This window comes from Nerophis lumbriciformis, linkage group LG38 (assembly GCF_033978685.3).
Source record: "Nerophis lumbriciformis linkage group LG38, RoL_Nlum_v2.1, whole genome shotgun sequence".
Classification (NCBI taxonomy): Eukaryota; Metazoa; Chordata; class Actinopteri; order Syngnathiformes; family Syngnathidae; genus Nerophis; species Nerophis lumbriciformis.
Window position 1 is genome coordinate 13,179,345 of NC_084585.2, and position 65,529 is coordinate 13,244,873.

The 65,529-nt window shown below is 39.8% G+C and overlaps 4 protein-coding genes and 1 long non-coding RNA gene across 9 annotated transcripts in view; 3 read left to right on the forward strand and 2 right to left on the reverse strand.

Annotated features, from left to right (window-relative positions):
• The window catches only part of arhgef4 (Rho guanine nucleotide exchange factor (GEF) 4), an 86,143-nt gene extending 72,726 nt beyond the window's left edge, over positions 1-13,417 (forward strand). For all 3 annotated transcript variants that reach the window (XM_061932452.1, XM_061932453.1, XM_061932454.1), the window contains 6 exons: positions 704-936; positions 2,593-2,722; positions 2,829-2,960; positions 6,895-7,138; positions 9,321-9,389; positions 12,937-13,417. In XM_061932452.1, coding sequence (XP_061788436.1) covers positions 704-936; positions 2,593-2,722; positions 2,829-2,960; positions 6,895-7,138; positions 9,321-9,389; positions 12,937-13,091 — 963 coding nt within the window. In that variant the 3' untranslated portion in view covers positions 13,092-13,417. The remainder of the gene's footprint in view (positions 1-703; positions 937-2,592; positions 2,723-2,828; positions 2,961-6,894; positions 7,139-9,320; positions 9,390-12,936) is intronic.
• Positions 7,039-7,787, reverse strand: LOC133578215 (uncharacterized). Its single transcript, XR_009811824.2, has 3 exons — positions 7,524-7,787; positions 7,252-7,405; positions 7,039-7,186 (listed from the first exon to the last, which is right to left on the reverse strand). It is a non-coding gene; the product is annotated as an uncharacterized lncRNA (long non-coding RNA).
• An 11,256-nt stretch (positions 13,418-24,673) lies between the features above and the next one.
• On the reverse strand, positions 24,674-41,762 carry mkrn2 (makorin, ring finger protein, 2). Its single transcript, XM_061932251.1, has 10 exons — positions 41,480-41,762; positions 34,621-34,749; positions 34,417-34,544; positions 34,172-34,348; positions 33,917-34,092; positions 30,198-30,263; positions 29,973-30,121; positions 29,793-29,903; positions 25,152-25,296; positions 24,674-25,072 (listed from the first exon to the last, which is right to left on the reverse strand). Exons 1-10 carry the CDS (start codon positions 41,503-41,505, stop codon positions 24,905-24,907), a joined length of 1,275 nt encoding a protein of 424 aa, XP_061788235.1. The 5' UTR covers positions 41,506-41,762; the 3' UTR covers positions 24,674-24,904.
• A 131-nt stretch (positions 41,763-41,893) lies between these two features.
• LOC133578091 (MKRN2 opposite strand protein-like) lies at positions 41,894-49,930 on the forward strand. 3 transcript variants are annotated; one of them, XM_061932253.2, is made up of 4 exons: positions 41,894-42,137; positions 49,163-49,212; positions 49,284-49,452; positions 49,533-49,927. In XM_061932253.2, the coding sequence occupies exons 1-4, from the start codon at positions 41,926-41,928 to the stop codon at positions 49,753-49,755; spliced, it is 654 nt and encodes a 217-aa protein (XP_061788237.1). In that variant the 5' UTR covers positions 41,894-41,925; the 3' UTR covers positions 49,756-49,927. The 3 variants fall into 3 exon arrangements, with proteins under 3 accessions (XP_061788237.1, XP_061788236.1, XP_061788239.1); XM_061932252.1 differs by lacking the exons at positions 49,163-49,212; positions 49,284-49,452; positions 49,533-49,927 and adding exons at positions 43,674-43,720; positions 43,787-43,955; positions 44,028-44,548; XM_061932255.1 differs by lacking the exon at positions 41,894-42,137 and adding an exon at positions 44,270-45,690 and having other exon boundaries at positions 49,533-49,930.
• Positions 49,931-51,809: 1,879 nt separating this feature from the next.
• Positions 51,810-60,659, forward strand: tsen2 (TSEN2 tRNA splicing endonuclease subunit). Its single transcript, XM_061932398.1, has 12 exons — positions 51,810-52,262; positions 52,396-52,462; positions 52,548-52,587; positions 57,662-57,898; positions 57,966-58,122; positions 58,196-58,270; positions 58,357-58,407; positions 58,473-58,617; positions 59,721-59,757; positions 59,816-59,927; positions 60,030-60,119; positions 60,259-60,659. Exons 1-12 carry the CDS (start codon positions 52,092-52,094, stop codon positions 60,316-60,318), a joined length of 1,242 nt encoding a protein of 413 aa, XP_061788382.1. The 5' UTR covers positions 51,810-52,091; the 3' UTR covers positions 60,319-60,659.
• Positions 60,660-65,529: the final 4,870 nt, after the last annotated feature.

A 65,529-nucleotide genomic window follows, 5' to 3' on the forward strand; every position in this document is an offset into this window, starting at 1 on the left:
AACATTCATTCACTTTCTTCTTTCCTTCATGGATCTAAACTTTACCGCTGCCGGTATTTTTTTCTATATTTTTATTGTAATGTTTTCAGAATGTGTTTGTTCTATTTTTGGCCAAAGTAAGACAAAGAAAACAATCTGAAGTTGTCTTTATTTTTTACTTTTAATGCCATGATTTTAATAGTCCGGTCTGCGTGTGCACCGATTTTCCTCCATGCGGCCCCTGAGCTAAAATGAGTTTGACACCCCTGGTATAGTTGGACGCCAGTGTTGGAATAATAACTGAAGCATCCTTGTTTGTGCTTTCAAGTATGTAAACTTAAAGCACATATTCTTACAATATTATTTTACTTTATTATTATAATTGGGCAAAATTGACCAATGATGCATCAATAGATGTAAGGATTTTTGCATTTCATTCAAGGGTCAGTACTTTCGAGCCCATTTTTCAGTTCTGTTTTATTTTATAAGATACTTTCTTAAGAACCACAACAAAAATGGTATTGGTGGATTATTAAAATGTATGGTATGCCGGGCTGTTAAAAACAACAATGTACACTGAACCGAACTGAAAACCTTTATAGAATCCGAACTGTGGATTCTATGAACCGTTCCACCCCAAAGCACACACAATCCAGAGTATTTGAAGTCTCCAAACACAGCATTGTGTTACCTCTAACTCCTCCTGCTTCTGTTTTGCATGCAGAAAACCCACTTCCAGATTTACTCGGAGTACTGCAACAATCATCCCAACGCCTGCATTCAGCTCTCTCTGCTCTTGAAGGCCAACAAGTATGTGTTCTTCTTTGAGGCCTGTCGACTTCTCCAGAAGATGATTGACATTTCTTTGGATGGATTTTTGCTGACACCTGTTCAGAAAATCTGCAAGTATCCTCTGCAGCTGGCTGAGCTGCTCAAATATACCAACCCGCAGCACAGGTACAGTAACTGTCCAAGTCTCCACATTCAGACCACCACATCATAGTTTGGATGGGACAGAAATTGCTTTAAACTCATAAAACGTGTTATACTTGTATAGCGCTTTTCTACCTTGAAGGTACTCAAAGCACTTTGACACTATTTCTACATTCACCCATTCACACACACATTCACACACTGATGGCGGGAGCTGCCATGCAAGGCCCTAACCACGACCCATCAGGAGCAAGGGTGAAGTGTCTTGCTCAAGGACACAACGGACCTGACTAGGATGGTAGAAGATGGGGATCGAACCAGTAACCCTCAGGTTGCTGGCACAGCCACTCTACCGCTAAACTCATGCATGCACACTTGAATTACTCGTTAATCTTCATTGTTTATTACATTGAACAAAAATGTATATGATGTAATTCTCTTCTGGTGAATGCATGGAAGCACAGATTTAAGGAACACAGAGGTTTGGTCGGTGCAGAGTGGAAAAATATTTTTGACCCTTCATGACTTCGGTAAAAATTTCATATCACTGATTTTGTCATTAAAATTATTCTAGTTGATGCATTTTGAATATTTAGATCGTTTTATTCACATTTGATGTCGACAATAAATGGTCAATCTAAATGTTAAATCAACATATTGAATCTAAATGTTCAATCTCAAAAAGTAAATGTTCAATCTCAATATCGATGTTAAATGTGAATATAAATATTACATCTGAATCTAAATGTTAAATCTAAATAACAAATCTAAATGTTAAATCTAAATCAAAATCTAAATAAAATATAAATGTTGAATTAAATATAAATTGTTGAATCTAAATATTACATCTAAATGTTAATTGTAAATGTAAATGTTGCATCTATTGTTGATACCAAATATTAAATCCAACTGTTAAATCTAAATATAATTGTTAAATCTAAATATTACATCTGAATGTTAAATATAAATGTTAAACCTACATGTAAAGTTAAAGTCACACACACTAGGTGTGGTGAAGTTACCCTCTGCATTTGACCCATCCCCATGTTCACCCCCTGGGAGGTGAGGGGAGCAGTGAGCAGCAGCGGTGGCCGCACTCGGGAATCATTTGGTGATTTAACCCCCAATTCCATCCCTTGATGCTGAGTGCCAAGCAGGGAGATAATGGGTCCCATTTTTATAGTCTTTGGTATGACTCAGCCACGGTTTGAACTCACGACCTTCCAGTCTCGGGGCGGACACTCTAACCCCAAGGCCACTGAGCAGGTTGAGGCCATATATAAATGTTGAATCTAAATATTGAATCTATGGGATGCATGTAAATGTTACTTATAAATGTTAAATCTAATTGTCAAATCTAAATGTTACATTTAGATTTAACATTCAGATTCAAAAATTAAATTATATAAGTGAGCTAAATAATAAAAATGTATCAGCTAGAAAATATGTTTTTGTCATCTACACTTATTTATACTTATGCGTATTTAAAGCGTCCCATTGCTTTGGATATGCTACCAAATATGCTTTTGCTCAGTTTCTTACTTTCCAAGTCACAATGAACATTACCTGATTTGTTTGATTACAATAATACGCACTGATTGTTTCATGAAATATTTCAGCTTCCAGTTAGATGCACGACAATCTACAGACGCTAACTGTGTGCTGCTGTTTGATCATCAGGGAGTATAAAGATGTGGAGGCCGCCCTAAATGCCATGAAGAATGTGGCGAGTCTCATCAATGAGAGGAAACGGCGCCTTGAGAACATTGAGAAGATTGCCCAATGGCAGAGCTCCATAGAGGGTTGGCGGGTATGGACTTGAGGATGGCTTTCTCTTAATATAGTATTAAATAGTCATATTATTTACAGTAATGAAGAGTAGCCTGTGTTTTATGTATTTGTGTGCATCTGTGCAGGGTGCAGATGTTCTAAGCAGGAGCTCTGATCTCATCTTCTCTGGAGAGTTGACTAAACTGTCTCATCCTCATGGCAGGAGCCAACAAAGGATTTTTTTCCTCTTTGACCATCAGATGGTGTATTGCAAAAAGGTTAGAGAAATTAACATTTAACACAAGTGTGTTTCGTACGATTGGACGGCGGGATGGCGTATTGTACCGTATTTTTCGGACTATAAGTCGCTCCGGAGTATAAGTCGCACCGGCCAAAAATGCATAATAAAGAAGGAAAAAAACATATATAAGTCGCATTTTTGGGGGAAATTTATTTGATAAAACCCAACACCAAGAATAGACATTTGAAAGGCAATTTAAAATAAATAAAGAATAGTGAACAACAGGCTGAATAAGTGTACGTTATATGAGGCATAAATAACCAACTGAGAACGTGCCTGGTATGTTAACGTAACATATTATGGTAAGAGTCATTCAAATAACTATAACATATAGAACATACTATACGTTTACCAAACAATCTGTCACTCCTAATCGCTAAATCCCATGAAATCTTATACGTCTAGTCTCTTACGTGAATGAGCTAAATAACATTATTTGATATTTTACGGTAATGTGTTAATCATTTCACACATAAGTCGCTCCTGAGTATAAGTCGTACCCCCGGCCAAACTATGAAAAAAACTGCGACTTATAGTCTGAAAAATACGGTAGTTTGTTTTGACACCATTGAGCCATTATATTTCTCAGTCCCATCAATGATCAATTCACAGATAAATTACTTTTTTTAAGGAAATGTATGACATTGAAATTATATAATAATGTGGCAATAATGATTATTGGAGCCCCAGCTGATTTTATGAGGTCACCCCTTACAAACATTCCATATTTTTTGGTAGTTAAGGGTTTGTTTTAGTGAAAGAGACATTATGTTACTGCGATGAGGTGGCGACTTGTCCAGGGTGTACCCCGCCTTCCGCCCGACTGTAGCTGAGATAGGCTCCAGCGCCCCCCGCGACCCCAAAGGGAATAAGCGGTAGAAAATGGATGGATGGATGGACATTATGTTAGTTTAAGAATACAGTAAAAAAAAAAAAAAAAAGTCATAAATTAATGAGTATTTCATTCAGTGAAATAGTATCCATCCATCCATCCATTTTCTACCGCTTATCCCTTTTTTGGGGTCGCGGGGGGTTCTGGAGCCTATCTCAGCTGCATTCGGGCGGAAGGCGGGGTAAATAGTATGTCCACTGAAAAAGAAAGTTTATCCTGTAAAAAATAACTGTGCTACCATTTTCCTCATTTACAGTAAAGCCCTGTGAAAAGAGTGACCATAGATTTTACGGGATAAAACAGCTCATTTTGGCCTATCAGTGTCATTTTCGCCAATGGTATTTGTCTCTAAGGAAGCTCAAACACAACAATAATGCAACTCTTTATTGCTTAAATGCCACGATCCTCCCACGCACCTTAGTGTCAGCCTTCTGGGTAATGTATATAAACATTTTAATTTCTATGAGGTGGTTCGGGCATCTGGTCAGGATGCCACCCGAACGCCTCCCTAGGAAGGTGTTTCGAGCACGTCCGACCGGTAGGAGGCCACGGGGAAGACCCAGGACACATTGGGAAGACTATGTCTCCCGGCTGGCCTGGGAACGATCTCGGGAGGAGCTGGACGAAGTGGCTGGGGAGAGGGAAGTCTGGGCTTCCCTGCTTAGGCTGCTGCCCCCGCGACCCGACCTCGGATAAGCGGAAGAAGATGGATGGATGTATTTATTTATATATTTATTTAACATTTATTTATCCAGGGTAAGACAATTTAGAACAAATTTACATTTGCAATGCTGACTTAGCAAAAAGGCAGCATTTACATGTTAGAGATGTTGAATTGTAATGATAATCTCTTGTCAGTCCTCATTTACCAACATAAATTAGCACTATAGATTGCTCTAAAGCAGGGGTGTCAAGCTCATTTTAGCTCAGGGGCCGCATGGAAGAAAATCTGTGCACACTCGGGCCAGACCATTAAAATCATGACACTTGTGATTTAGGGCTATATAAGTAAACTTTGATTGATTGATTGATTGATGGCATTAAAACAAAAAAATAAAGACAACTTCAGATTTTTTTATTTGGCCAAAAATAGAACAAACACATAAAAAATATAGAACAAAATACAGGCAGCGGTAAAGTTTACATCCATGAAGGAAAGAAGAAAGTGAATGAATGTTTATAACTGAATACATTTACATATGCATAACAATTTGTTTTCTTTTATATTATTTTTTTAATGAAGTATGACAACCTTTTTCCAAAACACAATATATAATGTGAGATATAACAGGATAATGCATACATGTATCATTTGTTTTCAAAATGCTCACAAAAAAGTGGGACCCCAAAAATTGACGGTGGGACCCCATTTTAATAACTTGATGGTGTCCCTGAGACCCCATTTTGAAAATTCCTAGCGCCAACACTGATGGAGTATTGGTGCGTGCAAAACAGCAGCAGGCGGCTGTGGACCGCGGGCCCATTCTAATACTAATCAAATATCATCCATAGTTCATTCATTTGCGGGCCTTGACTTTGACACATAGGCTCTAAACAGTTCGCAAATGCTCTTAAAGACAGGGGGTAAATGTGTTGGAACATGAATGAATGTTTAAGATGGACAAACACTTTTCAAGTGTAAAACATACAAAGAGAATGTCAGTAACTGTGGACGACAGAGCAGACAGAGTATGCGCTTTTACTGCCATTTGGTGTCTACTTTTAAGTCTGTGCGGTATAAAATGAGTAAAACATCGATACAGCATTTTCCTTTTTTTTTTTTCTTTTTTTTTTTTTAATAAAATCTTGTACTTTTGAGGTTAAGGCTCCAAGGAACACACATTTATAAAACCACAAGCTGATTCAATGTATTTTATAGAAAGCTGCGGAAAATTCAGGTGAGCAGTCAAACGTGAAACAGGCAGCTTGAGTGGTTGTTGTCCACTTAATGCAAGTGCTCGACTCGTCTCCATTAAAAATAGCAAGGAAAATGTCCTCCTCCTGCCTCAAGTTATGTCCCTGCATACATCCTCTGATCCCTACTGCTAGTGCATGAGCTACATATTATTTTCATAATCTTCTATGCTTTACTGAAGTGTGTTCTCCATTAGCAATTTAAACGGAATGTTATTACTAGAGATGTCCGATAATGGCTTTTTTGCCGATATCCGATATTCCGATATTGTCCAACTCTTAATTACCGATTCCGATATCAACCGATACCGATACATACAGTCGTGGAATTAACACATTATTATGCCTAATTTTGTTGTGATGCCCCGCTGGATGCATTAAACAATGTAACAAGGTTTTCCAAAATAAATCAACTCAAGTTATGAAGAAAAAAAATGCCAACATGGCACTGTCATATTTATTATTGAAGTCACAAAGTGCATTATTTTTTTTAACATGCCTCAAAACAGCAGCTTGGAATTTGGGACATGCTCTCCCTGAGAGAGCATGAGGAGGAGGTTGAGGTGGGCGGGGTTTCAGGGGTAGCGGGGGGTGTATATTGTAGCGTCCCGGAAGAGTCAGTGTTGGAAGGGGTTCTGGGTATTTGTTCTGTTGTGTTTATGTTGTGTTACGGTGCAGATGTTCTCCCAAAATGTGTTTGTCATCCTTGTTTGGTGTGGGTTCACAGTGTGGCGCACATTTGTAACAGTGTTAAAGTTGTTTATACGGCCACCCTCAGTGTGACCTGTATGGCTGTTGACCAAGTATGCATTGCATTCACTAGTGTGTGTGAAAAGTCGTAGATATTATGTGATTGGGCCGGCACGCAAAGGCAGTGCCTTTAAGATTTATTGGCGCACTGTACTTCTCCCTACGTCCGTGGACACAGCGGCGTTTTAAAAAGTCATACATTTTACTTTTTGAAACAGATACCGATAATTTTGAAACCAATACCGATAATTGTGAAACCGATACCGATAATTTCCGATATTACATTTTAAAGCATTTATCGGACATCTCTAGTTATACAATCAGTGGAAACTCCATCAGTCTTTTACTTTTACAGGACCTCCTGCGCAGGGACATGTTATATTACAAAGGTCGGATGGACATGGACCACATGGAGGTCATAGATGTGGCGGATGGAAAAGAGAAGAACTTCAGCATCAACGTCAGGAACACCTTGAAGTTGCGCTCACTGGCCGGCGATGAGGTTCATCTCCTGACGGCCAAGAAAGCCGAACAGAAACAACGCTGGCTCCGAGCTTTTGCAGATGAGAGGAGGCAGGTCCAGTCTGACCGAGAGACAGGTCTGGTGTACTATTTGTCCTCTTTGGGATGTCTTCTCTGTGTTCATGCTGAGAGGAAAGCAGCAGTAACAGATTCAAAGCAGTTCAGAACTTGAGTCGAGTAAATTACTCACCTTGCGTCAATTGTTGAACAAAAACAAATTAAACTCCAATCAAGCAAGCCCTTTGGCGAAGTGGAACTTATGTAACCGGTGGTCTTTTCCTCTGCGTTGTGTGGACTTTATGGAACACGACCGACACCATGGGTTGTTGCTCAGATGCACTTTACTGACAATACAGAGAATACAAATGTTGTCAAAATTGTTCTGCCATCGTCAAGCCCCTCTCCCGTTATCGTGGACGAAAGGGAATTACATAGAACAACACAGTAAAAATAAAAACATACCTGACAATACAGAGAATACAAATGTCAAAATTGTTCTGCCATCGTCAAGCCCCTACACAAATATAATACAGAACAAGAAAGTGAACTTAAGTTCTTAACGAGACAAATGCACTTTATCTGTCGTCGCGTGGACGCCTACCTCTCCCGTTATCGTGGACGAAAGGGAAGTAGGAAGGCGTGTCCAACGCATACATAGAGACAAGTGTCACAGCAATTATTGCAGTAGGAGGGACAACGAGACAATGGTTCCACATTGACAAAACATCGAACAACCTTCAGGTATTTACATGTAACTTACACATTTTGTGTAATTATAACAATAATAAAATACATTATTTACATGACATAATTGACCCTGTTACACTTACGTATGTCATAACAGGGCGTTGTGCTGTTGACGTACTGTACGTGCAGGCCTGTTTTGGCAGAAGGGTGAGTAGGGATGTTGTAAAATTTGAAGATTGTTTTTGTCATTTAAATATGTCAAATTAAAAAAAATACGCATAAATATAAAGATAAACTACATGTTGCTGTGAAAGTTCAATAATAGAGTCACCCGAATCATTAAAAATGTCTAAGACTACTATCAAAAAAAGCAGAAATGTTCATTCCACATTAAGAGCGGCAAACTGAGCATAGAACAAACACTCATTGCACATAAATGTGATGCATTCAAGGACCTTCGATTACGCTTTGAAACAAAGGTGTCACTAGTGTTTAGAGACAGGCAGATGCTTAACACTCATTACATTTACTAATAATAATATGATCATAATAATAATGATCTATCGGGATTTAATACAATCACAATAATAATGCGGGCTATTGTGTGCTTAGCTGTTGTGTAGCTGCGAGGTCCTAGTAGCTTGTAGCCTACCATGTTTGCCTTTTGTAATTGACTGGACTAAAATAGAAGAAAAGACCAACCTTGTGTGCTTATTGGAGGACGTTTGGATGTTAACTGGTTGTCCAGCTTTGCACAATTCAACACGCTGCTTGTGTATCGGAAAACTAGAGGTGGGGGAAATAATTTATTTCTAGATGCATAGCAATTCCGACAGGTACGATTATAAAATGGATTAGTAAAGGTCAATAATCATTAATCAATTTATTTATTGTAAATTAGACTTAGACTTAGACAAACTATAATGATCCACAAGGGAAATTGTTCAACACAGTAGCTCAGTTACAATGATGGAAAGTGTAAGGATGGAAAGGACAATGCAGGTATAAATAGACTAAATATAGCGATATAAAATATAACATATATACGAATGTATACGAATATATACATAATATGCAATTAAGTAATGCAGACAGTTCTAAAATGTGCCACCTTAGCGAGAGATCCAATCAACTTCTTTGTTATATTCTAGGGCACTTATGTTCCAGGTATGCACACATTTGCATTCATTAAATACATGTGATGGGAAATAATTTAACTGTTTATTATAAATGCACTGTTTTCTAAAAGTTGCAATTGAAAAACGCTTATTTTGTCAAACGAAAATAAATGTAGAACTGCATTAATATACATGAATTAAAGATGCCACAATAATCAATTTCTAATCAAATCGTAGCTCCTGAATCATAATTGAATCGTGAGGTGCCCTAAAGATTCCCACCTCTATTGGAGACGTTAGATGCAAGCTGGTATCATCCAATAACTGTTTTTTTTCTGGTACCGGACCAATATCCGATATCCCTTACTTACAACTTTGCATGTTTATGCAGATTAAGACTGTAGATGCCAGGTATATAGTTACATGACTTGTTGGTATCCTTCTCTTTCCAAAGGTTTCTCCCTCACTGAGGTCCAAAAAAACCAGGCCATTCTGAAAGCCTGCCCATCCGGGAAACCCAAAGGTATTCACTAAGGTTTTCATTGACAGTATAGTATTGTAGATGGTCTGCTATTGTGTAGTTTCTGATTTTATTTAACATCACAAGACTAAAGAGCAGCACATTAAAAGACCTGCTACAAAGCTACCGAAATGTAAAATTATTACATATTAATTCTGCCAATGCTGATTGATAGCTTCCCATAATTCATTGTCTGTTGTTGGTAAACACATTTGCTTCATTTTTGTTCTAGTCGTAAATGGTTCCACACCAACTTTTCTTCACTCTTTTTTTTAATTTTGGCATTATAACCACCAAAAAAAACAAATCAATTGAGTACTTGACAAATGGCTGGGTTACGGGTGCCGGGGTGTTCAATCCATGAAGACCACACCATTCCTAGAGGTATGATAATTAGACTTAGACTTGGACAAACTTTATTGATCTACAAGGGAAATTGTTCAACGCAGTAGCTCAGTTACAAAGAATGGAAAGGATAATGCACACAAGGGCACAAAAAGAGGGCAAAACAAAAGGTATTAAGTAGACTAAAAATGTACCATAGTAGCAATATAAAGTATGACATATATGTAATATTTACATATTATATATGCAGTATATAATATATACAGATATATTATATTATATTTTTATACAATATATAACAAATCCCAATTACAATGTACAATATTACAGTATATGTCGCAGCTGCAGCAAAAAAAAAGACAACATAAAATAGAGAGTAGATCCAGCAGAAAATATACATTATAAACAAAGTTTTTAAGGCAAGGCAAGGCAAGGCAGCTTTATTTGTATAGCACTTTTCATACTCAAGGCAGACTCAAAGTGCTTCACAGACAACAAAGTGAAATGAAAGAAAATAAAAGCAAAATTAAAATGCAGAAAATAAAAATAAAAACAGTGCGGACGTTAAAAGTTAAAAGATTAAAAGATTTAGCTGAAAGCTAAGGTGAACATAAAAGTTTTCAGTCTAGTTTTAAAAGTAGTCAGAGTTGGGGAAAGTCTGACATCTTCAGGAAGTTTATTCCAGCTATTTGTTGCATAGTGACTGAATGATGCTCTCCCTTGATTTGAGTTTACTCTGGGAACTGCTATCAGATTGGTCTCAGAAGATCTTAGTGATCTAGAGGGCTTATATAGTGGGAGCATATCAGTGATATACTTCGGCCCTAGACCATGTAGTGATTTATATGTGAGCAGGAGGATTTTGAAATCAATTCTCTGATGTACAGGGAGCCAATGTAAGGATTTAAGAATTGGTGTAATGTGCTCACATTTTTTGGTCTTTCTTAGAACTCTAGCAGCAGCGTTCTGAACAAGCTGTAGCTGCCTGACAGTTTTTTTGGGAAGACCTGCAAGGAGACCATTACAATTTAATGTAATTATCGTATTCTTAGGATAATTTCTCCCTCTGTCTGAAGTGGGGCTGGGCGATTATATGAATCGTGATACATTTCGAGTCAATCTGGGTGATCAGCTGTTGGCATATAATTAACTCGATTCAACATGGCGGAAATGTCCGTGACAACAGCCAATCAGAGTCAAATTTTTGCCGCTCCACTTCCAAAAGAAGTAATAACAATCATAGCTTAAGCAGAATGACCGAACTTGGAGCTAAATGCATCTGAGGGCATCGGAATAAATGTTAGCCAGGGCTCTCAGCATAAAACCCTCGGAACCTGTTAGGCGACTAGCCACAGAAAAAAGCAAATATAGTCGCTGAACGGGGGCAAACCTTTTCTTGCCGGACGCGCTGGCTTGTCCAAAAATAACCGCCTAAATCAGGGGTGCCCATTACGTCGATCGCGAGCTACCTGTCGATCGCGGAGGGTGTGTCAGTCGATCGCCAGCCAGGCATTAAAAAAATAGACCTAAAAATTTGCGACCATCAATCTTCACTCTAACGTCACTTTCGTCACTTGATTGACATTCTCGGCACCCGAGCATCATGTGAGATGACGCTGGCTGCTGCAAGGCCGGCAGGAAGGGGGCAAAGACTTTTTAGTTCGTATGCAGAGTGTGTGCATGTGGGGCATATGACATCAGGTTTAGTGTGGAGTGTGGGTCTTTTAGGAGTCTAATAAAAATGATAATAAATAAGTAATAGTAAAGACCAAAATGGGGCCATAAACAACGTTCCCTCTAAGGTGCGCCTGTGCAATTTCGCACTGCTCAAGCGTCCTCTGCGCACGGCAAATCTATGCTGCGCACAAAATCAAATAAAAAAAATAAGCGCATAACAATTTTCGACACACGGAACAATTTTCGTCATCATTGTTCAAATATTGTAACGTCTGTCGAGACGCTTTGAGGACATGAATTCCATCGATCACTTTACTGAGCAAAGCTCTTTATTGTCGGCCATAAACACATCACCAAAACATTAGTAAAAAAAATTATATCTAGCAAAAGGGGTCATTTTCTGCAGTACAAACCAGACCAAAAGCAACTTTGTTGTATCAACACATCTTACTTGTGCCAACACATGCACATATGGCACTTAGCCAGTGATGCGTTTACAGCCACACAAAAAGTCGGACAACTCCAACACCACACATAAAGTGTCATTCCAGGTCGTTACACTATGATTTACCAATCAAATGTGTGCTTATTCTAGCGTCATTTATTAGGAATCTTAATTTATAAATATTAATCATGAAATGCTGTTAGTATATTAAATAAATACTAATAAAAATATATTTTTTACAAACAGGAAGTTGCAGGAATGTACACATGATGCCCTGCTTACATCTCATTGTGCAACATGTGAATGTTTTAATGGGAACTAAATGCAATGTCTGAAAGGGGTACAAACTATTTCCAAAGCAGGACCTCCACCCAGACAAACAATACAAGTACACAGTTCATGAAAAACAATAGTTTTTGTTATTGTCATTGTAAGTGGGCCTAAACACTTATATTAGAAATGGAAATGACTGCTGTCATTTGATTATAATAATATGTTGTCTGTCTATCTGTGTTGGCCCTGCGATGAGGTGGGGACTTGTCCAGGGTGTACCCCGCCTTCCGCCCGAATGCAGCTGAGATAGGCTCCAGCGACCCCGAAAGGGACAAGCGGTAGAAAATGGTTGAATGGATGGAGATTGAACTTGTTATTTAGTCAGGTTTGGGACAGGTGTGCTGCTGGTGTAGCCACAGTGTGCAGGTCTGATGTTGCTCACATGGGCTCCACTGAATGCTCAGGGAGTTTTTGCGTTTGCTCACACACATGAAAAATTAGAGGGAACATTGGCCATAAACAAAATCTTGGTTAGAATTACCTGAGCCTGAAGGAGTCTTCGCTTAGGAGTAATTCAAAACCTCTCTAAGAGAGACCCCACCAAGGACAAGAAAACGATGATTTAACTACTTTGCTTTGAGGACAACTAGAGAACATGTTGGGGTCAAATATTCCAGAAACAGAATGAGGATCCCTAAAACACAAAGTAATGACTTATGTAAGGTCTGGCAAATATAAGACAAAAAAACAAGTTTGGGCTTCATGATGCCAACTGTAAATAAATAAATATGTTCTTCTCTGGTTCCTCAGTGGTGAGCAGACCTTGCTACGACTTCCTGCTGCGACAGAAACATCCCGTGGCGACGTCTTTAGCTCCACAGCACGTGTTCATGTTGGCTGAGCCCAAACGCAAAGCTTCAACCTTCTGGCACAACATCGGCAGACTGACACCCTTCAAAAAGTAACACAAGCAAGCAAGCAAACTCCAAATATGTTTTTTTGGTTGTGATGAAGGACTTTGGTTTTGTAAATAACCTTTTAGGTAAAGAACCTGACCTATAAAATCTAATGGAGGACCTGTTGAACAAGTGCAACTGTGCTATTAGCGCAAATATTTTTTGACAGTGTGCTATTATTTATTCTATGTCAATTTACAGAAAAGAGGACTTTTGTAAGCAGGAACATCCTAATATAGTCTTGAAATCGTTCTCTGCTCAAAAAAAAAGCTACTGACCTCAAAATGTTATGTTTGTATTATAAAGTATATGCACACACTAAAAAATGTTGGGTTAAAAAAGAATCAAATCAAATCAAATCAACTTTATTTATAGAGCACATTTAAAATTTACCACAGGGGTAGCCAAAGTGCTGTACAATGAGCAGGTTAAAAGATAAAACGAGTACCGAGCAAACACAACACAACACAAACAGAACACGATAAAAAATAAATAATTAAAATAGAATTAATAAAAACATAAAAACATAAAAACAGGATCACAGCAGGTGTATTATGGGGCGCCATTGCAGGATGGATATCACTCAGTGTTAAAAGCCATGGAATAAAAGTATGTTTTTAAGAGAGATTTAAAAACAGGAAGAGAGGAGGCTTGTCTAACACTCAGGGGTAGGTCGTTCCAGAGCTTGGGAGCAGCAACGGCGAAAGCTCTGTCACCTCTAAGCTTCAGCCTTGTGTCAGGGACCGTCAACAGCAGCTGATCGGCTGATCTTAAGGATCGGGTGGGGCAGTAAGGCTGAAGGAGGTCGGAGAGATAGGTTGGCGCGAGGTTGTTTAGACATTTAAAAACAAATAAAAGGAGTTTAAAATGTATTCGGTAACGCACAGGGAGCCAGTGAAGGGACGCTAAAATAGGGGTGATGTGCTCACGTCTGCGGGTCTGTGTTAGCAGACGAGCAGCAGAGTTCTGCACGAGCTGCAGGCGGGCGAGGGAGGCCTGGCTAATGCCTACATACAGGGCATTACAATAATCAAGACGAGTCGAGATAAAAGCGTGGATTAATTTCTCAAGATCATGTCTTGATAGAAGCGGTTTCACTTTCGCTATTTGGCGTAATTGATAAAAGCTTTTTTGAACGACGCTGCTGATTTGTTTTTCGAATTTAAAATCTGAGTCAAACTTTACCCCCAGGTTTGTGACAGAGTCGCTGAGATACGGGGTCAGAGTGCCGAGGTCAACGTTGGGGGAGGGAGAGCGACTTGGACCGAACAACATAACTTCTGGTTTATCTTCATTTAGGCTCAGAACCCAGTTTTAACTCAACTGCAGGTTCAGAAAAGGACAAACTCCATTTTGGGTTAATTTTTTCAACTCAACTTTTGCGTTGAATTATTTAACCAAAAAGTTGAGTTATGCTAACTCGGTGTCGGGTGATTGTAAATAATATTAATGAGATTAATCCATAATAAAATTTGGTTCGGGAAAAAAGTTACTTTTTAATAAAAAAAGTATTTTACCCAAAAATGCGTTACTCGTTGAAAAACAACCCAAAAATGGTTCTTAATTTTGAAAACCCAGAAATTGAGTTAAAATAATACCCTTATAACCCAAAAATGTGATTGTTATTCATAAAAAGAACTCCAAAATTTAACCCAACACAAGCATCTCATAAATTTGGTTATCAAAATAACCCAGTATTTTTTAGTGTGCAAGGACCTAGCTTAATTTGGGCCCCGAAACAGAATTTAATTTGTTATTACGGTACTTGTTTTATTATGTAATATTTATATCCATATGTATATCTATATATACAAACTAAATAATTGTATTTATGATAATATAAATATAATAATGCTCTCTTACTTAGCTGCTGACATTTACATTAGTGCTGTCAAATGACTTATTTTTTAACAGGTTAATTACACTTTTGAAATGAGCATAATAATGATTATTCACAGTTCAGTCTTTTACTTACAGAATTCAGATTAACTGTTGAAAGAGTTGTATTGAGTTTGTGGACCCCAGGGAGACTAGTGGGTTGTTGTGGCAACCAGCTAATGGGGATCCTTAACAAAAATCAAAGACCCCGTATTTTGACACAAATTTAGTTGTATTCTCAGAGTGTTGTATTCAAACATTTTCGAAATGTTTTAATTAACTGCGGGTGATTGACTTGCTCAAAACGTGATGACAGTTTAGTAAGAATTAAGTTAAAGTACCACTGATAGTCACACACACACACTAGGTGTGGTGAAATTACTCTCCATGTTCGACCCATCCCCTTGTTTCACCCCCTGGGAGGTGAGGGGAGCAGTGAGCAGCGAGCAGCAGCGGTGGTCGCGCTCGGGAATCAATAGTGCACATTTTGAAAGTCTTTGCAATAAATGGTGTGCGTGTCGGTGGGGGCCTCCTCAGTCTTATAGTTTATTATTCTTCGGTCAATGGTCAACAAAATAAACAAACAGCTGTACATTCATAGATTGAAAATGAAAATGTTGCAGACCGACAGGGTTTAGGCTGAAGTTGAACACTTATTGTGCCTAACCCTATAAACAATGTCAAGTACAAGATGAACTTCCGAAAATTATGAAATGTCTTTTGTACAATACACATTATACACAACATAAACACAGTTCAATTATATACACAGTAAAGGCATGTGAAATATCCTTGTACACATGTTAAACCTTTGTACCAATTTATATACTATATACAAACAATTATACTTCCATTATTATTTATATCCCACATTTAGTATTTTAATTAACATTGATCATAGTATTAACTACTGTGTTGATTCAAGAGTGATATATTTTTTCAAGACATTGGTCTTAAAGTGTTTTTTAAATGTGTGAATGGACCTGGAACATTTTAAGGAATCATCCAAGCTGTTCCACAGTTGAACCCCCCTGACAGAAACACATCTACTTTTTAAGCTCGTTCTTATCTTAGCTTTCTGGAAGACAGCTAAACCTCTGAGGTCATAGGGATTCTCTCTGGGTTTAAACTTCTCCTGTAGACACCCAGGCAGCATGTGGTTATGAGCTTTGTACGTCACAATAGCAGTGTTGAGGTCAACAAGATTGTGCAGTTTTAATGTTTTTAATTTAATAAACAGAGCATTGGTATGGTCATGATAATCTGCATAATTTACAATTCTAATCGCTTTCTTTTGAAGTAAGATTATAGAGTTGATGTTTGTTTTGTAATTGTTACCCCAGATTTCAACACAATAAATAAGATAAGGGAGTACGAAAGAATTATATAACATGTTAAGAGCCTTTTGATTTTATGTAACATAGCAATACTGTCATGTCTTCATGACAGTCAAGTGACTGTTTAGGGCGGCCCCTCGTATTCCACAATGGGTCGCAGCATTAAGGGTGTTGCCACACATTTGGTCATTTCTGTGAAAAGTTTGATGGTTGAATTTACTTCGTGTGAACTTTCCGGTGTGGTTTGCCTTTATTGGCAGGCAGAGGTGGGTAGTAACGCGCTACATTTACTCCGTTACATCTACTTGAGTAACTTTTGGGATAAATTGTACTTCTAAGAGTAGTTTTAATGCAACGTACTTTTACTTTTACTTAAGTAAAATTATAGAGAAGGAACGCTACTTTTACTCCGCTACTTTTATCTACATTCAGCTCGCTACTCGCTACTAATTTTTATCGATCTGTTAGTGCACGCTTTGTTTGTTTTGGTCTGTCAGACAGACCTTCAAAGTGCCTGCCTTACTGGTGACGTTTCACTTCGTTCCACCAATCAGATGCAGTCACTGGTGACGTTGGACCAATCAAACAGAGCCAGATGGTCACATGACCTGACTTAAACAAGTGTAAAAACTTATTGGGGTGTTACCCTTTAGTGGTCAATTGTATGGAATATGTACTGTACTGTGCAATCTAATAATAAAAGTTCCAATCAATCAAAAGTGTGAAGGAAAAAAGATACATTTTTATTTCAACCGTACATCCCGTCAAAAGCCTAAAGACTGACCGCACATGAGGACGTTCCTGTCTTCACAATAAAAGTGCCGCTCCATCGCGCCTGCGCTTTCAAAACAAGAGTCTCCGAAAGCCAGCGCAAACAAGCTAGCAAGCTACGGAGTTTGACGCCAATATATTTCTTGTAAAGTGTATAAAAACGAATATGGAAGCTGGACAAATAGGATGCCAAAAACCCACCACTTTCATGTGGTATTAGACAGAAAGGATCGGAACTTTTCTTCTCCTCCATTTGAAAACGTGGACGTTATCATCACGACTGTCTGATTACAATCAATGCAAGTCATCAGAATCAGGTAATACACCAACTTATATTCTAGTCTTCATTAAAGAAAGGAATCTATATGTGTTAAACATGCATGTATATTCATTAAAACACCTTTAACATGTAAACAAAAACAGCAAAATAAATACATATAAATTATATACTGTATATATCAATGTATATGTATGTATGTATATATATATATATATATATATATATATATATATATATATATATATATATATATATATATATATATATATATGATATGAGTGTGTATGTTACTCATCAGTTACTCAGTACTTGAGTAGTTTTTTCACAACATACTTTTTACTTTTACTCAAGTAAATATTTGGGTGACTACTCCTTACTTTTACTTGAGTAATAAATCTCTAAAGTAACAGTACTCTTACTTGAGTACAATTTCTGGCTACTCTGCCCACCTCTGTTGGCAGGCAGCTAGATGCTGGCATTTAAGACCCGACATGCTCCGAGGATTACCGTATTTTTCGGACTATAAGTCGCAGTTTTTTTCATAGTTTGGCCGGGCTCCAGTGCCATTTATATATGTTTGTTTCCTTCTTTATTATGCATTTTCGCCAGGTGCGACTTATACTCCGGTGCGACTTATACTCCGAAAAATACGGTACTCTGCTCACAGCGGCAGCGAATCCAGACAGTTTTGGGCTTGCCGGGAAATCCGAAGTATTGTGGGGTTCTAACCTTGCCATTCAGCTTGCACTTTTCTTTGTCCATTTCCGATCTGTGTTTGTTCCGGCCTGTGGCTGCAGTGCCGGTGCCTTTCAACACTACATCTTAAAAAAAAAACAGTGCCGTTCAAGAAAATTAGCATTAGCTTTTCAAATTTGACAGCCCTATTTATAATGAGTTACCTCATGTGATTAATCACAAAAAAATGATTGAATGAAGCATGTGCAGATTAGTCACGCAGAGAAACTACCTTTAAATTAAATTAATTTGGGCAAACAAAGTGGTTAATCGCGATTAACCCAAACTCAATAGTGTGATTAATCTGATTTTTAAAAACCATCATTTGACAGCACTAAGAGATACATAACAATGATATAGTTTGATCAAGTCAAAGCATGTTATTTTGTGTTATGGTGAAGACTATATTTTTGTGCTATGTGACTAAACTAGATTACGATTAGAGGTTGGAAATAGGAACAGAGTTTGGGTTAAGAGTTAGGAAACTTCCTGCCGGACGACAAACTGGCATCATTTGCATACTGTGTCCTTTTTCTTTCTGCTCTTCTACTCTTTGCTGTTCTACCTTCAAGTGAAGTTGGTGTGAAGACAAGTCTATGATGTCATATTGTTCGTGGTATAATGCTGCACGCTTCTGCCTTTCATGGAATCATTTTGTGCATTTGACGCGCTGTGGCGACCCCTTACCCCTTGACAGGGAAAATAGGAAAGTGTAAGAAATGACATGTTGTGCATTGTTCTCATGCACTACAACAATGCTGAAAAAGCTCCACTCCAGTTTATTAATTTATACTTTGAATAATGACGTACAATAGGCAGAATGTGCATCCTAAAATATGCTCCTGATATGTAAAAAAAAATAGATTAGAACACGGCCTAGTGGTTTATAAATGTAACAACTTCCCGGGTTTTCTGCACAACAATGGAATATTGATGTAACTGTTTGTATTACGTCATTATTGCAGATAATGCTGTAAATATGTATAGTTAATGGCAACTATACACATTTTCATACATATTTATGTACTTGTGTGTACGTGTACATTCTATATTTTTTCTGTACAGAAAAACATCTTGAATAAATTGTACTACAATAGAAGTTGCAGTGGTTCTCTGAGTTGATGAAATATGGCAGCATTTACACTGTACAAAAAAGGAGACTTTTTTTCAGTGTCGCTGGGCCTGAGCTCATCTAAGATGGACTGATGCAAAGTGGAAAAGTGTTCTGTGGTCTGACGAGTCCACATTTCAAATTGTTTTTGAAAACTGTGGACGTCGTGTCCTCCGGACCAAAGAGGGAAAAAAACATCCGGATTGTTCTAGGCGCAAATTTCAAAAGCCAGCATCTGTGATGGTATGGGGGTGTCTTCATGCCCAAGGCATGGGTAACTTACACACCTGTGAAGGCACCATTAATGCTGAAAGGTAGATACAGGTTTTGGAGCAACATTCCAAGCACCGTAATCATGGACGCCCCTGCTTATTTCAGCAAGACAATGCCAAGCCACGTGTTACAACAGCGTGGCTTCATAGTAAAAGAGTGCGGGTACTAGACTGGCCTGCCTGTAGTCCAGACCTGTCTCCCATTGAAAATGTGTGGTGCAATATGAAGCCTAAAATACCACAACGGAGACCCCCGGACTGTTGAACAACTTAAGATGTACATCAAGCAAGAATGGGAAAGAATTCCACCTGAAAAGCTTCAAAAATGTGTCTCCTCAGTTCCCAAACGTTTACACAGTGTACTGTAACACAGTGGTAAAAATGCCCCTGTGCCAACTTTTTTGAAACGTGTTGCTGCCATTAAATCTAAGTTAATAATTATTTGCGAAAAAAAAATGTAGTTTCTCAGTTCGAACATTAAATATCTTGTCTTTGCAGTCTATTCAATTGAATATAAGTTGAAAAGGATTTAAAAATCATTTTATTCTGTTTTTATTTACCATTTACACAACGTGCCAACTTCACTGGTTTTGGGTTTTCTATATTGGCCAATAAGCAGCGATGATTTAATAACAGAGCAAAACGATATATCAGAAAAAAATATGTTGATACTCATTAATAATGACAAATATTACTTTTTAAATGCTTATATAACATTTTTATATGCATCATTGCAGATTATGCAAACTATATGATGATACCATATTGACCAAGCCCCCACCGCCACAGGTATAGTGACAATCTGTGGGAAACACTACCATCCATCCATTTTCTTCCGCATATCCAAATTCAGGTTGCGGGGGCAGCAGCCTAAGCAGAGAAGCCCAGACTTCCTTCTCCCCAGCCACTTAGTCCAACTCCTCCCGAGGGATCCCGAGTCGTTCCCAGGCCAGCCGGGAGACAAAGTCTCCCCAACATGTCCTGTTTCTTCCCCGTGGCTTCCTACTCATCGGACATGCCCTAAATACCCACCCAGAGAGGTGTCCGGGAAGCATCCTGACCAGATGCCCGAACCACCTTATCTGGCTTCTTCCGATGTGGAGAAGCAGCGGCTTAACTTTGAGATTCTCCAGAATGATAGAGCTTCTCACCCTATCTGTAAGGGAGAGAGCCCCGCCACCCAACGGAGGAAACTCATTTCGGTCTTGTCATTTCGGTCATAACCCAAAGCTCATGACCATAGGTGAGGATGGGAACGTAGATCGACCGGTAAATTGAGAGCTTTGCCTTCTGGCTCAGCTCCTTCTTCACCAAAACAGATCGATACAGGGTCCGCATCACTGCAGACCTGTACGCGAACATAGTTGTACACGTCGACTCCAATGACACTAGGATGAGATTACAAAGAGGAACATAGCTAGGACTTGTAATTTTGCTAGAAAGATGCCTCTGCATCAAGTACTGGTCTCGGGCCCCCTGCCTGCGAGAGGTTTAGCAGATAAGTCTATCTAGAAACTTAGACTAGTGGTTGAGTCACACTTGACTAAATACGCTAGAGCAAGCTCGGACACAGGCAATTACAGTGTCCGTTAGTCCGGGTAAGGAGTCAGTTAGATGGAACTAACCAGCGCTAGGCTGGAAATTTCCTGCACACATAGCATTTCTAGTAGATCAATACATGACCTACATAATGATTTTTCTGTAGTGACTGTGCCAGAGATGAACATACATTCTACTGAGGTGGCAAATTATGAAGCGTTATATCTATCGCAGCACCAAGCAAACAATCTCAACATCCCCACCATATCAATTCCTAAATGTGATTAAAAAAATTATTTATGGCGCACCACGCAAAATAGGCGTAACGTTATTAATATCAGTACTACAGATACCATTACCAAAAATTAGGGATGTCCGATAATGGCTTTTTGCCGATATCCCATATTCCAATATTGTCCAACTCTTTAATTACCGATACCGATATCAACCGATATATACAGTCGTGGAATTAATACATTATTATGCCTAATTTGGACAACCAGGTATGGTGACGATAGCAGCACGCACAATCATGTGTGCTTACGGACTGTATCCCTTGCAGACTGTATTGATATATATTGATATATAATGTAGGAACCAGAATATTAATAACAGAAAGAAACAACCCTTTTGTGTGAATGAGTGTGAATGAGTGTAAATGGGGGAGGGAGGTTTTTTGTGTTGGTGCACTAATTGTAAGTGTATCTTGTGTTTTTTATGTTGATTAAAAAAAAAACACAAAAAAAAACAAAAAACAAAAAAACGATACCGATGATAAAAAAAACGATACCGATCATTTCCGATATTACATTTTAACGCATTTATCGGCCGATAATATCGGCAGGCCGATATGATCGGACATCTCTACGAAAAATGCCTCAAAACAGCGCACTACCTATAATATGGGCTTTTTAAACATCAGCTCATTGCCTCCCACAGCACTATTAGTTAATGATGTCATTAGTGACAACAATCTTACCATCATTGGTTTCAGTGAGACTTGGCTAAAACCAGATAATTGTTTCCACTTAAGGAGGCATCTCCTCCTAACTATATGAGTGCACGTATTGCTCGTCCCCTTAAAAGGGGCGTAGGGGTCGCACTAATATCCAATGAAAACCTTAACCTTAGCCCTAACCTAAATAAAAGTATAATCATTTGAGGTGCTTACTATGCGGTCTGTCACACCGCTGCCTCTCTACTTGGCTGTTATCTATCGCACCCCAGGGCCCTATTCAGACTTTATCAGTGAATTTTCAGAGTTTGTCGTTGATCTCGTGACGCACGCTGATAATATAATTATAATGAGGGATTTTAATATCCATATGAACACCCCGTCAGACCCTCCGTGCGTGGGGCTCCAGACTATAATTGATAGTTGTGGTCTTACACAAATAATAAATGAACCCACGCATTGCAACGGTAATACAATAGATCTAGTCCTTTTCCGGGGTGTCACTACCTCCAAAGTTATGATACTCCCGTACAATAAAGTAATGTCCAATCACTACCTTATAAAATTGGAAGTTCTGACTCATTGTCAACAAACTACTAATAACCAATGCTTTAGCAGCCGCAACATTAATGCTGTCACAACTACGACTCTTGCTGGCCTACTGCCTTCGGTAATGGCACCATTCCAAAATTATGTGGGCTCTATCGATAACCTCACTAACAACTTTAACGATGCCTTTCACAATGCCATTGATAGTATAGCACCGCTAAAGCTTAAAAAGGCCCCTAAAAGGCGTACCCCCTGGTTCACGAAAGAAACCAGAGCTCTTAAACTATCATGTAGAAAGCTGGAACGCAAATGGCGTGCGACTAAACTTGAGGTTTTCCATCAAGCATGGAGTGATAGTCTAATAACTTATAAACACGCTCTTACCACGACTAAAACTAATTAGTACTCCAATCTCATCCGCCTCAATAAAAACAATCCTAAATATTTAATGCAGCAGAGATGCTACTTCAGTAGAAGCATTTAAGTCCCATCTTAAAACTAATTTGCATACTCTAGCCTTTTAAAAGACCCATTTTTAGACCAGTTGATCTGCTGTCTCTCTTTTCTGCTCTGCCCCCCTCTCCTTCATGGAGAGGTTATCAGGTGACCATAGATCAGTTTCCACTAAGGAGGCATTAGCTGTTCAAAGTCGGGACCCGGGGTGGACCACTCCTCTGCATCCGTTGGTGACGTCTCTGCGCTGCTGGCTTGTCTCCATACAAGAGGATCCACTCCTGGCCTCACTATGAACTGGACTCTCACGTTATTAACTGCATCTACTCGGCCTCCATTGCACCGGTTACCCACGGGGGGGCTCCCACATCTGCAGTCCCTTCCAAGGTTTCTTGTTGTTCTTGCCTTGATGTGGGATCCGTGCTGAGACTGTCGTTGTGGCTTGTGCAGCCCTTTGAGACGTGTGTGATTAAGGGCTATATAAATTAACTTTGATTGATTGATTAAGCAGATATATAAAGTGATGGTCACTAGCGCCAAGTGCCCCAATGACAGAACTGTAATCAATCAATCAAAGTTGATTTATATAGCCATTAATCACAAGTGTCTCAAAGGGCTGCACAAACCACAACGAAATCCTCGGCTCAGATCCCACATGGATTTGGAACAGCATTGGACTGGAAAAACGTACTCCCTCGGGAACCAAGTACACAATGTACATAGTATACTCATTAAAGTGAAAATGCTAATCACAAAGATTAGGTAACACTTTAGTATGGGGAACACAATTTCACCATTAATTAGTTGCTTATTAACATGCAAATTAGTAACATATTGGCTCTTATTTAGTCCTTATTAAGTACTTATTAATGCCTTATTCTGCATGGCCTTATTACACAACTAGTAAGCCATTAACTAAGAGTCTTCCCTCAATAACCTCAGAATTATTGCTTATTAGTAACCCTAACCCTTATATTTCCCCTAGTGTCCAAATAACTCTCAATTAAGTCTTAGTTTCTTTAATAAGCAACTCATTAATGGTGACTATGTTCCAGGGTGTACCCCGCCTTCCGCCCGAATGCAGCTGAGATAGGCTCCAGCACCCCCAGCGACCCCAAAAGGGACAAGCGGTAGAAAATGGATGGATGTTCCCAATACTAAAGTGTTACCAAAGATTATCATCAATTCTTAGGTCAGACTGATTACAAAAATAAATACTAATTAAATATACTGCAAAAGAAGAGACTCATAAAAACTGATGAAAAATAAAATTGACATACAATTAAGCAGTGCTTAAAAGAAATTCTAACTACTGTTAAATTAAATATAATAAAACATTTAACTAAACTGCCAATACAATTGAAATAGAAATAAAAATACAGCTTTACCATTAGCCATAATTTTTGTGCTTAAACTTCTTTTTTTTTTCGTTGGAGATGAATAAAGTTTCTTCTCTATGACTTTGTTCCAGACTTCTGCTCTTTGATATTGTCATTACCGCAAAGAGTGGTGGAAAAGTGTATTACAACTGAGAAACAGATCTTTTTTGGCAACCCTGGAGGAAGCAATGGCCACCCAACAATTGGCCCCAGCCCTATGGTTAAGAAACACTACTGTAGAGTACAATGGAGTGGCTGCTATCTGCCCCCTGGTGGCCTCAGTTGGACAATGCACTCGCCTGTCTGAGAACAAACCAATGAATAGCATACAGTTCTACACAACAGCTTTTATTAGCTTGATGACATCAAGAATAAAACACAGCTCAGAGTCATGTAAAGCAACCACTGGACTGTTGTGACCTCCTATAAATACATGAATTCATTTACAAGCTGGCAGGAAAGAAGTGTTGCTGTGTGGACGCCGACTTTACTTCTACACACAAGAAAACTCACTTTCTAACTCGTCACATTGTTTGCACGGGAACGCTGTCCTTATCTGGTCGCTACTGCTCTGGATCGGGCGGAGCATCGGGTCCATCCTGGCCCGGCGCCGACAGCTGCATGAAGAGCTCCCTCAGCTCTGTGATGTCATCGTCGAGGGAGGGCAAAGGTCGGCCGGGGTGCTGCTCGCGCTCTTCAATGAAGTCCCACAGCCGGACGTTGTTCATGAACTGATGTGAAGACACAGCAGAGGTCGTTAAGTCGCGAGCGCTACACCCGTCAATCGACATGGCGGTCGCAGGCACTGACCCGGATGTTTCCCTCGGCGCTCAGCTGTTTCCGCGGCTTTTCGGGTTCTGCTCGGGTTCCGTCCGGGTAGGCGTGGAGATACAAACACTTACCCGCAAAGGGGCACATGCCGCGACCCTGGTCAAAGTACCTGCAGGCTTTCTTGCTGCAAACACACACACATGTCCACACATATACAACCACTGTAAATACTCTCGCAAATGAAATTCTTCTTTAATAAACCTCAATTAGTATACAAACCCCGTTTCCATATGAGTTGGGAAATTGTGTTAGATGTAAATATAAACGGAATACAATGATTTGCAAATCACTTTCAATGTGTTGTACTTGTTGTACTTGTATAGCGCTTTTCTACCTTCAAGGTACTCAAAGCGCTTTGACAGTATTTCCACATTCACCCATTCACACACACATTCACACACTGATGCTCATCAAACACTTATTTGGAACATCCCACAGGTGAACAGGCTAATTGGGAACAGGTGGGTGCCATGATTGGGTATAAAAACAGCTTCCCAAAAAATGCTCAGTCTTTCACAAGAAAGGATGGGGCGAGGTACACCCCTTTGTCCCCAACTGTGTGAGCAAATAGTCAAACAGTTTAAGCACAACGTTTCTCAAAGTGCAATTGCAAGAAATTTAGGGATTTCAACATCTACGGTCCATAATATCATCAAAAGGTTCAGAGAATCTGGAGAAATCACTCCACGTAAGCGGCATGGCCGGAAACCAACATTGACCGTGACCTTCGATCTCTCAGACGGCACTGTATCAAAAACCAACATCAATCTCTAAAGGATATCACCACATGGGCTCAGGAACACTTCAGAAAACCACTGTCACTAAATACAGTTGGTCGCTACATCTGTAAGTGCAAGTTAAAGCTCTACTATGCAAAGCGAAAGCCATTTATCAACAACATCCAGAAACGCCGCCGGCTTCTCTGGGCCCGAGATCATCTAAGATGGACTCATGCAAAGTGGAAAAGTGTTCTGTGGTCTGACGAGTCCCCATTTCAAATTGTTTTTGGAAATATTCGACATCGTGTCATCCGGACCAAAGGGGAAGCGAACCATCCAGACTGTTATCGACGCAAAGTTGAACAGCCAGCATCTGTGATGGTATGGGGGTGCATTAGTGCCCAAGACATGGGTAACTTACACATCAGTGAAGGCACCATTAATGCTGAAAGGTACATACAGGTTTTGGAACAACATATGCTGCCATCTAAGCGCCGTCTTTTTCATGGACGCCCCTGCTTATTTCAGCAAGACAATGCCAAGCCACATTCAGCACGTTACAACAGCGTGGCTTCGTAAAAAAAGAGTGCGAGTACTTTCCTGGCTCGCCTGCAGTCCAGACCTGTCTCCCATCGAAAATGTGTGGCGCATTATGAAGCGTAAAATACAACAGCGGACACCCCGGACTGTTGAACGACTGAAGCTCTACATAAAACAAGAATGGGAAAGAATTCCACTTTCAAAGCTTCAACAATTAGTTTTGTCAGTTCCCAATCGTTTATTGAGTGTTGTTAAAAGGAAAGGCCATGTAACACAGTAGTGAACATGCCCTTTCCCAACTACTTTGGCACATGTTGCAGCCATGAAATTCTAAGTTAATTATTATTTGCAAAAAAAAAAGTTTATGAGTTTGAACATCAAATATCTTGTCTTTGTAGTGCATTCAATTGAATATGGGTTGAAAATGATTTGCAAATCATTGTATTCCGTTTATATTTATATCTAACACAATTTCCCAACTCATATGGAAACAGGGTTTGTACTTTGCACTCTATTTACTAGAGATGTCCGATAATGGCTTTTTTGCTGATATCCGATATTCCGATATTGTCCAACTCTTAACTACCGATTCCGATATCAACCGATACCGATATATACAGTCGTGGAATGAACACATTATTATGCCTAATTTTGTTGTGATGCCCCGCTGGATGCATTAAACAATGTAACAAGGTTTTCCAAAATAAATCAACTCAAGTTATGAAGAAAAAAAATGCCAACATGGCACTGTCATATTTATTATTGAAGTCACAAAGTGCATTATTTTTTTTAACATGAGAGAGCATGAGGAGGTTGAGGTGGGCGGGGTTGGGGGGGGCGGGGTTGAGGTGGGGTGGTAGGGGATAGCGGGGAGTGTATATTGTAGCGTCCCAGAAGAGTTAGTGCTGCAAGGGGTTCTGGGTATTTGTTCTGTTGTGTTTATGTTGTGTTACGGTGCGGATGTTCTCCCGAAATGTGTTTGTCATTCTTGTTTGGTGTGGGTTCACAGTGTGGCGCATATTTGTAACAGTGTTAAAGTTGTTTATACGACTACCCTCAGTGTGACGTGTATGGCTGTTGACCAATTATGGCTGGCATTCACTTGTGTGTGTGAAAAGAAGTAGATATTATGTGACTGGGCCGGCACGCAAAGGAAGTGCCTTTAAGGTTTATTGGCGCTCTGTACTTCTCCCTACGTCCGTGTACACAGCGGCGTTTTAAAAAGTCATACACTTTACTTTTTGAAACCGATACCGATCATTTTGAAACTGATGCCGATAATTTCCGATATTACATTTTAAAGCATTTATCGGCCGATAATATCGGCAGTCCGATATTATCGGACATCCCTAATTGTAACCGTTAGGGCTATCCTCAATTTTAGTAAATGTTAAAGGTCCCGGTGACTCAAAATGCGGGCCAACTCACCGAGAGACCCGCTTCTTTATTATAAGGCACTTATGTTCAAGTTTTTTACACATTTCTATAAATAAAATAATGGGAATAAATGTAACTGTTTCTTATTAAAAATGCAATGTTTTAAAAGTTGCAAGTGATCAACGCTTATTAAGCAGGTATGTGATTTGAAATTAATGAAAAAGACTGAAAATTAGCCGGGGGTCTGGGGGCCGCAGGTTCCCAGCCAAGTCCAGGTGGAGGGACAAGGAAGGAAATAATATTCCCTCTTCTCAGACTCTCTCGTCGTCATTTGGGATGTGCGCGTCTGTTGTGATTTCCCTTCCTGGTTCGATGACCTGCCCTATCTTGCCTCTGATTGGCCTGTCTGTAATGTTTTGCCCTAATCTTAACCAATCGTGACTCATCATAGTAAACCAACCAACCAATCATGAATGTTCTAATACGTAAACCAACCAATCATCATTGATTATTCCCGTATATTTTGTCCCCTGCCCGTGGAGTTGCACTCGTCCCTTTATCTCTTTCTCTTCTCTCTCCCTTGTCTTTTGCAGCATGTAGCCTAGCTAACTGCTACATGGGTCTAAAAATAGCTAAGCTACGGAAATCGCTACTTGTTTAAAAAGTAGCAAAGCTACTGCCAGGCTACTGGGAAATGTAGTTAAGCTACATAACTTCGATTTTTAAGTTCATAATTTTTAATGGAAAACCGTAGTTTTTACCACTGCAGCCGTAAACCGGAATGGATTATCAAAAACCGTACTCATTATAGGAAAACCGTAGTTGTTGGCAGGTATGGCAAAGAGACGGATCAAGATTTTAGCACACATTGTAGGTCGGAAAAATCGAAAAAAAAAAAAAAATGTTTTATATATTTACGTGAAACGAAAAATAAATGTAAAATTACACCAATATACATAAATTAAAGGTGCATCAATAATCGATGTTTAATTGATTCGTAGCTCCTGAATCGTAATCTTAATCAAATCGTGAGGTGCGCAAATATTCCCACCTTTACTGAATCCTTTTTTTTTTAGGTTAACATTTACTAAATAACACATTCAAATTTTATTTTTATTTTATTCTTTAATTACTTGCATACATCAGTGCTTCTCACTAGCGGTTTGGCAAAGGGAAAGCGGTGACCTCGATTTTGGAGTTTTTTAAAAACTCAAATTCTTATTTTTATAATTAAAGTGCAGTTTAAATTTGAGGTACTGTAGAATAATGTGTACCAACACATAAAACATGTTTAATGATTATTACAGGAACCAAATGATTTTATCCACAAACTCAAAAATTATTTGAACAAATCTTGTCTGCAGAATTTTTTTGTACGTTTTATAACAATTGAATTAGAGCAAACACATACTGTATATAAAAAGTCTGATTCAAAAATATTTAGAGATAAAATGTATTTTTCCTGATTGAATTAGTAGGTGTGTTTGTTCTCCCAGTCGGAACCAATAGACGTAGACATTCTGTGCCTGCCTGAGAGACCGCATTCAGGGCAGGATCACACCACCACCACGTGAGCTCAAGCAGTCAGTGAGACTACAGTCTTCCACTGAAGCTGCTGCTCCTTTTAAAAGGGGAACTGCACTTTTTTTGGAATTTTGCCCATCGTTCTCAATTATAATGAGAGACAATAACACGTCTTTTTTCTTAAGGATTCCAAAGATGATAAAAAACATTGGCCAGACGTACTGTGGTAGATATTTCTGCCATGTTTGATCGAGGTAGTTATGGTAACAGCTGATAACCGTGATAGAACTGAAATTAATCGCGATAATCGATCACCATCATATAATCGCCTAGTCCTAGTTGTTAGTGTTGATATTGCAACATTTTCTCGTTACATTACACCCGATTGCTCTTTTATTCCACATTTTATGTTTTCATGACAGCAACACAACCCAGAGGATGCTAAGGACAGGTTACTCACCTCACTCCCGACTTGAACAGCTCTATCAGGTGGTCCTTGTCGTCCTGGTCTTCTACCCAGTACACTGAGGGTATGACGAACTCGGAAATGACGCGACACTCCGGACATGATCTGAGACAAGAGCGGACATTAACGTAGACACGGACGTAGACATGCGGCGGCGTTATAAGACCCTCATACTTGATGATCTTGTTGCTGAAGTTGCGAGTGCAGCGCCACTGTCGGATGCAGGCCAGACAAAAGATGTGCGAGCAGGAAGACAGAATCCCAAACCTGCGCTCCGAATGGTTCACCTTCTGCACCACCACCTCCATGCAGATGGAACACACCTGAGCCAACAAGCGGTTTAGCTAGTAACAATATCATCATCATCATCATCATCATATGACCACTAAGTAATTCCACCTTGTCTTGGCTGAGCTGGGCAGCAAACGCTTTCTCCATGTCACTCTCGAAGGCCAGCAGGCACATCTGCAGACCACATGACCATCTAGTTTACAGGAAGTCATTGAAAGTAGGGAACTTTATATCAAGTTTTTATGCTGCCGATTCCGATACCGATCATCGGTGACAAAATGACACCATGGATGTTCCCATCTATGAACCTTTAATTCATTCTTAGCAACTATGACTACCCCACTTACACATCTGATGTCATCTCTCACATCTGATTCAACTTTGACTGTCTGCAGTCTCACCACCCAGGAAGAGGCAATATCTGATCCACTAAAGACTGTAGGATGACAGAAAGCTAATGAGTTCATTCCAAATACTGTAAAATCTGGATCGTTTTACATTCTTGTAAAAACCATGGCAAGTGCATTAAACAAGTTAGTTATGTTTAGCCCATAAGTTTTGTGTTGTATCTTTCAATGTGGATTATACTTGTGAAGCTCTTTTCCAGGACCCATCAGGAGCAAGGGTGAAGTGTCCTGCCCAAAGATACAACAGACGTGACGAGGATGGCAGAAGCTGGACTCGAACCTGGAACCCTCAAGTTGCTGGCACGGCCGCTTTTCCATTCGCGCCACACCGCCTCCCAACATGGCCACTAAACAGAAATAGTTACCTGACGCTCTAGCCAACATGGCCAGCAAACACAAGTAGTGACATGGCACTCCTGCCAGTTTGATGGCCAGTTGCATCAGATGTGAAAGATGACATTAGATGTGTAAGTGGGACCGTCAGCGTTGCCAAGAATTAAAGGTTCATAGAAAATTCCATAGGAACTGCTTAGTGTCGCTTTTGACCCTACTTGTGGAAGAGTGGGATAGTGATACAAAAACTAAAAATACATGAAAATGCAAATTACATCATGTCAAACATGTTTTCAGAGGAAAACCTAGAATATAAATATATTATATATATATATATTTTGAAGCTAAATATACGAAGGATGAACTACTGTTTCTTAAAGCCAGCACAAGGAAGGGTGAGACGGAGCAGACGGAAGCCGAGAGTGTGAGGTCGGCTTGACTCAAAGCTGCAAATGTGGAACTTGAAGCCAAGCTATTTCGAAATAAATGTAGTGCTTACCCACATAAACTGGAAAAAAGTCCCCCGCCGGCTGGACCAAACGCACAACTGTCCATTGTCACATTTTAAATATTGATCATGATACACGCAGCACATCATGTGTGTTATTACAACTACAGTACATACGCTGTCTAGCTAGCTGTGTACAAACAAAACATGAAATGTGGGCTAATATTTTACAGATACTGTAGTATGATTGTTCATGTTTTTAGAGTCAGTACAGATTGGGGTCCTATCGCATTGTGTTGTGCATTACAAACTCAAACGTGTTTCGTGCTGATGTAGAAGCTAGCTTGTCTTTTTCCAGAGCTACCTTTTACGGCGAATACTGAAGCATGCCGATGTGTTACTACGGTAGAAAAGGAGTTCCTCAGTGTTAACTCTTAGAATAACAATGGTCCTACAGATTGGTTGTTATACAGGTTACGGAACATAAATTAAGTATTGTTGACAGTTTTTGAATGCAATTTTAAAGCGATTTAGAGGTAGAATTGATGGCTCCAATTATGCATTGCTAGCTACTAAGAATGAGCCGATTTTTCAAAGTTGGAATGCAAAAAAAAAACTAACTTTTGTCTTCTTGTCTGTCATAATGATTGCGAACGATGGGCAAAATTCCCCCAAAAAGTGCAGTTCCTCTTTAAGAGCCATTTACTTCGTCACACTTTCGTTTTTTCCCCTGATATTATTACCTTTATGAACGACTTCTTTCAGGACTCCATGAAAGTTCTTCCCTATCTCTCTATTTGGAACGATTGTACAACCCAAGAACAGAACAGCAATACAACATATTCTGCTCAAACTCCACCCTCACCCTCACTTGTTTTAATGCTACGCTCAAGCCTGTTGACCATCATATAAATGATAATAAATGATAAATGGGTTGTACTTGTATAGCGCTTTTCTACCTTCAAGGTACTCAAAGCGCTTTGACACTACTTCCACATTTACCCATTCACACACACATTCACACACTGATGGAGGGAGCTGCCATGCAAGGCGCTAACCAGCACCCATCAGGAGCAAGGGTGAAGTGTCTTGCTCAGGACACAACGGACATGACAAGGTTGGTACTAGGTGGGGATTGAACCAGGGACCCTCGGGTCGCGCACGGCCATTCTTCCACTGCGCCATGTCCACACGAACACGGATACTTAATAAACACACACTTATCTCTGCATTTAGGCCCCTGGTCTACATGCAAACGCATACTTTTGTCTTTAAAAACGCAGACTTTTGCAAACACTGGCCAAAGTGTAGAGTTCCAAAACTCTCCGCTCAGTGTATGCGTGTACACGGCACAAACGGAGACTTGTACTACTCTGATGACGTCACGGTTGTGCGCTGTCATTTCCAAAGCTCAGCAACACTGCCTTGCTGCCATTAAACACACTATAAGAAGATTTACTGTAAGTTTGAACGTAAATATGCTTCTATTTTCTCTCGACATTGACAAAAAACCATGGGCTTTGCGACACTCTCGCCAGCGACAATGACAATCAGCTGTTTTGGATATTATCGCTGTCAAACCTCCAGCTGATTTAACAACTTTGACAAGCAAGACTTTTTGCTTAGTGTCATAAGAAAGTTGCAACAATATCTCATGTTTTTAATTATTTGTTTAACAACAGATCATGAAGTTAACGTATGTGTGTTGCTTCCATTTGTGTAGAAAGAGTCGGGCGCGACCGTGCACGCGCATGTAACGCGCCCGAACGACTAAAAAAAACATGATGTATCCTTCCTTCTTGTTAATGTTAAAGACAATGTACACTTCATTGCACATGTATTTTTATATTGATCATTAAATGCGTTATAATTCCACGAGAGTTTTGCAATGGCATACCCACGTCCGTGCGCTTATAGGCACTTAAACATGCAAAAGGGTTTCCTTGACTCGTTAGTGCGTGCCAACTTTAGAAATAATGTACACTTCACTCCACATGTAATACATCACCTTGTTGATTAAATGCTCATTAAACATGTAAAAATTTCGGCTTTCAGCAGCACAGGCGTTCATGCGAGCTTTAAACACCAAAAAATAGATGCATAAAGTTCCCAGGGTTCTGTGGAGGTGCAGGCTGGTTTTAAAAATAATGTACATGTCATTGTACGTCTAGTATATCAAAATAAACATTGTAACAGAGGTGCCATGCCACCAAGTCAGCTGTGTCTACTTTTCCAGGCTTCTGATTGGACAAAATGTGCAAGACAGCAAGTGTATGCGTTTGTTTGTGTGTTGACAGTTTTGAAAATACTCTTGTGTGGATGGAGATCATTTTAACCCTAAATATGCGTTTTTGAAACTCTGTTCATGTGGACATGGCCTAAGCCGCAAAGAAAAAAACAGATGTGGTGTCATATGCAACCCAGCAATTAGCATGCCTGCTCCTGGCTTGCTCTCAGTGTGTAACAGGTTAGTGATAATGCTACTTGACAATGATACTTAAAATACTAAGAAATGCAGTTTATTTTCCGTAATGGAAGTGCTTATTAGCTTACGAAAGAAGCTTCACACTGTATGCAGACACATAATTAGCTGCTAGCCGCTTGTCAGCCGGGGAATTGAAAATAAATAGTGTCAGTACCTTTTCGTGAGCTCTCCTTTGCTCAGGGTCATGTGGGTGTAGCACCTGTAGCCTGCACACCTCACACTGGTCACCATGGAGATAGGGGCAGTTGTCCTCATAGTAACAGCGACCGGCAGCGGCATAAGGACACAGCTGGGAAAAGTCTTGAAAGGCCCCGCCCATCGGAGAAGGCGCTATGGCAACAGAGACCACATTCAATCGGGCAACGGACGCAAGATGTCGAGCAACAGCAACCAGTGTTTTGTGTCCCACCTTGTTCTGGGGCCGAAGCTTCCAAACCCGTTCTGATGGCGTCCACATATGACTGGGGTGCTGCAGCTGTGACCTCTGAGCCCAGGCCGCCTGCTTGACCCCCAAACATGCTGTCGACCTGTCCCACTGACAGACTTTTGTCCATCAAGTCTGTTTGTAGGCAGGAAGTGAAATCGGCTGAGGACAAAGTGACATGTTACTATGTTAACTGTGTCCTTTTCATCCTTATAAACGTGAGGAGTCACCTCTCTCTCTCAGGACCATCGCCTTCCTGGGTTCAGATCTGACTGAAGCTCCGCCTTCTGAGCCTCCTCCCGCCTTGTTGTCTGAAAGCCCGGGCCCTACTCTGTACGACGGTTTTACGTGGTCATACCTGCAAACACACACATGAACACTTTAAACAAAAAGGTACAACTCACATGCCAAGTACAATTTAGTTGACAACTTACCTGCATCGTTCTCCGTAGGCACACACTCCTCTCTGGTAGAACTTGCAGATGGTGGAGGGCTTACTGTTGGAGGGGTCATGGGAGAACATGCAGCGGCTGCCCTCCCTGCACACTCCATGCAGAAAGTACCTGCCGCAGATAACACAACACCATCCTGACATCTTTTTTCTAGCACTTATCCTAGGGGTCTCAAAGTCAGGGCCCGCAGGCTCATATTTTGTGGCCCTCTTACAGTCATGTGAGTACGGAAAGTATTTAGATCCCTTTAAATGTTTCACTCTTTGTTTTATTGCAGCCATTTGGCTAAAGGCGAAAAGTTTATTTTATTTCTCATGAAAAAAAAAATGTAGAAATGTTTGAAAATGTATTAAAAATAAAACTGAAATATCACATGGCCCTTTACTCAGTATTAAGTAGAAGCACCCTTTTGAGCTAGTACAGCCATGAGTCTTCTTGGGAATGATGCAACAAGTTTTTTTACACCTGGATTTTGGGATCCTCTGCCATTCTTCCTTGCAGATCCTCTCCAGTTCTGTGAGGTTGGATGGCGAACATTGGATTACAGCCATTTTCAGGTCTCTCCAGAGATGCTCAAGTGGGTTTAGGTCAGGGCTTTGGCTGGGCCAGTCAAGAAGGGTCACAGAGTTGTTCTGAAGCCACTCCATTGTTATTTTAGCTTTGACTTGTTGGAAGGTTAATAACCTTTGGCCTAGTCTTGAGTTCTTGAGCACTCTGGAAGATGTTTTCTTCCAGGATATCTCTGCACTTTGCCACATTCATCTTTCATTCAATTGCAAACAGTCCTGTCCCTGCAACTGAAACCCCCCCCCCCCCATGGCATGATGCTGCCACTACCATGTTTTACTGTTGGGATTGTGTATTGGACAGCAGTGCCTGGTTTTCTCCACACATTGCTTAAAATTAACACTAAACTGCTCAATCTTGGTCTCATCATACCAGAGAATCTTATTTCTTATTTTCTAGGAGTCCATGTGTTTTTTGGCAAACCCTATGCTGGCTTTCATATGTCTTGCACTGAGGAGAGGTCCGTCTCTGTTTCACTCTGCCATAAAGCCCCGACTGGTGAATTGCTGCAGTGATAGTTGACTTTGTGGACCTTTCTCCCATCTACCTACTGCATCTCTGGAGCTCAGCCACATTGATCTTTGGGTTCTTCTTAACCTCTCTAACCAAGGTTCTTCTATCTCAGTTTGGCTGGACGGCCAGGTCTAGGAAGAGTTGTGGTCGTCCCAAATTTCTTCCATTTTAAAAGGGAACTACACTTTTTTTGGAATTGTATTTATCGTTCACAATCATTATGACATACATGACAGATACATTACCTAACTCGTAAATAAAAGTCTGATGGGACAATAGGAGGTCCTCTATTCCGCCCATAAAACCCAATAAAAAAACATCCAAAAAGCGGCACCAATACTCCATTTATATTTCGTGACTTGAATATTAACCAAGTACTAGCGATATTGTTATGATAAGCGCTAACGCAGACAAACTATTTATAGCGACTCCGAGATCACGAGCTTGTGTGCCAAAGTTGACATGATCGACTTATCAGCTGCTTCCTCGTTTCCTTGCTCGTCAAATTGGTACACTTTGACAGCCAATGGCAAGAATTAATCCACCCCCGTATTCTTTGAGAGGGTTATGAGTCATTCTTCATCTAAACGGGAATATATGAACATCCTAGCAGTCAGCATCCTAACGACAGCAAACATTGTACGGTAAGTTTTGTTTTATTACCGTATTTGTCTTGGCTCTCAAAGACTGCATTGAGTAGTGATCAGTGATGGAGTTGTAAAAAAAAAAAAAGGCACACGTGATCTGTTTTTTAAATTAATGTGCCGCGTATGCCTTGATGATCAAAATATGTAAATATTAAATGTTATAAATGTGCTTGTTACTACATTACATATATACTTACATCATGTATATAAAACCTTATCGGAAGTGTTTGGATGTTTTTAAGGGCGTTATAGGCAGAAGAGTGGCTCCCATAGGCTTCATTATAAGCAGACTTATGATTGCATTTATTTACAATTTAGAATGAATAAAAAAATATACATCCGTTGTCATGTATTTCATAATGAGTGTGAACGATAGAAAAAATTCCAAAAACAGTGCAGTGTCGCCATTAAGGATTATGGAGGCCATTGTGCTCTTCGGAACCTTGAGTGCTTTTATAACCAGATCTGTGCCTTGCCACAATTCTGTCTTGGAGTTCCTTGGGCAGTTCTCTCGACCTCATGATTTGCATTTGCTTTGACATGCTCTGTGAGCTTTAAAGTCTAATATAGACAGGTGTGTGCCTTTCCAAAACAAGTCCAATCAGTTTAATTAAACAAAGTTGGACTCCAATGAAGAAGCAGAACCATGTCAAGGTGGATCAGAAGAAATGAACAGCATGGGTGTGACAGCAAAAGGTCTGAATACTTATCACCATGAGGGATTTCAGTTTTTCTTTTTTTAATAAATTTGCTAAAATTTCTACATTTCTGTTTTTTTCTATCAAGATCGGGTGCTGAGTGCACATTAATGAGAAATAAAATAAACTTTTTAGATTTTAGCAAATGGCTGCAATGAAACAAAGAGTGAACATTTTAAAAGGGTCTGAATACTTTCCGTACCCACTGTAACTTCATAGCTTAGTCTAAATTTGGCCGGCACACCCTGGGCAGCTAATACTTAAATATATTTTGGCAAACTTAAAATCCGCGCGTAAGAACACTGACTAGGGATGTCTTGATCAACATTTTTAGCCTCCGATCTGATTTTGAGTCCTGATCCTATACTTCAACAATAGATTGTAGAACAATAACACATTTTTAGAAAGCTTATCTCATTAAAAGAGAGCTGCACTTTTTGGAATTTTGCTCAGGGTCGATAAAGCTGCTGAAAAAGTAGATGACAAATTTGGTCACAATATATGCAGTGTTCTAGGTGCGAGACGAGCCTCACTCAAAGACCAGGGGTGTCAAACGTACAGTCCGAGGGCCGGATCAGGCCCGCGAACAGGTTTTATCTGGCCCGCGAGATGAGTTTGCCAAGTATAAAAATGAGGCGAATTTTTTTAATGAAAGAAACAGCTGTTTTAAATGTGTCCACTAGATTTCACAATAGCAATTCTTTGTATCTTTGTAGATGATGCTACATATGTAAAAAAAAATAAAAAATAAACCACATGATGTTGGTGCACCAGTCGAGGACAATGATCAGATTACATAGATAACATCCTGTCATTTGATTTTGATATTATTTTTTTATCTCGATAGATTGAAAATTAACACCAATTTATTCAGAAAGTATGAACAACGACAAATAAAGATAGAATACTATTAACCGCAAGATGTAAGTGTAAAAAAAAAAAAAACAACAACATTATGATTTGTACATTTTCAGAATGTGTTTGTTCTATTTTTAAACAAAGAAAACAATCTGAAGTTGTCTTTGTTTTGAAGTTATCGTGCCGTGACTTTACCGGTCCGGCCCACTTGGGAGTAGATTTTTCTCCATGTGGCCCCCGATCTAAAATGAGTTTGACACCCCTGCTCTAGACTATAGAGTCCGGTGGCAGGGAGACTGAGACCCGTCTTTCAGACAGTCTGTTGGTTGGTCGGGTCCTGTTTGGACCTAGACTGTGTCCACTTTAGACCAAACGAACCGTACTAGCAGAGCAAACGCACTTGGATCTATTTTAACTTGACCAAATATGAGAAAAGTGTGTATGCGAACGAACCCCCAACGCTGGCTGCATGGAAGTCAGCCCAGTGAACCACTACTACACTATCAGTGACAGCCAAGTGAATTAATTGTTTAGTTTAGTTTAGTCTTTATTTGAAGGGACAATGCACAGAGACATTAAGCTCAAAGACAGATACACTATATTGTCAAAAGCATTTGGCCACCCATCCAAATGATCAGAATCAGGTGTCCTTAGGGTTTCAAAATTCCGGGAAAATTCAAAGCTGGAAACTTTCCATGGGAATTGACGGGAATTAATGGGAAATTAATGGGAATAAACATTGAATGCAACATGCTAGATCTTGCAGCATGATTATTAGCTAAAACGACCTGATTTAATGCAAATTCAGTTGAATTTTAACCCTATTCTGTGCATTCCTCCATCACATGTGCAGTGCATTCTTCCATCACATGCACAGATAATTCCCAGCATGCTACACACTACAGCAGGGCTATTGAGGCCACACTAGTATTTGAGCCCAAAGACTTCATCCAGTCAGGTAAGTGTTGATGATATTACTGGGGTAAATACATTTTATCTATGGTATTTAAGTTTAATAGAGGTGTAATTGCTTGTTACTGTATGACTGGAGGCTACTCCAGCAGACTTCCACTCAAGCTAGCTAGCTGTTCCTGTACTTGTTAAATGATTTTGGGGTCAATATCTCTAGCTAGCTAGGTTTATGTACCATCACAGTCTCATAGTGAACCGAAAATATTTCTCCGTTAGCCGTGATGCTAATTTTCTCTATGTTAAATCCCATTCATTTATGCTAACAATGTTAGCGATCCGAATATACCTTTTTTGTGATCTGTAAAGTTCAACTCGCAAATACTAAATCAAAATGTGTAGTTTCCTCTGCCTTCTGTTCTGCTAGCCATTCTGTTGTCATACAAGAATGTAGGTTATAGTTTGATTTAGCATGCTGATTGAGTGTTCATTTATTCATCTAGCCTATTTCTATTCATTTGTCCATCAGTAAAATATTTTTAAAGACTACTCCAATTGTTTAGCTGACTATTTATATCTGTGTGTGGCATTGCATTAGTGTTTGACAAGAATAAATACATACAAACAGAATAATGCCACGTACACCATCTGATGTGTGGAGACATTTCACCCCAATCAATGTAGGCGGAAAGGCTGTGTACATTTGCAAATACTGTGCAAAGAGCTATGTCAAAAATGCCACAAAGATGCAGCAGCATATAGACAAGCGCCCAATAATATATAATTATTGTAATTCCCCATTAATTCCCATATTTTCCCATTAATTCCCAAGGACGGTGTCCAACTTTGAATAATCAAAAAATTGTCAATATTTCCAAACTTCCTGAGCTTAACTTCCCGTTGTAAATTTCCAGAAAGTTTCCAGAAATTTACCGGGAACTTTCCACCGCTTTGCAACCCTAGGTGTCCTAATCACTTAGCCCGGCCACAGGTGTATAAAATCAAGCTTTTAGGCATGGAGACTGTTTCTACAAATATTTGTGAAAAATGGGCCGCTCTCAGGAGCTCAGTGATTTCCAGCGTGGAACTGTCATAGGATGCTACATGTGCAACTAATCCAGTCGTGAAATTTCCTCGCCCTTAAATATTCCAAAGTCAACTGTTGGCTTTATTATAAGAAAATGGAAGAGTTTGGGAACATCAGCAACTCAGCCATAAAGTGGTAGGCCACATAAACTGACAGAGAGGGGTCAGTGGATGCTGAAGCGCATAGTGCAAAGAGGTCGCCGACTTTCTGCACAGTCAGTTGTAAGAGAGCTCCAAATTTCATGTGACCTTCCAATTAGCCCATGTACAGTACGCAGAGGGCTTCATGGAATGGGTTTCCATGGCCGAGCAGCTGCATCTAAGAATTAAATCACCAAGTCCAATGCAAAGCGTGGGATGCAGTGGTGTAAAGCACGTCGCCACTGGACTCTAGAGCAGTGGAGACGCCTTTTCTGGAGTGATGAATCACGCTTGTCCATCTAGCAATCTGATGGACGAGTCTGGGTTTGGAGGTTGCCAGGATAACGGTACATTTTGGACTGCATTGTGCAGAGTGTGAAATTTGGTGGAGGAGGAATGATGGTGTGGGGTTGTTTTTCAGGAGTTGGGCTTGGCCCCTTAGTTCCAGTGAAAGGAACTTTGAATGCTCCAGGATACCAAAACATTTTGGACAATTCCTAGCAAAGTCCATTAAAACATGGATGACAGAGTCTGGTGTGGATGAACTTGACTGGCCTGCACAGAGTCCTGACCTGAACCCGATAGAACACCTTTGGGATGAATTAGAACGGAGACCGAAAGCCATTCCTTCTCGACCAACATCAGTGTGTGACTTCACCAATGCGCTTTTGGAAGAATGGTCGGAAATTCCGATAAACACACTCCGCAACCTTGTGGACAGCCTTCCCAGAAGAGTTGAAGCTGTAATAGCTGCAAAAGGTGGACCGACATCCTGTTGAACCTTATGGGTTAGGAATGGTATGGCACTTCAAGTTCATATGTGAGTCAAAGCAGGTGGCCAAGTACTTTTGGCAATATAGTGTATGTTCTGCACCAGATTATAGCTAATGCAATAAAATTATACTATGTAATCAAAGTTATACAATATTGTTAATCAGGTGGGACAAAAACGAGACAAAGGTCATGTTAGATCAACTTTCCTATGGATTAACGAGCACCGTAGACGTTAAACAGAGGCCAAGATAAGTAAATATAACGCCAAGCAGCCTAATGATATTGCTAAAATAACAACAGTGACACGCTGTGGGTATCACTACACTGGTGGTGTCAGGTCATCGGGACAGAATGGCTGAAGTGTTTCAAGTGCTACTACAAAAACATAAAAAGCCCAAAAGCGGTTTAGTCACGCAATAGCCTGATACGAAAATGAGCGGTTAAGTATAAGTGTGGATACAGTTTGCCTGTGTGGATGGTTTTGTCTGCACCAGACTAACTGCTCGGCTAATGTGAGGACGCGGACCGACTGGCAGCAAACAGGCTGCGTGTATGCTAACGACAAGGGTCACGCAAGAAACAACCTAAAAACATTAGCCCGAGGCTAACATTCCCGGATATTATGAACAGACAGACAGTCTGACTCACCTGCAGGTCACCTGTTTGGTGCTCATCTTCTTAGCACCAAAATATTGTTAGCTTCCGAGTTGTGACCGTCTTGACAGCGGCGTCTCATACAAACACGTCCGGAAAGCAACGTCTGTCTTATCAAATAAAGGTTCCGAACATCTCATAAACGTCTTTAAGTAAAAAAATAAAATGAAAAAACTTCTCAGCCGTGCTGTAAAATTGATTAAAAAAAAACAATGCACACAATCGGTGTATTTCTACTTGAATTGTTTTATTTCCTTAATGCAATCTTTAAGACGGCGCTAAAGTGGGAACATATTTTGTCATCGTTGTCAAAAAAAAATGTAAATATGTTCCATGGAGCAGTTTTTGAAATATATGTATCCAGGTGTTGTATTTTAAACGCGAACAAAGCATTGGTCTCCGCCCCCACTTCCGGTCCACTTGTCAGTCCACAGTCTTTAATGGAGCTCGGAGATCTGTTGCGATTCACACACTGCGGGAAGACTGTGTTCACACTGGCAGACGCAGCGGGTATGTGGTGCCCTGTGTGTGGACAGAAAGTACGGTTCGCCCTGTCTGATGCCCCGGTCCGAATCCGAAGTCCAATTAGAGACGGACACCACGCGAGCTGCTGCTTCCTTGTGACGTCACAGGGAGGTACAGCCAGCCTCAGGTAAATTGTTGGCAAACACGACTGAGTGTTTTGTTGTTTTATGTCATGTTGTCTCTATATAGCTGTATTTACAGCGCTTCACTTTTTCCACATTTTGTAATGCCCTTCCATCCATTTCCTACCGCTTGTCCCTCTCGGGGCGGAGGGGGGTGCTGGAGCCTATCCCAGCTGTTACAGCCTCATTCCATAAAGGAATAAATACATTTTTTGTCTTTAAATTTCTACACAAAATACCCCATAATCCATCCATCCATTTTCTACCGCTTATTCCCTTTGGGGTCGCGGGGGGCGCTGGAGCCTATCTCAGCTACAATCGGGCGGAAGGCGGCGTACACCCTGGACAAGTCGCCATCTCATCGCAGGGCCAACACAGATAGACACACAACATTCACACTCACATTCACACACTAGGGCCAATGTAGTGTTGCCAATCAACAAATACCCCATAATGACAATGTGAAAAGTTTTTTTTTTAGTATTTTTTGCAAATGTATCAAAATTTAAAACAATTAAAAACACATGTGCATAGGTATTCACATAGCCTTTGCTCAATACTTTGTTGATTTATCTTTGTAAGCAATTACAGCCTCAAATATAATTAAATACGATGCCACGTGCTTGGCACACCTATCTTTGGGCAGTTTTTCCCTTTCTTCTTTGCAGCACCTCTGAATCTCCATCAGGTTGCGTGGGAAACATTGTTTTTTATCCAGGATTTCTCTGTACATTGCTGCATTCATCTTAGTCTAGTCAGGTAGGTGACCAAGTCTGATGGTCTCTCTGTCCGGCTATGGCATTTCTCTGTGAAGAGAAGAGAACCTTCCAGAAAGATGACCATCTGTGCAGCAATCCACTAATCAGTCCTGTATGCTAGAGTGGCCGGACAGGAGTTATTTCTTAGTAAAACGTTTGCCAACATGGACCTGAAATGTACTCTCAGGCCATGAGGAACAACGTTCTCTGGTCTGATCAGACCAAGATTGAACTCTTTGGCCTGAATGCCGGGCATCATGTTTGGAGGAAGGCACCGCTCATCACCAGGCCAATACCATCACTACAGTGAAGCATGGTGGTGGCAGCATCATGCTGTGGGGATGGTTTTCAGCGACAGGAACTGGGAGACAAGTCAGGATAAAGGGAAAGATGAATGCAGCAATGTACAGAGATATCTTGGATGAAAAACCAAGGCTTCCTATCCAACCAGGAGCTTGAGAGGTGCTGCAAAGAGGAATGGGCGAAAGTTCCCAAAGATAAGTGTGTCAAGCTTGTGGCATTGTATTCAAAAAGACTTGAGGCTGTAATTGCTGCCAAAGGTTAATTAACAAAGTATTGAGCTAAGGATGTGAATACTTAGGAACATGTGATTTATTTAGTTTTAGTTTTAAAAAAAAAAAAAAAAAACTATTTGCTCATTTAAAAAATCACATTGTCATTATTGCTTACTATCTGTAGAGGACAAAAATTAGTTTATTCCATTTTGCAATATGTCTGATGCACTGTTTATTTTGCTGTTTTTCTGACATGTTGTGTCTGCAGTGAAGACAAAGATTCCGAGCTCCATGTTGGCATCTCCAGCTCTGATGGTAACGTCAGACTTGGTGCTCAGTAGTTCTTTGAAAGACACGTCCTCAGTAGAATTTCTGTCGCAGGACTGGTGTTCAGTTATACAGAGTTTGGCGTTCAGCGTCAGGTGCAGGGCTGGGAACAGAGCATCATAATCCCTCTGATCGCCCCCGGCAACCACATCCCAGACTTTAAAAGAAAGTGGGACACACAACTAAAGGAGTTTGCCGCCCTGGACATCTGGACGCCAGACAGGTTCTTGCCCCAACTCGAACAGTCTCACCTGTGTTGCACTCTGTGATCACATGACTCACTCTCCGCCCCCAGGTTTCAGGAGGAGAGGGAGTTTGGCTCGTGTTGCTATGGTTTCGCTCTGGGCTTCATTAACCGGGTGATGACGTTGCAGGGAAAGCAGTCAATCAGCAGAGAGTGTTTCACCTCTCACTACGTGCTCCCCAGGATTGAGAGCGCCTCTCGATACCTGTCAGTGTTCCATCACATCCGTCGCCATGGATACTGTGGTGCTGAAGGGAACCTTGAACAACTTTCAGACTGGAATGCTTTTGTCTCCTAAGTTCTTTGAACTTACCGCCAGCTTGGACTAGACCAGAAGGTCTGTTTCCATGGCGACGGCTTCACACGTGACGCACAAAGAGTGTCAGTTTGTGCTCGGCTCACACGTCGGTCAGGTCACGTTTTGACAGACGACATGGATTTACAAGCTGCATCTGTGGAAGATGATAATGCTACTGTCCAAACATTACAATAATTACAGTAATAACATTGATGCAACACTTTCCTGACTTATCTTTTTTGACGACATTAAAAGTAGAACCAGAGGAAGGCAATGTACTTGTCAGCTTTTCTCTTCAAATAGAAAAAGGTGACGCTTAAACACATGACGTGAACAAACTTTAAATGGCAAAAAGCAAGCAAACAAAATATGGTAAGTGTCAACATGATTTAATTGTCAGTAATAGGAGAATCAGGGAATTATAGTGCCCCTCCCTACCCTATACGCATATGTGGGGGACCCGTTTTGTGTGAAGAGGAGCAGGTAAATGTTCAGTGAATGACAGGGCACTTAATATGAAATGTATATTTGCTGATGAGAATATAATGGCAAATTTCCCTGAATATTTACACATTTTGCACACAAAAAATGGGGGCAATTTCCCATCAATGTGTTTTAGTATAAAGCATGCATTACATTTAATTTGAGTTTCATTAATAAAAAATGTTTCGCATAACTAAAGAGGGCGGGCCACCATATAAAATTCTACTCGGGGCCCAATTTGAGAAGGGGTAGGATGTGATGTTCCTTAATGTAAAGCATATTTTAAAATAACTACACATTAAAAAAAAGAAGGGAAAAAAAGTAGATTTTATGATGAAATACTGTTAGCTCAGTGGCCAGAATTTTACTGTAAAAATAAGTGGTACCATTTTTCCATTTACAGTAATAGACTGTAAAAAAAAAACACATATTCTGGCAATTGAGCTGCCAATTTCTTACTGTAAAATCTACAGATTTTTTTTACAGTGCACCATACCAAATAATGACCTTTGACCTGTGCATGTGAGACATGATGTAAGCTTTTTTTTTACTCTGGCAGACTAGGAATAAGAACAAAATTGAGTGAAATTTGAAGCGTTGCGTGCACCTGAACCCGTCAACACGGGTGTCTAAATCGGCCGTGCAACACGATAGGCGGGAGGCTGATGTTGCGTGACGGCAGCTGCACTGTAAGTCGGCACTCCGGCGATTAAGAAGCGAGGCGGCGGCCATGGAGCGCATCGTTATCCGTCTGAGCCACTGCCACAAGGACATCTTCTGCTTCTCACTACCGGAGGAGTGTCCCGCCTGTGGGGAACGACTGAAGGGAGGCAGGCTTCAGGAGGCGCCGGTCAGCCTGCCCTCCCCGCTGGCTGACGGACACAAGAGCTCCTGCTGCCTCCTCATCACACCCACTGATGACAACATGCACAGGTAGACTGATGTCCCTCTCTTACTGCTAACTCCATTCCAGCAAAAAATATCAGCTTTTCTCCCAAAAACATAAATGGGTTCACTCTAAGCGTGTTTAGCTTTTTTTATTGGTACACTTCTACCCAAACAAGGGTTGTTGAAAGGATAAATATGAAGTTACAGGAAACTTACTCAAATTCGAAGCCGTACGATTCTAGCGTCACCTTTATGTATCATCCTCACTTTCCCTATACAAGCAATGCTTCACTTCTTTTTACACTTTTGTGACACTGAAGACACAGTTCACATTATACACTTAGAGGTGGGTAGAGTAGCCAAAACATTGTACTCAAGTACCAATACTTTAGAGCAGTGATTCTCAAACTGTGATACATGTACCACTAGTGGTATAGGCTCCATCCAGTGATACACCAACAATTTCATTCATTATTTAAGTACGGTGTTTTTATTTTCATATAGTCAAACCCAGTTTTACTGTTCAAACTGGGTCTAATTTTACAGTGTCGAAAATATTAAATTTACTTGTTAAATAAAACCTCTACCTTGTGTTTAATGAATACATAGGCCTACTACGCTACTGTATTTGAATATTGGTCATTATGGTGGTAGTTGGAGAGCCAATTGTCTTCTGAAGTGGTGCTTTGTGAAAAAGGTTTGAGAACCACTGCTTTAGAATAATATAACTTAAGTAAAAAAAAATGGTCATTTAAATAGTTTATTATAAGTAGGTAAAAAAACACCTCATACTGAACTTATGAGTAACTTCTGATTTATTTAGTAGATTGTTAAAATTATTTCAATTGCGCAACCCTTTGTGTTTGTGTGTGTTTTCATGTGAGAGACCGAGAGACCCCAAAACGCCACCCATGTCTAAATTGGGGCCCTAAATTTTTATTTTTATTTTGAGGCAAAAAAAAAAATCACCCTTTTTTTATCCAGTGATTTATTTAAAATGTTTATGCTTCTTTATTCAAACTTGATTTTATCTTGATGCATGTTTTGTACTGAAACTAATTTGTGGTAAAAAAAAATTGTTCTATAATATTTGTTTGTGTGTGCAAAATAAAAAATTTAACATGAAACAGCATATCTTCCCTGATACATTACCTGGCTGGGATTTGATCTCCGTACAACTATTTACCATCCCATTACTAAAGCTGGACGACACTGGGGACAATGAGAAGCAATAAGGAAAATTGCCAATATATTAGCAGGAAGGTTCTAGGAACCCTATGCACAGCATTTGATATAATACTACAAAAGATGATAGAATTGTTCTTTTTCATAGTCCCATCCATCCATCCATTTTCTACCGCTTGTCTCTTTGTGAGTAAACATTGAAGAGTAATGACGTCATGTCACTTTTTACAGTGTGTAGTTTGAGTGCAGTCATGTGACTGCCAGGCTGATTGATTGATTTGATTGTTGAAATGGAGTCAAAGGGTCACTGGTGCTTACGTTGGATTGGTGAAACAGATCCATGTGACAGAAGTCTCTCTTACGAGCCAAGTGAATACGTCTTTGCAAGCAGTAATCAATAGATTATAAATAAACACAATGATGATATAAAGAAATGTAGCGAAGTAAAAATAGCATTTCTTCTTCACAAAAATACTCAAGTAAGAGTGAAAAGTATGTCACATTAAAACTACTTTGACAAGTGCAATTTATCCAAAAAGTTACTTTGGTAAATGTATATAAATACATACAAACCGTTAATAACATACTTTTTCCAAGCACCAAGGGCCACATACTGAAAACTCTAAGCCATTTTGGTAAGATTAATTTTGTAAAAAGACTCAAACCAACTCATGTACGTATGTGCTGAGACATTATATACTGTATACAGCAGTGACGTGAGGCGGGGCCTCACCTGCCATCATGGAAAGACAAAAAATGTAAAAAGAAAACAAATTAATTAAATTGTTATATGTATTCAGTGATTATACTATAAAGTTATTTTCCATTTAACTTCACCAGTTTTCGATTATTTTTATTCAAAATCGCTGAATTTTCACATTTGCCGTTCAAATACTGAGAAGAGACGGTGCGGTGATCAGCAGCCAGTTGAGGCACGTCACTCAGTTGTGCCTCACCATGGATTGCGGACTCGGCTAACTGCTGGCCTGCTGAGCAGTGAGACCGTATTGCTATATGAACTACATTATACATTTCCATAGTTTAGTTAGCTGAGGTATATAATGTACAGTGTATTTTGTCAACAACTGTATGTGTGCAACGTATTTCTTGTGCTGAGCGATCATAAAACGGCTGCAAAAGACGCACTGGCTGAGGCTCGCAGTAATCCCGCCTCCTGCACCCCCGCCGTATAATGCACCCCTGACGGGAGTGTTATATCAACTAAAGCCCACACTTAAACGTTCCACGTGCAAGATTGAATCTATTTAAAAAAGTTATTTCATAAGAAGCCAAAAAGTGCAAAAACAATAATGTTCGTGTTGGAGGAGTTGTGAATGACTCCAGGGCCACAACATTAGGTACACCTGCAGACTGCAGGTGTACCTAATTCACAACTCCTCCAACACGAACATTATTGTTTTCGCACTTTTTGGCTTCTTATTAAATAACTTTTGTAACCTATTTTTATGGGCTTTCCTCTTTGTGATGTTAAGTTTCTGTTATGCGCTGTTATACAGTATATGCCTTGAGCTCTTATTTTGAAGGCGCTAAGAGCGGAAGTGATGACACGTTGGAGTGGAGCGGAGGTTTTTGAAAGAAGGTAAATAAAGTGGTCCTCGTGTAAACTGGAGCCTCTGTGTTTGTTTGTTTTTTGTAGTTTCATACAGTATAGGCGACATTTATAAACCCTCGGTTACACTTTTTTAAATAGATTCACGCGGAAAGTTTAAGTGAGGGCTTTAGTTGATATAACACTCCCGTCAGGGGTGCATTAATCCAGCACAACAGCGGCGCATGGACTTCATTTATAAGTAAAGGTAAGACCATAATAACGTTTTTTTTATTAATTGTGCTTATTTTGTGTGCTACAGTTTGTATGTGTAAAGTTAAAGTTAAGTTAAAGTACCAATGATTGTCACACACACACTAGGTGTAATGAAATTTGTCCTCTGCATTTGACCCATCCTCTTGTTCACCCCCTGGGAGCAGTGGGCAGCAGCGGCGCCGCGCCCGGGAATAATTTTTGGTGATTTAACCCCCAATTCCAACCCTTGATGCTGAGTGCCAAGCTGGGAAGAATGCTGGTATGAGCTTTTAAACATAACCCGTTAACTGCTGCCAATCAAATGGTGAATAAGATACTCTTTAGGGTTCATATGTTTGTAAATCTGACTGTGATGAAGTCAGTGCCTCACCAGCCATGAACCTCACCGCACGTCACTAGTATACAGTATACATACTGTATGTATGTATATTGTATACATACATGCATATTTATTTACGCTTAAAAAAAATCCTGGTTTTAATAATCACACACTGTTTCTTTCTGCAGTGACTTTGAAGGAACATCAGATCTGCACACTGGTATCTCCAGCACTTCAGGTGAGGGCTGGGTTCAAAGGTCAGGAAGGGGAACGCCACTTGACTGTGTGTGTGTGTGTGCGTGCGTGTAGGAGTTGTGTACAACTACACTGAGAGAGGAGTAAGCAGAGACGTGAGTGGCTGGCAACACTGCGTCAGCATCCCTCTGGTCAGACCTGACAGGTTCCACCTCCTGGCTCAATGGGATCAGTACCTGGACCGCTTCTCAGACGTACCCTTGTGGGACCCTACCTGGCACAGGTATACCTACAGCAGGACACACATTTTCTTCACTCATTCTTTATTGTCTTTATTCATGTCTTCTTTCACTTGTGTGTCAGCTTCGACGAAGACAACCACAACTGCTTCAGTTTTTGTCTCCAGTTCATCAACAGCGTGCTGTCGGTGGAGGGACGACCTCCTCTGACCAGAGAAACGTTCACCCGCACTTTCATCCTGCCGAGAATGGCGAGGGTCTCCAAGTACATGACGCTGTGCAGACATATCGAGAAAGAATACTTCTATGTGGTGAACAGACAGGCCGAGGGCCAAGACGAAGCCTGAGTAGGATGCTAATGTACAAGACTTACATAATTTCAACTTTTTATCCGTGTTAATTGTTGTATGTTTTACCAATAAAGCAGTTGTCAGATGTGTCTATATATTTATAATTATAATCTGATTAAAACTGAGATAGGCTCCAGCACCCCCCGCGACCCCGAAAGGAACACGCGGTAGAAAATGGATGGATGGATGGATAAAACACAGGACGGATAAACAAAAAAATATTTGAATCTACAAAACCCAAAACCAATGACGTTGGCACGTTGTGTAAATCGTAAATAAAAACAGAATACAATGATTTGCAAATCATTTTCAACTTATATTCAATTGAATAGACTGCAAAGACAAGATATTTAATGTTTGAACTGAGAAACTTCCTTTTTTTTGTGCAAATAATCATTAACTTAGAATTTAATGGCAGCAACACATTGCAAAAAAGTTGGCACAGGGGCATTTTTACCACTGTGTTACATGGCCTTTTAATAACACTCAGTAAACGTTTAGGAACTGAGGAGACCAATGTTTGGCGTTTCTTGGTGTTGTTGATAAATGGCTTTGGCTTTGCATAGTAGAGATTTAACTTGCACTTACAGATGTAGCGACGAACTGTAGTTACTGACAGTGCTTTTCTGAAGTGTTCCTGAGCCCATGTGGTGATATCCTTTACACACGAATGTCGCTTTTTGATGCAGTACCGCCTGAGGGATCGAAGGTCACGGGCATTCAATGTTAATTTTCGGTCATGTTTTTCCAGATTCTCTGAACCTTTTGATGATATTACGGACCGTAGATGGTGAAATCCATAAATTCCTTGCAATAGCTCATTGAGAAATGTTGTTCTTAAACTGTTGGACAATTTGCTCATGCATTTGTTCACAAAGTGGTGATCCTCGCCCCATCCTTGTTTGTGAATGACTGAGCATTTCATAGAAGCTGCTTTTATACCCAACAAATGTTTAATTTTCACACAGTTAACAAAGTGTACACACAGTAAGCAAAACTTCTGTGCAGATTTGCGTAATATTAGGCATAGACTCTGCTTCACAGTTTTTGCGAACTATTACACACACTTTCTCATCTTGCACCTGCGATGTGGATTAGATACTATGGCCTGATCCAGCTAGACGGGCAGGTGATGATTAGAATCAGTAATTGAGGCTTTTGAGATACGTTCTTTCATAGAGTTGCTGTTGCCTAAGTCTGCACATGTAGCCTATACTCTATGCTGTTTTTTTTAATTTATCTCCAGATTTTTTTTCAAACCTTTTTATTTGTCTCAGATTTTAATTTGTACTGCATATCATTGTTGACTACTGTGATATATTACTTTACCTAACTGTGGTCAAAATAAATATTTTCAGTTTGCAGCATCATTGTTGAGCAGTTCTTGAAAAGATTACAGGATTATTTTACTTTCTCTTTAGGTCCTTACGTATAGGCCCACTTCAAAGTAAACAATGACGATTGGTATGGATTTGCCAATATATTTTGTCAAGTTACAGTAATTATTCATCACACATGCTAAAAAGGTCGGGCAAAATGTCCCAAACATGTGATTTCTTATAATAAAATAGTTTTTTTTATTTACAAATGTGTTTTGTATTTATCACTGTTCTGGGTAACTCACTCCAATAGTGTCTTATCATTTGAAGTCTGCGTGAGTGAGATGAAAATAAAACTGCATTTTTACAAATGCTTGTTTTATTTTGATGAATGTTTTGACCGAAGTGTGTCATTTTGCAAATCATCTGGGAATTAAGAAAATTGAATGTGGTGTTTGGAAAAGTGTGTATATCCTTTGAAAAAAGACACACAGTTAGTAAAATTGTGTGGAAGCAAATGGAAAAAAACTATATTGGCAATAGGCTCCAGCACCCTCCGCAACCCCGAAAGGGACAAGCGGTAGGAAATGGGTGGATGGATATTGGCAAACACAAACAGGATACATCCTGCACGACACTTGACGTTGTGTGTTGCCCTCCGTGCCAGCTGGGGACGCGGTGGCAGTTTTTTTTCTAACGGTTCTTAGTTGATTTAAACTTGTGAAACTGCAATAATAGCGATATTGTATCTGATCCGTGGTATTGTTTACTTCAGAAAATATCAATATGTGCAATCAGTTTTACTTAAAATACGATCATTTTTAACTTCTGGTACAAAAATGTGTCATTTCACATCTGGCAATCCTGATTTCCAGCCGGACACTAATTTGGTTACACTCACTTTCACGCTGCTTGTAAGATAGCAGGCTAAACATGCTAAAGCTAAACAACAATGAAGGAGTTTATTGGAAAAGTTGATGCAGCTCATAGTTTGGTCTGGGCATATTCGGGAGCATGCAGGCGGAATTTCGTGCTCCCCGGCGACGCTGCCGGGTTTATGAGGAGTACGAAGCGCCGTTCCCTGTGAGCCGCAGCCCGGAGGAGAGGAGCTCTTTCCGGGCGGAGCTCGTCAACCAACACGTTCTGGTTTGCGTACCAGACCACATCCACAAGATTTACAAACAGGTTTTTATCTTTTATGTCTTAATTATTCATTCATTTGGGGCAAAGCTTTTTCTACTCAATTAAGAATGAATTGATTTATTGTTTAATCTCAGTCACGTAAGCCACGCAAATGACACAAATTGTGTTTTTTCAGGGGTACTTTGGTAAAGGTGTCCTCTCAAGAGCCAGACCGGACCACAGTGTTTCAGACCAGTGGGACCGTAAGTTTACACAGAATAGTCCATATTATATACATATATTGACTACAAGCACTGGAGTCAACTGTTTTTTTTGGTTCTTTTGTAGAGCATGAAGGTTTGCTACTTCCTGTCCTCACACAGTCCAGGTCAGTGACGTCACTTTCTGTCTGTCAAAAATAACAGTGACCTCACTGTGATGACTGATTCGACCAGGGGTCGGCAACTGAAAATGTTGAGAAAGCCATATTGGACCAAAAATACAAAAACGAAACTGTCTGGAGATGCAAACAATTAAACACCTTATATAAATAAGTCTTATAAGGAAGGCAACACATGATTTAAATGTCTATATTAACTATATAAGCCTACTATCATAATGACAGTGTCGCAGGCTGACGCAAATCTTCGTTGATAGAAATGTTGAAATGTAATATTTATTCTACACGTTATTACAATATTGGAAAACATTAGTAAAACGGAGGTTTCTCGGCGGGTGAGATAACTCCTGGAAATTACTGGCTTAGAGTATTCAAAGGTATAGATGTGTGTGTCCAAGTTAAAGGAAAGGCCCTCTTCTTCTAAGGGATTTATTACAATCTTTGCAAGCTGGGTAACGTTTGCTGTGGCCTGGAATAACATGGCAACACAAAAAACTATCAAAAATGCAGCCAATATTACATACAGATAATGTGTCATGAGACATGCAAATATAAATTAAATACACAGAGGACATCCATCCATCCATTTTCTACCACTTGTCCCTCTCGGGGCCGCAGGGGTGCTGGAGCCTATCCTAGCAGCACTCTGGCGGAAGGCGGCGTACACCCTTGACAAGTCGCCAACACAGATAGACAATTAAAGGAAATTAAATGAGCTCAAATATACCTACAAACGAGACATAATGATGCAATATGTACTTAACAGTTAGCCTAAATAGCAAGTTAACATCGATTAAGCTTGCAGTTATGAACTTGATCAAACATGCCTAATCAACAAAGCTCACCTTTGTGCATACACGCACAGCATAAAACATTTGTGGACAAAATGAGACAAAGAAGGAGTGTCTTTCTGTGGCAGCGTCAGAGAAAGTTGTACATGTAAACAAACTGTTGCATCACAGTCCACACAACTACGGTGAGTTCAAGGACCCCCAAAATTAATAGGAGAATACAAGAGAAACGTCCTCATCAGTTAAGCATAAATACAAACATATTAAACAGTGGGCTTTCCAACAATTAGGAAGGTTTATGTAATGTGTGTCCTCCTACAGAAACCATATTAAAACAAAACAATTATTTTCCCCCCCATCTTTTTCCATTTTCATACATTTTTGAAAAAGCTCCAGGGCAGCACTAAAGATTCTGCGGCTCCAGACCCGCGATTTGCCGATCGCTGGGTTAGACATTAGAACGCCAGATCGCTGAGCTCCACACAAGGATCTGGGACTTCTCAATAGGAGATGTATTTTAGAAGGCGGGGCCTTATAAAAAAAATCATTGTATGTGATTGGAGAAACCACTTGTCCGTTATCTTGAATGACGTGCTACTTCAACACATCGAAATCAACCCGTGACGCTGATGAGAGCCACGCTGGGAAATCCAAAACAGAACAGCCGACATATTGGATAACGACAGAGCGAAAAGTTAGAGAACTTTTACTGAAACAACGCAGCAATGTCAGTAGACGATCGATGTCGCACAACAGTTGCAATAGCAGAATCAATGTCAGCACACGACTCCTCGCTGCATGCCGCCATTGTTGTTTGAATCAAACAGTCGCTTCGGCGCTACGTCACATCTATGAAATCCCGCCCGGCGTTCCTGATTGGTTCATTATTTTTTGCTATCTTGAAGGAGTTTGCATTGCCGCCGAGCCCTGATCCTTGTGTTGAGCTCAGCGAACTACAAGGATCTGGCGAGAGTCAGGTTATTAGAACGTTGCTGCTGGTCCAAGAACATCTAAATCTGACCATTTTACTTCCTGACCAAGTAGGATTGCCAAATGCCTGAAAAAAAATTAAAAGACACTTTGTGGGGCTGATTGACCTTTTTCAAATTTGTGTGAAAGGAGTTCTTTTTATTATCTGCACAAGCCGAATGTAGGCAACAGGACTCTTTTCAGAAGAGTCCATTTGCATCGATTAAACCTTTTTGGATTATATGACCTGAGGACTGACAATCTACTAGGGCTGCGAATCTTTGGGTGTCCCATGATTTGATTCAATATCGATTCTTGGGGTCACGATTCGATTAAAAATCGATTTATATTTTTTTCGATTCAACGCGATTCTTGGGGTCACGATTCGATTCAAAATCGATTTTTTTCCGATTCAACGCGATTCTCGATTCAAAAACGATATTTACTCGATTCCAAAAAGATTCTCTATTCATTCAATACATTGGATTTCAGCAGGATCTACCGCCAGTCTGCTGACATGCAAGCAGAGTAGTAGATTTTTGTAAAAAGGTTTTATAATTGTAAAAGACAATGTTTTATCAACTGATTGCAATAATGTAAATTTGTTTTAACTATTAAATGAACCAAAAATATTACTTATTTTATCTTTGTGAAAATATTGGAAACAGTGTGTTGTCAAGCTTATGAGATGTGATGCAAGTGTAAGCCACTGTGACACTATTGTTCTTTTTTTTTTATTTTTTTTTTTTTTTATAAATGTCTAATGATAATGTCAAAGAGGAATTTTTAATCACTGTTATGTTGAAATTGTAACTAATATTGATACTGTTGTTGATAATATTCATTTTTGTTTCACTACTTTGGTTTGTTCTGTCGTGTTTGTGTCTCCTCTCAATTGCTCTGTTTATTGCAGTTCTGAGTGTTGCTGGGTCGGGTTTGGTTTTGGAATTGGATTGCATTGTTATGGTATTGCTGTGTATTGTTTTTTTGGATTGATTAATTTAAAAAAAATTTAAAAATAAATAAATAAATCGATTTTTTTTTAAAATGAGAATCGATTCTGAATCGCACAACGTGAGAATCGCGATTCGAATTCGAATCGATTTTTTTCCCACACCCCTACAATCTACACACACACATTTGTATACTATTTGACTTCAACCAGAATTTCAAGTAGATGTGCATGTTTTGGTCTTATACAAATACGTTGAAGGGTAATTATATATATTGTAATGTTTTTGTGCAAACAACAAAATGAACAAAATCAAATTATATTTTTTTCCTAAATATAAATATTTTCTGGTTGACCTAACAGAATAAAAATAAACATGTTTTTTGAACAGACATCTCACCTGCATAACAGCTTTATGATAGAGAAGGGGTCTTCATCTTCCATTGGTATTGGAACTACTTTGACATAAAGGAAGGACAGGTGAGATATGTATTTTATTTATATGACAGGCTACATTTAAATTAAATCACCTCTGGCCATGGTCTTTACGCTATATATTGATCATTTGTCATTAAATAGAAGCCTAATGTCACAATGTAACACTTATAAAACTATATATACTATACTTGACCCTTTGGTAAATCACTGTATCCTCAGCTAATTGTTGGAGACCCCGGTAGTGTCACTATCACAAAGTATAGTGTGACTGTCATTAAGTGTAGTGTGACTATCATAAAGTGTAGTGTGACTATCAAAAAGTGTAGTGTGACTATCATAAAGTGTAGTGTGACTATCATAAATTGTGGTGTGACTCCCATGAAGTGTAGTGTCACTTCCATAAAGTGTAGTGTGGCTGTCATGAAGTGTAGTGTGGCTATCATGAAGTGTAGTGTGACTATCATAATTTGTAGTGTGACTATCATAATGTGTAGTGTGACTACCATAAAGTGTAGTTTGGCTATTATAAAATGTAGTGTGACTATCATACTTTGTAGTGTCGCTATCATAAAGTTTGGTGTGACTCTCATGAAGTAGCGTTATTATCATCAAGTGTAGTGTGACTATCAAAGTGGAGTGTGACTATCATGAAGTGGAGTGTGACTATCATGAAGTGGAGTGTGACTATCATAATGTGTAGTGACTACCATGAAGTGTAGTGTGACTATCATGAAGTGGAGTGTGACTATCATAATGTGTAGTGACTACCATGAAGTGTAGTGTGACTATCATGAAGTGTAGTATGACTATCATGAAGTGTAGTGTGACTATCATAAAGTTTAGTGTTCCTATCATAAAATGTAGTGTCAATATAATAAAGTGTAGTGTGACTTTCACAAAGCTGGACACACTATGTTCAACAATTTAGATACACAACTAGTGTTTTTGGGGACAAGACATTATTTTAACGAGAGCAGAGTTGCTAAATGACACTTCGAAAAAGTGAACTAGCAATACTAATAAGTTAGCACATAGACGTGATAGCCACATGTAGCGCAGAAAAAAAAATTTGCTCCTTTTTTTTTTTTTTTTACAGAAAAATGTCATTGCGGTAAAATGTCATATTTGTAGTCCGATTTCCAGACGCTCGGCAGATCATTCTAGCTAGCTGCCGTCACACTGAGGCAGCGTGAGAGCAAACAAGACAGCACAAACAAATGCCGAAAAACTAATCTACGGGTTTAACCTTAGCCTGCGGCAACCTGTTGTTAAAGCTTTATTTGTTGGAATCCATTGATATTTTACATACTGTTTTGTATTCTTACGGTAATAAGAATAGGGGACAAAGTGCGTCCCATGACAGTCAGTACGGAACGCGTACTTTTGTCTATAAAAAAAGAAAAGATTAGGTATCCAAAGAAATGTTGTCTCGATGCTGATTTCTTTTTTTTTTCTTACATGTTTTTTATTTACATTTTGTTGTGTTGTGTGTTTTGTTTTGTAGGTTGTTTCACTGTAAAATGTGTTGGGGAGAAAAAGTCAAATTGAAAAATGTGAGAAGTTCAATAGTTACGTTTATTTTTCAATGTTATAACTGTTTGTAGCAGCATGTAGAGTTAATAAAGGCACATTTATACAATATAGTATTCAGAAACATGCTTGTGTTATTTATAATCGTAATTAATTTAGCTCATCATTTCACAATATTTTCGGTAATAAATTTGATTAAAGCAACAAAAAAACTAAAGAGCTGTTTGTGAGCCCATAGAGTCCACTCCTTTCAGTGAGCCGAGCCAAAAAATCCGGCTCTCTAAAAAGAGACGAAGATCCCATCAATAAATGGTGTCTGTGATACGGCCCCATATTTACTTGGTATCGAATCTCGACCAAAATTTGCATTATCTTCCTGCAGGTTTGACCAGCTGCTCGGGTGGGCGGAGTCTGCGCTCTTGGCTCAGGGGTTGATTAAAGAGGCTGTCAGTCAGATCCTGCAACCGCTGTCTCTGCCTGTAGGGATTGAGGATGTGAGGCGGGAAACAGGAAGCAGAGAGAATGGCGAGGGGTCAGAGGCAGACAGTCAAGCACCCCCCAATGCCAAGAGGCTGCGGCTGATGTCAGGAGTCACGTTGGAGGCAGGGACAAGCTGCTGGTACATGGCACAGGTCACCTGACTTCCACCAGTCCTGAATGCTCTTGACTCTGGTCTTGCATTTCAGGTCGGAAGACACACGAGACTCCAGTCTTATTCCTGACCAGCTTTGTGAACGTAGCCCTGATCTGGACTCTGACCAGGACTCTAACTCGGACTCTGATTTAGATCCTGAATCACTTGTTCCAGGTCCAGGTTTTGTCCTAGTGGTCTCTGATGCGGATGTGAGTCACAGGAATGCGTTGTTTGCACACACAAACCTTTTTTCATTCTTGATGGCGGTGTTGTGTGTCTTAGGGCGATGCCGCGACCAGGCAGGTCCGACGTAATCCTTTCTGTCTAACAGAATATTTACAACTCAGCCTGGAGGAGGTCAGGGTTTATTAAGTTTGTGCATGTATTTCTAGTCCAAACTGCGATGATCATGACGATTTGTTTGTGTGTGTCTGTGCCTTCAGGCTTTCTTTCTTGTGTACAGCCTGGGCTGTCTGTCTGTCCACATGCAAAAGGTAACTGTGCTGGTGGACACACAACATGTATGATATCAACGTGTCCTCTTCCGTGATTTTGTCAGGAGCCCCTGTCAATCATCCAGCTGTGGAAGAAATTACGGTCGCTGCGACCTGATTTTATCAGCTCCTACGCAGCCTATCATCACTTTCGCAGCAGGGGGTGGGTCCCCAAAGAAGGAAGTGGTGCCAAGTATGGCGTTGATCTCTGTAAGAAACTCACCTTTGTCACCTTGTTTCCCATGCTGTCTCTCAAATGGAATTCTTCCGTTTGTACACTTTAATAAGTATTTCGTATACACTGTGTACTTAGTTTCGGAGTGTGTAAATAATGAAAGTGTGCTGTTGTCCCAAATCAATTAGTATTGCAATTAGGGATGTCCGATAATGGCTTTTTGCCGATATCCGATATTGACCAAACCCTTAATTACCGATACCGATATCAACTGATACCAATATATACAGTCGTGGAATTAACACATTATTATGCCTAATTTGGACAACCAGCTATGGTGAAGATAAGGTCCTTTTAAAAAAAATAAAAGATAAGATAAATAAATTTAAAACATTTTCTTGAATAAAAAACAAAGTAAAACAATATAAAAACAGTTACATAGAAACTAGTAATTAATGAAAATGAGTAAAATTAACTGTTAAAGGTTAGTACTATTAGTGGACCAGCAGCACGCACAATCATGTGTGCTTACGGACTGTATCCCTTGCAGACTGTATTGATACATATTGATATATAATGTAGGAACCAGAATATTCATAACAGAAAGAAACAACCCTTTTGTGTAAATGGGGGAGGGAGGTTTTTTGGGTTGGTGTACTAATTGTAAGTGTATCTTGTGTTTTTTATGTTGATTTAATTAAAGAATTTTAAAATACCGATAATAAAAAAAAAACGATACCGATAATTTCCGATATTACATTCTAAAGCATGCCGATATTATCGGACATCTCTAATTGCAATACTTACTTTTTGATTGCAACCACTCAACAAAACAATGTTGCTGACATTGAGCTCACCCAACCTACTATCTTCCAGCTTTTCCCTCCCATTTCTCAATTGTAGAGGTAAAAAAATGAATATTATTTGTATAGGTATCAAATACTAGCCCTGTATTTATTTGGTAGAAAATCAATACCAAAATTCTCTGTATCGCCCAACCTAACTGGGTAGTGTCAATGCATTGCATTTTGCTCTATATGTCTGTGAACATTTTTAAAAGGCAGTTAAAAAAATGTAAGCGTAGTTTTCAGTAATATTCCAATATATTTATTTTATTGTATATATTTTATTTTTTCAGTGTTGTACAGAAAAGGCCCCCCTTTCTACCACGCCAGGTAAGGCACTCAAGCCATAATGCCGAAATGAGAAAACCGATCCAAAATTGTCTTCCAGTTATTCCGTGGTGGTAGAAAAGGTAGATGATAGTTTCAGCGGCTCGGCGCTACGTCCGTTTACATGGCGGTCTCTGGCAGCTCTCGGCCGCATCACTGCTAACGTCTCCAAGGTAACAACCAAGCTTCACAGTTCCTCCAGTAGCATGTGTTTCTAGTTTCCTTTTAAATATTTATAATTTGTGTAGTGTGTAAAAGAGTTTCCCCACCCACAGGAGCTCATGCTGTGTTACATCGTCTACCCAGTTGACCTATCAGAGGCCGAGCTAGACTCACCTGCGTGTCTGGGCAAGCTGAAGGTTCAGGTAAACACAAATCAACATGAAGTAGCACAGTGTTGGTAGTCCATTTATAGAATAGATTTATATTCTAAGCAGTTAATAGATACAAGCAATCTTTCTCTAATGTCAAGGTGAATTTTAAAGTTTCCATTCGTCCTTGCAGGAGGTTATTGTCAGCAGGTGGGTTTCCTCCAAAGAACGAGCCGAGCAGGACGACATCTGATTGGCTGAGGGCGCAAGTCGTTATTGAAACTTTTATTATACTGTTTCAATTCAATTGTTTTGCTTTAGTCCAGCCCCCCGTGATCCTCAGTGGGACACACGGTAGAAAATTAATGAATAGTTTGCAAGTAAGATTTCGGGATACGGGCCTCCCCACTGCTAGTTAGCGTAGCAAATGTCACAGTTAACCCGAGCAATACTTTCGGCTTTTCACTTGTTAGCTTAATAGCTAGCAAGACATACCTTTGTTTTTCCAACCATGGCAGCAAAGAACATGAGTGTGATGAGAAGAAGGGGGTGATATTTGTTGAATTTAAATAAATAAATAATCTAAAAACATGACCAAGCGTACAATTGTTTTTTTAGCAGCGAACATTTATTCATGAAAATATGTAGGAGCTTCTGATGTTGTGTTTGACAGAAGAGCAGCTTGCCAGAGAAATCCACTCTCCAAGATAAATGCTGTACATCAGAGGTCTTCAACAAGAGGTCTGCAAAACCTCTAGGGGATCCTTCTTAGTACTACAGGGGGGTTGTGAGATTTTAGGTTTGTTACACTTATTTTTGATGTATCTTTTCATATTCTCCCCACAATATTTGCAGAAATGTAACATTGATCCAACACATTGTAGTGTAGTTTATAATTGGCATTGGAAAGGCCAGCCTACTCACTGTACCTTGCAGGTTTAAAATAAAACATGAATAATTATATTCATACATGCATTTAGTTGGTTAATTTCAGTTTATTTCGAACATGACAATCTAAGGCATCATATATTTCCAGTTGTTTCATTACAGCACCTCCAAAAAGGAGTAGGAAGAAGCAGAGCTTGTTTAATCCTACTTCTTTTCATATCATAGCAGTTTTATCTTTTATCTAGTTTTTTCTTTGTTCTCTGTTTTTAACAGTACAATGGATAAAAAAAATGAGTACATAAATGAATGTACAATAAGTAAGTAAACAAATATTAAATACATGAATATTAGACATATAATCTAGGTCGAATCTCTTTCATCTCCTCGGTCCAAGGAGATGAATGAACTTTTTTTTTTTTTAAAGGTTCAAGATGTTTGTCATTATTCTTCTTTGTGGGACGGCGTGGCGAAGTTGGTAGAGTGGCCGTGCCAGCAATCGGAGGGTTGCTGGTTACTGGGGTTCAATCCCCACCTTCTACCATTCTAGTCACGTCCGTTGTGTCCTTGGGCAAGACACTTCACCCCTTGCTCCTGATGGCTGCTGGTTAGCACCTTGCATGGCAGCTCCCGCCATCAGTGTGTGAATGGGTAAATGTGGAAATACTGTCAAAGCGCTTTGAGTACCTTGAAGGTAGAAAAGCGCGATACAAGTATAACCCATTTATTTATGTCGTGAACACTTGTAGTTTGAACTTGCTTAATCTATTTCATAATTTAATTCCACATACTGATATGCTAATTGTCTTAAGTGTTGTACGTGCATACAAATGGTTTAAATTTGATTTTGCTTGGAGGTTAAATTTCTTCTCTTTTGTTGAGAAGAATTGTTGTACATTCTTGAGTAGCAGGTTATAGTTTGCTTTGTACATAATTTTAGCTGTTTGCAAATAAATCAAGTTGTTTTATTTCAATGTGTTTGCTTCAATAAATTAAGGGTTTGAGTGTTCTCTATATCCAACATTATGTATTATTTTAATTGCTCTTTTTTGGAACACTGTTAGTGAATCAAGGACACATTTGTAGTTGTTTCCCCATATTTCTTCACAGCAACTCAGTTCGCGGCGCAATAAAATAATATCTCAGTATTGCACAACAACAACAAGTTACCTTTTGGACCAGTTTAATTTAACTATTTTATACACGATATAGAAGTAGGGCATTTATGAGTAGGGGTCCCCCACCTTTATCTTTTTATCAGTTTGGGGGTTCTAAAAATGTTTAAGACCCATACTGCACAATATCACAAAACAATTTTTTGTACTACGCTATTGTACTGTTTTTGATACAATATTTGTTGTTAAAAGCATGTTCATTTTTAAATTGTGGTGTTTTGGGGGGCCAAGCACAGATTAAATTGATTACAATGGATAATAGTGATTTGGGATATAGTATTTTGGGCTATGAACGCTGTCACGGAACGAATTATACTCATAAGTCATGGTACCACAAGGTGGCTTCTTCCATACATTATGTAAGTGTGAATGATTGTCAATCAGTGTTGGCCTTGCGATAAGGTGGCGACTTGTCCAGGTTGGACCCTGTAAAGCTGTAGGCTTCAGCCCCCCGCGATCCCGAAAGGAACAAGTGTTAGGAAATGGATGGATGTTGCAATAAACAAAAATGCAAACATCGACTTTCACACATTAAGAGTGTTACTAAAACGGCCTTCTTTCATCTCCTTAATATCGCTAAAATTCGTTCTATTTTGTCCACTAGCGACGCTGAGATTATTATTCATGCGTTCGTTACGTCTCGTCTCGATTACTGTAACGTATTATTTTCGGGTCTCCCTATGTCTAGCATTAAAAGATTACAGCTGGTACAAAATGCGGCTGCTAGACTTTTGACAAGACGCCTATACTTTCTCACCTGCACTGGCTTCCTGTGCACTTAAGATGTGACTTTAAGGTTTTACTACTTTACGTATAAAATACTACACAGTCTAGCAGCTAGCTCCATCCTATCTTGCCGATTGTATTGTACCATATGTCCCGGCAAGAAATCTGCGTTCAAAGAACTCCAGCTTATTAGTGATTCCCAGAGCCCAAAAAAAGTCTGCGGGCTATAGAGCGTTTTCTATTCGGGCTCCAGTACTATGGAATGCCCTTCCGGTAACAGTTAGAGATGCTATCTCAGTAGAAGCGTTTAAGTCCCATCTTAAAACTCATTTGTATACTGTAGCCTTTAAATAGACTCCCTTTTTAGACCAGTTGATCTGCCGTTTCTTTTCTTTTCTCCTCTGCCCCCCTCTCCCTTGTGGAGGGACACAGGTCCGGTGGCCATGGATGAAGTGCTGGCTGTCCAGAGTCGGGACCCGGGGCGGACCGCTCGCCTGTGCATCGGTTGGGGACATCTCTGCGCTGCTGACTCGTCCCCGCTCAAGATGGTCTCCTGCTGGCCCCACTATGGACTGGACTCTCACTATTATGTTAGATCTACTAAGGACTGGACTCTCACTATTATGTTAGATCTACTATGGACTGGACTTTCACAATATTATGTCAGACCCACTCGACGTCCATTGCATCCGGTCTCCCCTAGAGAGAGAGAGGGGGGGTCACCCACGTATGCGGTCCTCTCCAAGGTTTCTCATAGTCATTCACATCGACGTCCATTGGGGTTGTGAGTTTTTCCTTGCCCTTATGTGGGCTCTGTACCGTGGATGTCGTTGTGGCTTGTGCAGCCCTTTGATACACTTGTGATTTAGGGCTATATAAACAAACATTGATTGATTGATTGATTGAAGCACAGTTTTCCATCCATCCATCCATTTTCTACCGCTTGTCCCTTTTGGGGTCGCGGGGGGTCGCTGGAGCCTATCTCAGCTACAATCGGGCGGGATGCGGGGTTTTGTCCTACTAATTTCAGCGATCCTTGAACTCATCGTAGTTTGTTTACATGTACAACTTTCTCAGATACTGCCACAGAAAGACGAGTTTTATGCCACTACTTTGTCTCATTTTGTCCACCAAACGTGTTATGCTGTGCGTGAATGCGCAAAGGTGAGCTTTGTTGATGTTATTGACTTGTGTGGAGTGCTAATCAGGCATATTTTGTCAGTGCATGACAGCAAGCTAATCGATGCTAACATGCTATTTAGGCTTGCTGTATGTACATGTTGCATCACTATGCCTTGTTTGTGCGTATATTTGCGCTCATTTAATTTCCTTAATGTCCTCTGTGTATTTAATTTATATTCGCATGTCTCATGACACATTATCTGTATGTAATATTGTCTACATTTCTCATAGTTGTTTGTGTGCAATGTTGTTCCAGACCACAGCAAACATTACCAAGCTTGCAAAGATTGTAATAAATCCATTAGAAGAAGACAGCCTGCTGTTTCTTTAAACTTGGACACACACATCTACACCTTTGGTCATTCTGAGCCAGTAATTTCCAGAATATATCTCAACCTGTGAGAAGCCTCCATTTTACTAACGATTTCCAATGTTGCAAAAATGTGTAGAATAAAAATTTAAATGCAACATTTCTGTCAAAGAAGATTTGCGTCAGCCTTTGATTGTAGGCTAATATAGCTAATATAGACACTTACATCATCCATCCATCAATTTTCTACCGCTTGTCCAGTTCGGAGTCGCGGGGGGTGCTGGAGCCTATCTCAGCTGCATTCGGGCGGAAGGCAGAGTACACCCTGGACCAGTCGCCACCTAATCGCAGGGCCATCATGTATTGCCTTAATTATAGCACTTATATAAGCCTTTTCATTTTTTGCGGCTCCAGACAGATTTTTTTTTTTTTTAATTTTTGGTCCAATATGGCTCTTTTAACATTTTGGGTTGCCGAAAGAAATACAATTTAAAATTATTAATGGAATATACCCTTCAAAGGATTGTTTTAAACTTAAATTTAACATGGAGGTTGATGGCTGTTATATATGTGGAGCTGTAGAGCAGTGTTTTTCAACCTTTTTTTAGCCAAGGCACATTTTTTGCGTTGAAAAAATCCGGAGGCACACCACCAGCAGAAATCATAAACTCAGTTGACAGTAAAAAGTTGTTGTCGCAATTGTTGGATATGAATTTAAACCATAACCAACAATGCATCACTATAGCTCTTGCCTCAAAGTAGGTGTACTGTCACCACCTGTCACATCACCCCCTGACTTATTTGGAGTTTTTTGCTGTTTTCCTGTGTGTAGTGTTTTAGTTCTTGTCTTGCGCTCCTATTTTGGTGGCTTTTTCTCTTTTTTTGGTATTTTCCTGTAGCAGTTTCATGTCTTATATTTCCCGCATCTACTTTGTTTTAGCAATCAAGAATATTTCATTTGTTTTTATCCTTCTTTGTGGGGACATTGTTGATAGTCATGTCATGTTCGGATGTACATTGTGGATGCCGTCATTGCTCCACAGTAAGTCTTTGCTGTCGTCCAGCATTCTGTTTTTGTTTACTTTGTAGCCAGTTCAGTTTTACTTTCGATCTGCATAGCCTTCCCTAAGCTTCAATGCCTTTTCTTAGCGGCACTCACCTTTTGTTTATTTTTGGTTTAAGTATA

Excerpts from the sequence above, each read along its gene's own strand:
- mkrn2 (XM_061932251.1), bottom strand. The coding sequence starts at position 41,505 with ATGAGCACCAAACAGGTGACCTGCAG. Across the intron at positions 34,750-41,479 it reads ACCAAACAGGTGACCTGCAG|GTACTTTCTGCATGGAGTGT; the intron begins GTGAGTCAGACT and ends TATCTGCGGCAG. Across the intron at positions 34,545-34,620 it reads GCCTACGGAGAACGATGCAG|GTATGACCACGTAAAACCGT; the intron begins GTAAGTTGTCAA and ends GTGTGTTTGCAG.
- LOC133578091 (XM_061932252.1), top strand. The coding sequence starts at position 41,926 with ATGGAGCTCGGAGATCTGTTGCGATTCACACACTGCGGGAAGACTGTG. Across the intron at positions 42,138-43,673 it reads GGAGGTACAGCCAGCCTCAG|TGAAGACAAAGATTCCGAGC; the intron begins GTAAATTGTTGG and ends TTGTGTCTGCAG. Across the intron at positions 43,956-44,027 it reads GACATCTGGACGCCAGACAG|GTTTCAGGAGGAGAGGGAGT; the intron begins GTTCTTGCCCCA and ends CTCCGCCCCCAG.
- tsen2 (XM_061932398.1), top strand. The coding sequence starts at position 52,092 with ATGCAGGCGGAATTTCGTGCTCCCCGGCGACGCTGCCGGGTTTATGAG. Across the intron at positions 52,588-57,661 it reads CCTGTCCTCACACAGTCCAG|GTTTGACCAGCTGCTCGGGT; the intron begins GTCAGTGACGTC and ends ATCTTCCTGCAG. Across the intron at positions 58,271-58,356 it reads TACAACTCAGCCTGGAGGAG|GCTTTCTTTCTTGTGTACAG; the intron begins GTCAGGGTTTAT and ends CTGTGCCTTCAG.